Source organism: Triticum aestivum, chromosome 7B (genome assembly GCF_018294505.1).
Source record: "Triticum aestivum cultivar Chinese Spring chromosome 7B, IWGSC CS RefSeq v2.1, whole genome shotgun sequence".
NCBI classification, from domain to species: Eukaryota; Viridiplantae; Streptophyta; class Magnoliopsida; order Poales; family Poaceae; genus Triticum; species Triticum aestivum.
The window spans coordinates 724,118,417-724,190,049 of record NC_057813.1 but is presented as its reverse complement, the minus strand read 5'-3'; the positions used below and the strand labels follow the sequence as shown (position 1 = coordinate 724,190,049).

The 71,633-nt window shown below is 47.2% G+C and overlaps 4 protein-coding genes and 1 pseudogene across 5 annotated transcripts; 3 read left to right on the top strand and 2 right to left on the bottom strand.

The window, feature by feature from the left end:
- The first annotated feature begins 19,257 nt into the window (after window positions 1-19,257).
- LOC123160426 (putative disease resistance protein RGA4) lies at window positions 19,258-24,915 on the top strand (annotated as a pseudogene).
- Window positions 24,916-32,737: 7,822 nt separating this feature from the next.
- Window positions 32,738-35,141, top strand: LOC123160600 (uncharacterized). Its single transcript, XM_044578410.1, has 2 exons — window positions 32,738-34,064; window positions 34,634-35,141. Exon 1 carries the CDS (start codon window positions 32,798-32,800, stop codon window positions 34,058-34,060), a length of 1,263 nt encoding a protein of 420 aa, XP_044434345.1. The 5' UTR covers window positions 32,738-32,797; the 3' UTR covers window positions 34,061-34,064; window positions 34,634-35,141.
- A 10,791-nt stretch (window positions 35,142-45,932) lies between these two features.
- LOC123159165 (uncharacterized) lies at window positions 45,933-48,238 on the bottom strand. Of its 2 annotated transcripts, XM_044576996.1 has the most exons (4): window positions 47,850-48,238; window positions 47,696-47,758; window positions 46,644-47,251; window positions 45,933-46,202 (listed from the first exon to the last, which is right to left on the bottom strand). In XM_044576996.1, the coding sequence occupies exons 1-3, from the start codon at window positions 47,944-47,946 to the stop codon at window positions 47,019-47,021; spliced, it is 393 nt and encodes a 130-aa protein (XP_044432931.1). In that variant the 5' UTR covers window positions 47,947-48,238; the 3' UTR covers window positions 45,933-46,202; window positions 46,644-47,018. The 2 variants fall into 2 exon arrangements, 1 of the variants encoding a protein (XP_044432931.1); XR_006479557.1 differs by lacking the exon at window positions 47,696-47,758 and having other exon boundaries at window positions 47,901-48,238.
- A 473-nt stretch (window positions 48,239-48,711) lies between these two features.
- Window positions 48,712-54,050, top strand: LOC123160433 (putative disease resistance protein RGA4). Its single transcript, XM_044578248.1, has 4 exons — window positions 48,712-52,426; window positions 52,620-53,315; window positions 53,512-53,606; window positions 53,709-54,050. Exons 1-2 carry the CDS (start codon window positions 48,769-48,771, stop codon window positions 52,676-52,678), a joined length of 3,717 nt encoding a protein of 1,238 aa, XP_044434183.1. The 5' UTR covers window positions 48,712-48,768; the 3' UTR covers window positions 52,679-53,315; window positions 53,512-53,606; window positions 53,709-54,050.
- A 1,049-nt stretch (window positions 54,051-55,099) lies between these two features.
- LOC123158632 (50S ribosomal protein L28, chloroplastic-like) lies at window positions 55,100-56,443 on the bottom strand. The gene is made up of 2 exons (XM_044576545.1): window positions 56,215-56,443; window positions 55,100-55,436 (listed from the first exon to the last, which is right to left on the bottom strand). Exons 1-2 carry the CDS (start codon window positions 56,441-56,443, stop codon window positions 55,201-55,203), a joined length of 465 nt encoding a protein of 154 aa, XP_044432480.1. The 3' UTR covers window positions 55,100-55,200.
- Between the last annotated feature and the right edge of the window lie 15,190 nt (window positions 56,444-71,633).

Here is a 71,633-nt window from a genome sequence, read left to right as displayed (position 1 = left end):
AGGCCTACGAGGTTCAGTAGAAACTTGATCTGAAGTTTCATGATCATTATCATTAGTTTCCTCACTAATTGGTGTAGTTGTCACAGGAACCGGTTCTCGTGATGAACTACTTTCCAATAAGGGAGTAGATACAGTTATCTCATCAAGTTCTACTTTCCTCCCACTCACTTCTTTCGAGAGAAACTCCTTCTCTAGAAAGGATCCATTCTTAGCAACGAATGTCTTGCCTTAGTATCTGTGATAGAAGGTGTACCCAATAGTCTCTTTTGGGTATCCTATGAAGACACATTTCTCCGATTTAGGGTCGAGCTTATCTGGTTGAAGTTTCTTTACATAAGCATCGCAGCCCCAAACTTTAAGAAACGACAACTTTGGTTTCTTGCCAAACCACAGTTCATAAGGCGTCGTCTCAACGGATTTTGATGGTGCCCTATTTAACGTGAATGCGGCCGTCTCTAAAGCATAACCCCAAAATGATAGCGGTAAATCAGTAAGAGACATCATAGATTGCACCATATCAAGTAAAGTACGATTACGACGTTCGGACACACCATTTGGTTGTGGTGTTCCAGGTGGCGTGAGTTACGAAACTATTCCACATTGTTTCAAGTGTAGGCCAAACTCATAACTCAAATACTCTCCTCCACGATCAGATCGTAGAAACTTTATTTTCTTGTTACGATGATTTTCCACTTCACTCTGAAATTCTTTGAACTTTTCAAATGTTTCAGACTTGTGTTTCATCAAGTAGATATACCCATATCTGCTCAAATCATCTGTGAAGGTGAGAAAATAATGATACCCGCCGCGAGCCTCAACATTGATTGGGCCACAAACATCGGTATGTATGATTTCCAACAAATCAGTTGCTCGCTCCATAGTTCCAGAGAACGGCGTCTTAGTCATCTTGCCCATAAGGCACGGTTCACAAGTACCAAGTGATTCATAATCAAGTGATTCCAAAAGTCCATCAGTATGGAGTTTCTTCATGCGCTTTACACCGATATGACCCAAATGGCAGTGCCACAAATAAGTTGCACTATCATTATTAACTCTGCATCTTTTGGTTTCAACACTATGAATATGTGTATCACTACTATCGAGATTTAATAAAAATAGACCACTCTTCAAGGGTGCATGACCATAAAAGATATTACTCATATAAATAGAACAACCATTATTCTTTGATTTAAATGAATAACTGTCTCGCATCAAACAAGATCCAGATATAATGTTCATGCTCAACGCTGGCACCAAATAACAATTATTCAGGTCTAAAACTAATCCCGAAGGTAGATGTAGAGGTAGCGTGCCGACCGCGATCACGTCGACTTTGGAACCATTTCCCACGCGCATCGTCACCTCGTCCTTGGCCAGTGCTCGCTTATTCCGTAGTCCCTATTTCGAGTTGCAAATATTAGCAACAGAACCAGTATCAAATACCCAGGTGCTACTACGAGCTCTAGTTAGGTACACATCAATAACATGTATATCACATATACCTTTGTTCACTTTGCCATCCTTCTTATCCGCCAAATACTTGGGGCAGTTCCGCTTCCAGTGACCAGTCTGCTTGCAGTAGAAGCACTTAGTTTCAGGCTTAGGTCCAGACTTGGGTTTCTTCTCTTGAGCAGCAACTTGCTTGCTGTTCTTCTTGAAGTTCCCCTTCTTCTTCCCTTTGCCCTTCTTCTTGAAACTAGTGGTCTTGTTGACCATCAACACTTGATGCTCCTTCTTGATTTCTACCTCCGCAGCTTTTAGCATTGTGAAGAGCTCGGGAATAGTCTTGTTCATCCCTTGCATATTATAGTTCATCACAAAGCTCTTGTAGCTTGGTGGCAGTGATTGGAGAATTCTGTCAATGACGCTATCATCCGGAAGATTAACTCCCAGTTGAATCAAGTGATTATTATACCCAGACATTTTGAGTATATGCTCACTAACAGAACTATTCTCGTCCATCTTACAGCTGTAGAACTTATTGGAGACTTCATATCTCTCAATCCGGGCATTTGCTTGAAATATTAACTTCAACTCCTGGAACATCTCATATGCTCCATGACGTTCAAAACGTCGTTGAAGACCCGGTTCTAAGCCATAAAGCATGGCACACTGAACTATAGAGTAGTCATCAGCTTTGCTCTGCCAGACGTTCTTAACGTCATTAGTTGCATCAGCAGCAGGCCTAGCACCCAGCGGTGCTTCCAGGACGTAACTTTTCTGTGCAGCAATGAGGATAATCCTCAGGTTACGGACCCAGTCCGTGTAATTGCTACCATCATCTTTCAACTTTGCTTTCTCAAGGAACGCATTAAAATTCAACGGAACAACAGCACGAGCCATCTATCTACAAACAAATATAGACAAGCAAAATACTATCAGGTACTAAGTTCATGATAAATTTAGGTTCAATTAATCATATTACTTAAGAACTCCCACTTAGACAGACATCTCTCTAGTCATCTAAGTGATCACGTGATCCAAATCAACTAAGCCATAACCGATCATCACGTGAGATGGAGTAGTTTTCAATGGTGAACATCACTATGTTGATCATATCTACTATATGATTCACGCTCGACCTTTCGGTCTCCGTGTTCCGAGGCCATATCTGCATATGCTAGGCTCGTCAAGTTTAACCTGAGTATTCCGCGTGTGCAAAACTGTCTTGCACCCGTTGTAGATGGACGTAGAGCTTATCACACCCGATCATCACGTGGTGTCTGGGAACGACGAACTTTGGCAACGGTGCATACTCAGAGAGAACACTTCTTGATAATTTTAGTAAGAGATCATCTTAAAATGCTACCATCAATCAAAGCAAGATAAGATGCATAAAGGATAAACATCACATGCAATCAATATAAGTGATATAATATGGCCATCATCATCTTGTGCTTGTGATCTCCATCTTCGAAGTACCGTCGTGATCACCATCGTCACGGGCGCGACACCTTGATCTCCATCGTAGCATCGTTGTCGTTACGCCATCTATTGCTTCTACGACTATCGCTATCGCTTAGTGACAAAGTAAAGCAATTATAGGGCGTTTGCATTTCATACAATAAAGCGACAACCATATGGCTCCTGCCAGTTGCCGATAACTTAGGTTACAAAACATGATCATCTCATACAATAAAATATAGCATCACGTCTTGACCATATCACATCACAACATGCCCTACAAAAACAAGTTAGACGTCCTCTACTTTGTTGTTGCAAATTTTACGTGGCTGCTACGGGCTTTAGCAAGAACCGTTCTTACCTACGCATAAAGACCACAACGATAGTTCGTCAAGTTGGTGTTGTTTTAACCTTCGCAAGGACCGGGCGTAGCCACACTCGATTCAGCTAAAGTGAGAGAGACAGACACCCGCCAGCCACCTTTAAACACGAGTGCTCGCAACGGTGAAACCAGTCTCGCGTAAGCGTACGCGTAATGTCGGTTCGGGCCGCTTCATCTCACAATACCGCCGAACCAAAGTATGACATGCTGGTAAGCAGTATGACTTGTATCGCCCACAACTCACTTGTGTTCTACTCGTGCATATAACATCAACGCATAAAACCTGACTCGGATGCCACTATTGGGGAACGTAGTAATTTCAAAAAAAATCCTACGCACATGCAAGATCATGGTGATGGCATATCAACGAGAGGGGAGAGTGTTTTCCACGTACCCTCATAGACGGTTGATGTAGTCGTACGTCTTCACGATCCGACCGATCCAAGTACCGAACGTACGGCACCTTCGAGTTCAGCACACGTTCAGCTCGATGACGATCCCCGGGCTCCGATCCAGCAAAGCTTCGGGGATGGGTTCCGTCAGCACGATGGTGTGGTGACGATGATGATGTTCTACCGGCGCAGGGCTTCGCCTAAACTCCGCGACGATATGACCGAGGTGGAATATGGTGGAGGGGGGCACCGCACACGGCTAAGGAACGTTCCGTAGATCAACTTGTGTCTATGGGGTGCCCCCCTGCCCCCGTATATAAAGGAGGGAGGGGGAGGCCGGCCGGCCCCTTGGGCGCGCCAAGGGAGGAGTAATGCTCCTCCTAGTAGGAGTAGGACTCCTCCTTTCCTACTCCTACTAGGAGGGGGAAGGAAGGAGGAGAGGGGGAAGGAAAGAGGGGGGGGGTGCCCCCCCCTCCTAGTCCAATTCGGACCAGAGGGTGGAGGGGGCGCGCGGCCCATGCTGGCCGTCCCTCTCTCCTTTCCCCTAAAGCCCATAAGGCCCAATACTCTCCCGGGGGGTTCCGGTAACCCCCCCGGCGCTCCGGTTTTCTCCGAAATCACCCGGAACACTTCCGGTGTCCGAATATAGTCGTCCAATATATCAATCTTTATGTCTCGACCATTTCGAGACTCCTCGTCATGTCCGTGATCACATCCGGGACTCCGAACAAACTTCGGTACATTAAAACTTATAAACTCATAATAAAACTGTCATCGTAACATTAAGCGTGCGGACCCTACGGGTTCGAGAACTATGTAGACATGACCTAGAACCATTCTCGGTCAATAACCAATAGCGGGACCTGGATGCCCATATTGGTTCCTACATATTCTATGAAGATCTTTATCGGTCAAACCGCATAACAACATACGTTGTTCCCTTTGTCATTGGTATGTTACTTGCCCGAGATTTGATCGTCGGTATCCAATACCTAGTTCAATCTCATTACCGGCAAGTCTCTTTACTCATTCTGTAACACATCATCTTATAACTAACTTATTAGTTACAATGCTTGCAAGGCTTAGGTGATGAGTATTACCGAGAGGGCCCAGAGATACCTCTCCGACAACCGGAGTGACAAAACCTAATCTCGAATTATGCCAACCCAACATGTACCTTTGGAAACACCTGTAGAGCACCTTTATAATCAACCAGTTGCGTTGTGACGTTTGGTAGCACACAAAGTGTTCTTCCGGTAAACGTGAGTTGCACAATCTCATAGTTGCAGGAACTTTGTACAAGTCATGAAGAAAGCAATAGCAATATACTAAACGATCAAGTGCTAGGCTAACGGAATGGGTCATGTCAATCACATCATTATCCTAATGATGTGATCCCATTAATCAAATGACAACACATGTCTATGGTTAGGAAACATAACCATCTTTGATTAATGAGCTAGTCAAGTAGAGGCATACTAGTGACTTTATGTTTGTCTATGTATTCACACATGTATCATGTTTCCGGTTAATACAATTCTAGCATGAATAATAAACATTTATCATGATATGAGGAAATAAATAATAACTTTATTATTGCCTCTAGGGCATATTTCCTTCAGATCAATGGTTCCATCAGCTTTCCTCTTAATCCTGAAAACCCACTTGCAATCAATCAAGTTTTTACCTTGCTGTGGGGGAACCAAGTGCCATGTTTTGTTCCTTTTCAATGCCATATATTCTTCATGCATAGCTTTCTTCCACTTCTCATCACACAGTGCCGCTTCAAGGGTGTTAGGCTCACCTGGTTCACCCGTGGAGCAAATCATACCATACTTGGTTATGTGCTTGTAATTAATAGGCTAAATTACCCCTTGTTGCAGACGTGTACGCCGTTGTTGAGACACAGCCGGATCAGCCACAAAGGATCTACCAGACTGCTCCTGTGTGGCATCTAATCCCGAGGGTGATTCTGAAGGATTTTCTGCGGCTGTTTGCTGAAGTGGAGCGCCTGGAATGCGCACAGAGGATCTCGGTGCGGCATCTGCATGTGCATGCAGCCCATTATGCGTGATGATGGGGCATCCACCTAGATCGGGGCGCCGGTCGCGCCAGTCGCGCCCTCCCTGGCCCGTCGCGTGCCATCGCGCCGCGTGTAAGTCACGGGCTCGCGGGCGTACCTCGTACCGCCTGGTTGGTGCAGGGCGTCGCGCGCCTGAGTGGGCGTGGCCCCGGTGGGACCGGCCCGTGGATTTGGAGGGGGACCGGCGCGCGCGCCTATGTCTGCCTCGGTAGCAGGGAGCGATCCCGAGGCGCCTGCACGTGACGCAGGATCAGGAGGCGATCCCAAGGCGGATCCGATCTGTTGTAGTCGGGCGGATCCCGAGGGCGAGTTGTCTCCCCTGGTGAAACACATAGAATATGGCGCTATTTTAGCTCCATTTTCTTCAATTTCGGCACGGATTTCTTCTGTTTCATCAACACAAACCTCATGCACATCATTAGATGGGTTAGTCAACAATAAATCATCTATATTAGGCCCCCCTTGATCAAAACCAGTGAGATGAGGAGGCAAAAGAAGGATTTCTTTTCGTAGGAGTGCACCAACATTGGGATGGAGATCGGTGAACGGAAATTTGGTTTCATCAAAGACTACATCACGTGAGATGTAGACACGGCCAGTGGAGGCATCTAAACACTTGACCCCTTTATGTTGTGCACTATACCCTATGAACACACATTGTTTTGAACGAAACATGAGTTTGCGATTGTTGTAGGGACGAAGGTTCGGCCAACATGCACATCCAAAAACACGAAGAGACTTATATTCTGGTTTAGTGTGAAGAAGTCCTTCTACTGGAGTTTCATTGTGAATGACACGACTAGGTAGCATGTTGATGATATGAACGGCTGTGAGAAAAGCTTCGTCCCAAAACTTGAGAGGCATAGATGCGCCTGCCAAGAGGGCAAGGCCAACCTCGACAATGTGCTTGTGCTTGCGTTCGGCAGAACCGTTTTGTTGGTGAGCATGCGGGCATGACACGTGGTGCGAAATGCCAAGATTTTGGAAGAAGGAATTTAACTTTTTGTATTCCCCTCCCCAGTCCGATTGGATAGCAATGGTTTTAATATCAAACTTTCGTTCAACAAGTGCTTGAAAGTTTTGGAAAACTTGAAACACATTGGATCTCCGTTTGAGGAGATAGATCCAAGAGAATTTGCTATAGTCATCAATAAAAACTGACGTAATAAGTATGTCTACCAACAGAGGTAGGGGTTGGACTCCAAACATCAGAAAAAATGAGTTGCAATGGTTTGGTAGAGACACTAGTGGAAATAGGATACGGTAATTGATGACTTTTAGCACGTTGACAAGAATCACAAATAGTTTCAACATGACGCTCACCAACAAACGGGAGCTTATTTTTCCTAAGCAACTTTTCTACTAAAGAAAAAGAGGCATGTCCCAAACGATCATGCCATCATGTAGACGAAAGCTTGATAGCACCACAAGCGTGTTTATTGAATCTTCTAAACTCTGGAATCAACGGCTAGAGCCCTCGAACACATCTACCTCAATAGAGAATTGTCCTCGTTGCCTGATCCTTGATCAAAAATAAAAAATGATGAAATTCGAGAAAGACATTATTATCAAAGGCAATTCTATGGATAGAGAGAAGATTTTTGTGGGCACTAGGAACATGCAAAATTTTCTTAATGTGTAGGTTGCGACTAGGGGTACGAAATATAGAGTGACCAATGTGACTTATACCCATACCTTCTCCGCTGGCAGTATGAATTTGATCTTTGCCGCGGTATTTTTCTTTCATGGTGACTTTCTCAAGCTCGTTTGTGATGTGGTTTGTGGCTCCGCTATCGACGTACCAATTGGTGTCAATGCCGTAGGAACCATCAGCGGCAGCAGCTACCTTGTCATCGTCTTGAGAATCAGCATCATCATCATACATGTACCAGCAATCTTTGGCGGTGTGGCCGGGCTTCCCGCAGATCTGGCACCTTGGAGTTTCTGGACGCGTCCGGTTGCCACCACCGCGCCCGCGCCCGCGGCCTTGGCCGCCCGAGCGCGGAGGAGAGTGGCCACGGTCATTGCCGCCGCCGCCAGATCGCCCCCCCCCCCCCCCCCCCTTGTAGCGAGGAGGGCCACGCGAGCGGGATCCGCCACCCCGTCCGCGCGACGCCATGTTTGCAGACGATTTGAAGCCACTGGATCCCTGGAATTGGGCCATGCGCTGGTCGAAGTTGGACAGCATGGCGAAGAGCTCGTCGAGGGTCGCAGGAGTGACTCGGGCGTCGAGAGCCGACACCAGAGGTTGATAGTCCGCCTCCAACCCATGGATAATGTACGAGATGAGCTCATCGTCCTGGATCGGCTTGCCCGCCGCGGCCAGCTCATCGGCATAGCCACGCATAGCGGCGAAGTAGGAGGCCACTGAGAGGTTTCCCTTCTGCGCGTTGATGAGGAAGGTGCGGATGTTGTTGATGCGACTCGCCGACTGCGACGAGAACATGGCCGCGAGCGTCGTCCAGAGCGCGCCCGCCGTGGTGACCGTGGTCACCGTGACCAGGACCTCTTTTGTGAGGTTGTTCAGCAGGTACCCAAGGACCTGCTGATCCTCCCGTACCCATATAGGGTGAAGAGGGTTGGGCGATGTAGTCTCCTTGTTATCCTTGGTGGTGACGAGGAGCTTGGCCGGCTCTGGATTGGTGCCGTCGATGTAGCTGAAGACGCCGGCACCGCGCAGCTGAGGTGTGATCTGCGTGCGCCACGGCACGTAGTTTGTGCGTGATAACTTCTCTGTGACCTGGTTGTTGAGGCTAGGCGAGAAGGAGCCGGAGGAAGACATGGCTTGGATGGATGGGTTCGACAGAAGCTCTAGATGGGAAAAGGAGAAGCTCTGACTACCATGTACGAAGCGGAAAACGTCTTGCCTCGTATCGAGGGGACGCTGCATGTATTATAGGCAGGGGTGCGAGTCCTGATAACGCATACAGTTAGGATTACAACTTGGGAATCAAGCTAGGAGGAGATAGAATTATGGTTACAGAAGATAAACATCTCCTAGCCTCTAACCGAAGACTCCTACTGAGATACGCTACAAGTCACGTACGGTGCATTGGATATATGAAGTTTAACATTCGGAAGATATGCTGTCTGCAAAGGTTGGTGATATTGTACCCCTCTGATTTATTTTGTGGGAAAAGAATACATCCCACATCATATATATTGTGTGCTTTCTTCTGGCGTTGATCCTTCTTTTTCAACTGGGCACAGTCACATTCTGTCTTGGGCATTGCCGATTCTTTTGTCAAAATTCTGCGAGTATCTTTTTGGGTGCTATGCTCAGAAAAGATAACTTGTTGACTTAATTTTTAATATGTCTGTCCGTCAGTCTGTATGACTATGTATAACAGTATTACTCTTTTGACTTGTAGATACATAGATGCACACTGTTATTTGCTGAGCATCATGTATATCTGAAGCTGTTGATTGCACCTTATGCTCCGCCCCATCATGTTTTTCTCGAAAATTCTGACAAAGTTCCCCAATTTTGTTTATGGATGTGTATACCAGAATCATAACAGTCAATATTGTGTTTACCACATATAACAGTAAATTTGACAATATTCTTTCTCTAAATGAAAAACGGAATTTCAGAATGCTCTTTCTCTAGAAGAAAAAACAGAACGTTTGCAGTATAGAATGATCAGTTGGCTGCAGTCCAGTTACGCAGAGAGATTTATGCATTAGGGGATAATGGGTTTCAGAGGTATTGGCTGGTTTTCCGATCTGGATGGCAGATCGAGCATCCTCTGATTACCAAATTGTACTCTAGGTGGACAATGGTAATAGCACTGCTAGTAGTACGACAGAAATTGTAGCAAATTAAATTTTCCTTTAACCTAAATTTGTCATATTTTTTCCTTTATGATGTTCCTGAAGCGTAAGTTTTTATATTGTCAATCCGTGCAGAGCCTATCCTGCTGAAGCTGAAGACATGGAAATATGTCTGCAAAGGTTGAACTGTTATTCCCAAAGACTTGGAAGGTATGCTGTTTGCTAAGGATGGTCATATTGTGCCCCTCGGATTTATTTTCAGGAAAAAAAATACATGCGCCGTCACCCTTTATTCTGGTGTTGATCGTGTATGGCTTCTTTGCAGAATTCTTCCAGTCACTTGGAGTAGAGTCTTCCAAGGCCTGCCAGGATCAGTGATTGTTGTTGTCACATGTTGATTTGCGATGTTGTTGCCAGGATCAGACGCCCACGGGATGTTGTAATCAGAGAGCACTTCGAACACTGTTGTTTTATCCCCAGAAAGAGAATTGTTTGAATAATTTAGTGCTTGTATATTTTCCACTTATGTTTACCTACAGGCTGTTATATCATTGTACTACTATTTATTTTCCAGGCACGTTGGTATTCTGCCCGGGCACTGTCAGTTATTCCGATAATACTAGTATTATCTAGTATCATTTTATCCTCAAAAAGTGATCTGCTTTGAATAATTTAGTACTTGGATTTGCCACTTCTGTTTGCCTCTTGGCTGTTGTATCATCGTGTTTCTTTTTCAACTGGCATGGCGGTATTCTGCCCTGGGCACTGTCAGATTTTTTTTTTTGCCAAACTTCTGTCGGTATTTCCTTTTGCTTGCTATATACGCTCAGAAGAGGCAACTTTTATATAAGCTCAATTTTTGATATGTCCATCCGTCCGTCCGTCAATCTGTATGACTGTATATCTGGAGCTGTTGATTGCCCCTTATTCTGTTGTCCGTCAGTCTGTATGACTATATCTGGAGTCAACATCTGCTGATTGCAACAGAATGAGCAAAATTTCAGAATGTTCCTGTTTTGGACAAAAAACAATATGTTTGACATTATGCGAGGCTAACCTAGCATCTGATACCATGTTGGATAAGTGAGCAACTAACCTTTACTGAGGGCCAAAGGCCAGTACATATACAGATGTGGTAAAGTGCAGAAAAGCTCCTTATACAATTGGGATGTACACAATGAACTATACACATCTAACACTTTGAATAATTTAGTACTTGGATTTGCCACTTCTGTGTTTGTCTCTCAGCTATTGTATCATTGTGTTTCTTTTTCAACTGGCCTGGCGGCATTCTGCCTTGGGCACTGTCAGATTTTATTTATTTGCCAAACTTCTGTCAGTATTTCCTTTTGGTTACTATGCTCAGAAGAGGTAACTTATTAGCTCAATTTTTGATATGTCCGTCCGCCAGTCTGTATGACTGTATATCTGGAGCTGTTGATTGGCCCTTATGCTCCGCACTGCCAGTTTTTTTAATCAAAATTCTGTCAAAAGTTTCCCAATTCTATGGGTTGTATGCTAGACTCATAACAGTGGTACTATTTATACAGTCAATATTGTGCTTACCACATACAACAGCCTAGAGATAACCAAACCAACAGTCATAGGGGAAGTTTTAAACGCTCACAGCTGAGCAACAGCATCCTGCTGTTATTTATTGACTATTTGAAGCTGTCGATTTCCACTCGCACTCTGCTCTAGGAATACTGTTCTGAAGTGATGTTAGGAACTTTAGCATACATTGTGTCTGTCACAAACCACTTCGAATTGTATCTACTGTCTAGAGAGCTAGGCCTTCAAATTTCTCAAGATATGATATTCATCACGAACCCCATTAAGCTCCTCGTCGAGGAAGAAGACCATGGTGATCTAGAGACTTCCTCCTGTGCAGCGGACACGATCCATGCTTGATGAGCCAGCCATGGATGCAATGCGTGCCAGTAATCGGTCACGCTCCGCGCCTTGCCCCCAGTCTGGAAATCCTGAAGACAACCAAGAACATCACCAAAAAGTTCAGAAGAAAAAGTCTACATCTGAAAACAGCCAATCAGCTGCTGATTGCAACAGAATATGCAAAGTTTCAGAATGTTCCTTTTTTGAAGAAAAGAAATGTTTACATTATAGAATTATCAGCTGAGCCGAAAGCTTTCCCTCAGGATTGTGAATTCCATCCAGGAGTTCGACAGTTACTTCAAGAGCAAGAAGGATTGCACCGACACACTTGGATTCACCTCAATGCGGAAGTGCACGACAGCTATGAGGATGCTTGCATATGGAGCTCCCGGTGATTCACTCGACGACTATGGGCGCATGGCGGAGTCCACGACCATTGAGGTTTCTACAAGTTCTGCAGGGCAGTGGTGGCAATGTTTGGACCGCAGTACTTGCGATCACCCAATGTTGAAGACACTGCTCGGATCCTAGCACAGAATGCAACAAGAGGATTTCCTGGGATGCTTGGAAGCATCGACTGCATGCATTGGAAATGGAAGAACTGTCCATTCGCTTGGCAGGTACAAAGGCGCCAAAGGCGGTTGCAGTGTGGTACTTGAGGCAGTGTCCACATAGGACCTCTGGATTTGGCACTCCTTCTTTGGTATGCCAGGAACTCACAATGACATCAACATGTTGCAGTGCTCCCCTGTCTTTGCCAAGCTTGTTGAAGGTCACTCTCCTCCGGTGAACTTCGAGGTCAATGGGCGGCACTACAACAAGGGGTACTACCTAGCTGATGGCATCTATCCGAGATGGTCTATATTTGTGAATACTATCTCAAACCCTATGCCAGGAGGCAAGAAGTCCCACTTTGCGAAGGTTCAGAGGCTTGCAGGAAGGATGTCGAGCGGGCATTTGGTGTGCTTTTAATCTCGATTTGCTGTTGTCCGGTACCCTGCTCAGACCTCATCGAAAGATCAAATGTGGAAGATCATGACTTGTTGTGTCATCTTGCACCACGTGATCATTGAGAGTGAGAAGGAAGAGCCAGTGTTTGACACTGAACCATATTACAGGTAGGGTCCTCCTACAAGTTGATCACCAGCTACCGGTAACCTGGACTGCCTTCCTCAATATGCGCCAGGAGATCCGAGACCCACATGTGCATCAACAACTGCAGCAGGATCTGATGGAGCACCTATGGAGTCTCAAGGGCAACACCTAGCTCGACGTGTGATTAAATATGAGTTTTTATTTGTTGAACAATATAATTTGTATTGAATTATTTGTGTTGAACTTTTTGATTTCTATTGATTTTCGATGATGAACTATGCGATAACAAAATTACTTCTATTGAATTTGCGCTGAACCACGGCAAATGTGGGCCGATTTGTGTCGATATCGGGCCGATTTTTCGCCGAAACTGTGTCGAAAAGCGAAAAATGGGCCGATATCGGCGCTTGGGGGCGACGACTAGGAACCCAATCGCTCCCAGCGCCGATTTTTGCACCGCCTCGCCCCCAGGCGGCGATTTCCAAGCCTCCTGGGGGGCCAACGGCTGGAGATGCTCTTAGGCACCTCATCTGAGCGGCCAGACTAGCTACCTCGGGATCGTCATTTTGCAACTGTGTTTCTAATTATTCCTAAAAAAATTCTTCCTAATTTGTACAATATATGTACCACATATAACAGGGGACTTATTTTGGAGATTTGATCAAAAAGGAAGGGAGAGTTTTTCAAGTGGATCATGGTTTTGTACGTATGATTTTAAAATCTACGAAAATTTGAGTTTCTTTTATAAGAACAATGCAGGTCCAACTCTTTCGCAAAAAAGAAATGCAGGTCCAACTAAAAAAAAAGGTACAAGTTTATTTTTTGAGACAGAAAAAAAAGAACAGTACAAGTGGAGCTCTCTGGACTACACGGGCCGGGACTTTGGTTGTTCAGTGGAGCAAAGCCCAATGGACCTGCCTGGTCGCCGTCTTCGATCCCCAACCAAATCCCAGAGACGAGCCATGCCGGAAGAGGAGAAAGGCACCTTCCTTTCTCCTTCTCTCCAGCAACCGCCGGGGGGAGGGGGGGGGGGGGGGGGGGTACGTGCGGCTGCCGGAGCGTGCCGTGGAGCAACCAAGGGCGGGCTGGCGCGCGGCGGAGGAGCTGCCGGCGGCTCGGCTCGGTTCGGGTAAGACCAAATCACACTCGAAATTTTTATCCCCGTACCGCTCGGACTCGGTTGAGAAAGCTCAATTTTCAGATCCCTGTTTATATAGGAGTATACTAGGACAGATGCCTGTGCGTTGCAACAGGACAGAAAATTGTCAACTCGCTAAAATTTAGTAAGCATTGTATAGAACTTCATCCATCAAAACTTCATGACAAGTAAGAAGAAAACCACTCAGGTTGTTTGCTCATCGCACTTCACAAACACAGTACATGCCACACGCAATAAATGAGTATATGACTGATTTGTGCACCATATACCAGTCATACATAATCATAGTTCCTATGAAAATTGGTACATATGCGAAAACCCTCTATATCTACATCATTATTCTATCTATGTAAAATAAATACAACAATGATCACCATGTACAATATGGCCATACAACAATCTGCACCTCTTTCTTCTACCATATTCTATCTATCTTGGTCAACTATACAAAAAAATACATACAACAAAATCTGTAAGCAAGGTCAGTTTTATCTACACAACAATCTGTACGCAAGGTCATATTTATCTATCTTCTATTCCTGCAAGTATGCAGTTATGCACATACTTTTCTTCATACAGTAGCAGAAGGTTGCATTATATTCATACAACAATGGCAACACAGAGCAACCTCCTCTTTACTGTTTGATTTTGCATCAGCTTCCACGACATGTTTAGCAGCTTCTGCTTAGTGTAATCTCAAAATTATTTGGAGAAAACTACAGCTTCATGGGAAAGCGAAATAATAGATTTACGAAGAGGGATATTCCTTTTATTGAGCAACAAAAAAAGTTATCCTAAAACAGAATAAAATGCCAACAAATTTACTTGCTGGCACGTTGGCAACGGTATGATCCCACAGAATAGATATTGTTCAAGTAAGGTCATTGCTGGCAGGTTTGATCCACAAAATAACTGACATCAGATCCTCACTTGTGAGTAAATTAAGAAGCTTGTCATTACCACAGAGAAACTAAGTTGTCAACATCAAAGAGTTTCCTTTTCACTTTCCTAACCAACCATCCAAACAATCAATAGTAAATCTATAAATTTGATTGAACTAACCAAACACTGATAGGTCAAGTAGTTGAAACGATAATCTCTTTATGTCATAGATATCCAACATATATGCTTCTATCCTTGATGCCTAATGTCATGAACCATGATGGATGTCCAATTTGACGGTGCCACAGATTAGAAAGAAAATCTTGCTACAATGAATATTGTAATCTTACGCCATGTAGAATTACTTTATGCAAAACCTCCTCTCATAACTTGCTAATTTTAAATGAATAATCTCATCTTTGTATTAGTTTGTTGGAATTTTGAAGCTTGGGGCTAATTTCTAAGATCTTGAAATTGTCTCAAATGACATGGTGCGCACGTGAAAAAGCAACATATATTCGCTAATTCAGTTTAACAAAAACTGTAAGCTATGCCAATCATGCTAAACAGCAGCATGTTTTGATGCGATTAGACACTGAGCTCTGGCCTCTAGAAAAAAACCGAGTTGCCCCAAACATATACCACACAGGCAACCTCATTAAGTGATATGCCACATAATTAATAAGAAAATTTATATGAACAACCTAAGCCAACATGCCGTAACTAAATTTAAGTATGAGACAGAATTAATGCTGCTGTCAAGGGCCTATATTTGGTAGTTGATTGGCTGGAAATTCATGATTTTATTTCTTCCTAGCCAATGGTTTTTTTACTGCACAAAATGCATCCCATATGAAAATGAATTCCGAATCCAGATGGAGCGCCAGTTGACAGCAACTTGCATCTGCTCTTTTGTGCCTCTTTGTTGGCTACAACATTACAAAATATCCGTGTGTGTATCCTACTACAGTATATATGAATAGAAACAACTCAACTTGTCATGTGTTGAGAATAAATAAGGATGCAATATCTAACAAGTAGGTGAAATAGCTTGCCGCGCATTGCCTGCCTTCTACGAGGCAAGAATAGCAAGAGAAATAGTTTCAAAACTCCAAAACAACAACTGCCGTATGCCTTTTCAAAACACCATCGAATAATGTGCATGAAAAAAGAAGTTCAAAAGACCAGGAGATACTCAACTGGACCCAACAAAAGCTAATTACCTATACAGTATACGTGGATCAGTTCTAATGGCTATATAGTAGCGGAGGTAATTAAGCAGCAAGATAGTTATTACTATACCTGGAATTAAGGTTGAATGAGGTCCACTTCAGGCCGCATCAGTTGTTCTGTATCCGCTGTTGCCGCCGTTGAGACGGTGTTGATTCCTTGCAGTGATGGCACGCTGATATAAATCCCCTATTTTCCGAGAAAGAAGATTGTAGACACTAACTGATGATCGTACCTTGCAGTGAGAGAAGTACTTGTTCATCTCCTCGCACTCGCAGCACGAAGCTTCTCAATATTCTCAGGTTTTCTCAAGCACTACATGAGGTTGTGAGCTACCAAAAAAATACTATGAAACATCAACAACGCTAGTAACTGTCAACACTTATCAATCAACAATATCCACTTTAAATGCAGGCAAAGCATCCCAATTCAGTAAAAAAAATCTTTAACTGAGGAACTCAGCCGGTCGTGCTAAAAGAGGAACCTGCTCGCAATATTCATCAGTAATTGCTGCTGCAAAGTCAATCACTTACCTGTTGTCGCATAGGCATTCCAACAAACACTGGCTGTGCACCACCCAAACAATCACGACAGCTAGCTTTACACCATCGGAGTGGCATGATGCACGGAATAGGAACAGTCATAGATGAGAGCGATCCGGCAATGTGTTCCCATAGCTGAGACATCCGAGACCACGCTTGTGCGGGGCCTGTGTGTCCGGTGCCAACCAAGGCAAAGCAGTAATGAAGTGAGGGCCACACTGGTCTAAGTTGTCCCGCCTCCTTCTCTTCTCTCCATCTCACCTCCTCTCTCTCCCTCGTCTCTTCTTCCCAGGAGGCCAAGCTGCCAGGTGTCGCAAACAGTTTTCATCGGACAAAAGCAAAGTAGTTGTACAGTACGTAAAATATGGCAAAAGGTGCGCGCACACTGAAGTAACTATCATCAAGTTTCAGGTTCTGTAAATTTGCATCACAACTGTTTATTCATGAATTTTCAATCTTGGAAAACCGATTGCCCTATTCATCTTGGACTTGGACAAAGATTGTTAGACAAAGGTTCCAAATGTTATTTAATTCACTACGACTTCAACACTCTAAATTTGCTTACACATGAAATGAACTTGAAACAAAATCTAGCATGATAGAAACACAAACAATACATTAATGATCTGGACTGTGATACTTGAGATAAATTATACGAGTATTTGATCAATAGCAGATTATTGAAGGATGCAAAGTTTTACTTGCCTGTGAGTGGGCATAGGAGCGACTGGTGAGGAAGTTGAATGGCGTCGAGGTAGCAAATTTTTGCGGCGCCAGGCCGCCACTATATTACTTGTGGAAGCCTCGCAGACAGAGGCGGCGCCTGACCCGCTTGAAACAACGGGGTACAACTCCTTTGCTAAATTAACCACTGCGAGATAAAGTCATGTACTGGGAATTTACATGATGGATTGATGCTAAGTCAGAACTTGGAAACTGAGCCTCAATGGTTGGAGAGGAACACTGTCAGGAGAGTTGGACATGTTTGATTAGATCATTCCTACTAAATAAACCATCATAAAATAAAATCATGTACTGGAATATACATATTGGATTTCTAAACTTGAAAACTGAGTTTCAAAGGTTGGAGATGAACACGAGGACAGCTGGACACATTTGATTGGATCATACATACTAATCAACCACCATTGAATAAAAATCCTGGTTCTGCTCTTCTCCTTTTATTCCAGATTAACGCGGGGATGCTTTGGAGTGGGTAATCATCATAGATACGGAGATAAACAAAAAGTGTGCAACTGATACCAATTTACAGAATGTTTCTAAAGTATCCAATGACAAATAACTGCAGGGACCTGCAAAATAGAAAATCAAGTTAATAAAAGTTATCTACATATAAGTTGTAATATTATTTAATAATTGAAGTCTTGATTTAATGAGACAAACTACAATGGCCCTAACACTCTGCTTGAACTACACTAATTATGATTTATGAATGAACAGAGATCAATTCCAATTGTGTAGCCGTGAAAGACCATCTCTACTTTTGTAGTGCTCTAGCTCTAGAAAAGCAGTCCATCATAGTTGTACTGATTCTCGTCAGTAACAGCAAAAGCTAATCCCAACCGAAGAGTATAATATAGTTGTCGGGAACCTGCTAGTACACATCCCAACTGGATCGAGCATTACCCGGGGTAGGCCGGCTGGACGCAGAGGTGGCCGGGGTAGACCTTGGCGCGGTTGCGCCTTGTGCTCGATGCGCTGGAGGCGCGTCTCCCTCGAGCACATGAAGAGGAGGCAGGGGACGAGCTACAGGAGCTCCATGGTGGAGGTCATGGCAGGTTGGGCGGCGCCAGATCGGGTAGAGGAGGTGCAGGGCGCATGGATCCGGGAGGGAGGCGCCGGATCTGGCCGGTGGAGGTCCCGTGGCGGCGTTCGAACCTCCAAGGTGAGCTCGAGCAATGGGCATGGGGGTCCATGGTGCTGGCACTGTGCTCCTGGAGAGAAGGAGGCAAGGAGATTAGAGAGAGAGAGAGAGAGGGGAGAGAGAAAAGGCAGTGGAGCGGCGGCGTGACATAGGTGGTCTTCGGCGGCGACGCCGGTCACCGGACGACGGGCGAGGAGGCCGATGAGGAGGTGCACAGGAGGAGGAGTTCGGGGTCGGGAGCTCTGCGGGGCTGGTGGTGGCGGCGTATGTGCGGCGGCACTCGGGCTGGGCGGGCCAGATCTGGGCTCGAACCGTTTTTCTCACTTTAAAAAGGACCGCGGGTTGATTATAGAAAATCACAGGGACTTTTTTACAACTTGACGACGACGGACGACCAGAAGCACTCTCTGCTTTATTAGTAGGGAAAGATAAATATCCTACGGATGGTTCTCTGTTTTCAGAACTACACAACTGTAAATTACACATGCCGTTTGAGTCAGAAGTCAATAATTCCAGCTAGAAAAAATTAGAACAGGGCCGTTGGCCTATTGATCCAAAAAATAGATCTCTTGATCTATGGTTGAAATTCGTGATTGCTGCCCTGGAAGCTTACCATTGATAACACGTCAGAAATAACTTAATTACCACCAACAACGAAAACCTTTGTCATTGCTTGGCTCTGCTAGTTAATGATTGAATATGATGCAGACATTGTGAAAGGAGACATGGCTACCAGATGACAAGACCTGGGGACCTGTACAGGTCCTAATAATTAAGAAACACATTAACCCGTCGTTCACGCTAACCGGACGTGGATTAGCTGGGTGCTAACGTGTTCTCACATGGGGTTAGTTTGTACTCCCTCCGTAAAGAAATGTAAGAGCGTTTACATCACTAAAATAGTGTTCTAAACGCTCTTATATTTGTTTCCAGAGGGAGTAGCATCGATCGAGATCAGTGTACACAAGTTATATCTTAGCCAAATCCCAATGCTAGCATGTGATGCAAGTTGTCTCTTGTGTGCCACAGCATCGACTTCTCCTTCAGAGAAATGAGAAGCCCTGTTTACATGACTAGCGAACTTGATGCGGCCGGTCCTGCACAGCAGGCAGCAGCACTGTCGCACTTACAGATACCTGTAGCCCCCCAACCAAGTGCCTGGGGACACATCGATGGCGCATCCTGACTGAAGGGAGCTGTTTGACGGCAAAGTTCCTTTCGACGAGGGAGCAGAGGGCGTTGCTGGGGCTGCTGCTGGGCACCGAGAAAACAAGCTAGTACTGAAACATGCTGAATCGATCAAGCTGTTTGAAAGTAGTATTACCTTATTAAGTACAGCTGTATAATCATCACTATATATTGTGGTAGTGGATGCAACTAATCCATAAGGAAACACATTCACATGTTCCCTGACATTCAACAAAACTAGCATTATTGTGTACTACAAGTGTACAACTGTCAGTTTCTATATTGTGGGGCAGTGGACGGGATCAATCAATGAAACCAAACGCATCCTCATGTACCTCTCCCTGAAAGTCAATACTAGCTAGCATCGGCCTCCATTGTCCTTGCAAGCAAGCAAGCAAGCCATTGTCTTCTCCACCTTGCACTGTACGTGTTCTTCTCTGTGTTCTCTTGTGAGGCCCGTCCTTGGCGCTCCAATGGCGGAGCTGGTGGCCACCATGGTGGTCGGACCGCTTCTCTCCATTGTGAAGGAGAAGGCGTCCAGCTACCTCCTTGACCAGTACAAGGTCATGAAGGGCATGGAGGAGCAACATGAGATCCTGATGCGCAAACTGCCTGCCATCCTCGACATCATCACTGACGCCGAGCAGGCGGCAGCCCACAGAGAAGGGGCAGCGGCCTGGCTCCAGGCCGTCAAGAAGGTGGCTTACGAGGCGAATGAAGTCTTCGACGAGTTCAAGTACGAGGCACTTCGTCGTGAAGCAAAAAGGAAGGGGCACTACAAGGAGCTTGGCTTCGATGTGGTAAAACTCTTTCCCACTCACAACCGTTTTGTGTTCCATAACAGGATGGGAAGAAAGCTCTGCAAGATTGTGCAGGCCATCGAGGTCCTTGTGACTGAAATGAATGCCTTTGGCTTTAAGTATCAACAACAACCGCCGGTATCCAGTCAATTGCGGCGGACAGACCATGCTATCGCTGACCCAGAGGAAATCAAGGAAATCATCAATGAATCCAGAGCCAATGATAAGACTGAAATTGTTAGTAGACTAGTTGTGCAAGGTAACAATGAAAGTCTCACAGTTATTCCCATCGTTGGAATGGGGGGTCTGGGCAAGACCACGTTTGCACAAGTTATCTACAATGTACCTGAAATTCAGAAGCACTTTGATTTGCTGCTATGGGTGTGCGTCTCTGACAACTTTGATGTGGATTCTCTGGCTACAAGAATAGTTGAAGCAGCTCCTGAGAAGAAGGATGATGGCACAAAAGAAACCGCTCCCAAGAAGAAGGATGATGGCACAAAAGAAACCGCTCCCAAGAAGAAGAAAACACCACTGGATAAACTTCAGGACTTGGTCAGCGGGCAAAGGTACCTCCTTGTACTGGATGATGTCTGGAATAAAGAGGTTTATAAATGGAAACAGCTTAAGGCCCGACTTCAACATGGTGGCATGGGTAGTGTGGTTTTGGCAACAACTCGTGATGGCGGAGTTGCTGATATTATGCGTACTGTTGAAGCGTATAATCTCACAGCTTTGAAAGATCAATACATAAAGGAAATTATCGAGACAACAGCATTCAGCCATTTCAAGAAGGAAGAGGAAAGGTCTGCAGAGTTGGTGAATATGGTTGATAAAATTGTGGGGAGATGTTCTGGCTCTCCTTTAGCTGCAACGGCACTGGGCTCCATGCTGTCTACCAAGACCAGTAAGGAAGAATGGGAGACTGTATTAAGCAGAAGCAGCATTTGCACCGAGGAGAATGGAATCTTACCAATACTCAAGCTCAGTTACAACGACTTGTCGTCGCGTATGAAGCAATGTTTTGCTTTTTGTGCAATATTTCCCAAAGATCACAAGATTGATGTGGACAAGCTGATCCAACTATGGATTGCACATGACTTAATCCAGGAAAAGCAAGTTCGTCTTGAAACCATTGGCAAACAGATTTTCAATGAGCTGGCCTCAAGGTCATTCTTTCAGGATGTGGAACAAGTCCAAGCCACGGTCAAGGAACTTGAAGACAGTTGGTCATGTTATTCCAGAACTACATGCAAAATTCACGATCTTATGCATGATGTTGCACTGTCTGTAATGGGAAAGGAATGTGTCTTGGCAACTGACGAACAAGGCAAAATTGAATCTGTTGTCGCAACTGAGGAAACAATTCCAAACACTGCTCGTCATTTATTTTTGTCACGCAAGGAACCAGAAAGAAAATTGAATAGTTCTCTAGAGAATAGCTCTCCAGCTATCCAAACTCTTCTATGTGATGGGCATACGGAAAGTTCGTTGCAACATCTAGCAAAATGCAGCTCTTTGCAAGCATTTCAGCTCTGTTCATAGAGAAGATCATTTCAGCTGAAACCAAAGCATCTACATCACCTGAGGTACCTAGATCTCTCAAGAAGTAGGTATATCAAAGCACTTCCTGAAGATGTGAGCATTCTATACAACCTTCAAACGCTGAACCTCGCTGGATGTGAATCTATTTGTAGACTTCCAAGACAAATGAAGTATATGACTTCCCTTCGTCACCTTTACACTCATGGTTGTTCACGGCTTAAGTGCATGCCCAAAGACCTCAGGAAACTCACATCTCTTCAGACACTTACATGCTTTATAGCAGGTAGTGAGCCTAATTGTAGTAATGTTGGAGAGCTTGGAAATTTAAACCTTGGTGGTCAACTAAAGCTACGTAATCTGGCAAACGTGACAGAAGTGGATGCAAAAGCAGCAAACCTTGTGAACAAGGAGCTAAGAGAATTGAGATTAACATGGACCTTTAGATGGAATTATTTTCAAGGTATTACTAGCTGGCGGGATAATGAAGAGGATGCAAAAGTGCTCGAGAATCTCGAACCTCATGATGGACTACATGCCATAGGGATACAGTCATATGGAGCCACCACCTTCCCAACATGGATGACTATGTTGCAAAACATTGTTGAGATCCATCTTTTTAGCTGTAGAAAACTAGTATGGTTGTTAAGCGGTGAGTGTGATACATCGTTTGCATTTCCAAATCTGAAGGAGCTTATGATAAAAGGTCTTGTTTGTTTGGAGAGATGGTGGGAAAAAGATAATGATGGGATGCAAGGAGAGTTGGTGATGTTTCCTCTACTTGAGAAGCTGCATATTAGCGACTGTGTAAAGTTGAAAGCATTGCCAGGACATCCGACCTTCCCTAAACTCCAGAATGTTCATATTATGAATTGTCCAGAGTTGACAACTATAGCTAAATCACCAAAGCTCGGTGTATTGAAGATGGAAGGACGCGAGGTAGAGTTGTTATTGTGGGTAGCGAGACATATGACATCATTGACCAATCTGGAACTGACTAGCATTGAACAGAGTACAGATACAACCTCGATGGGGGCTGAGAATAGTTTGAGGGAATTGGTGAACGGCAAGGAGAATGGAAATGATCAAGGCTTTCCTCTAGAAGTTTTGGTGTTAAGAGACTTTAAGTCAGGTGTAAGTGTAACAGAGCTGTGTGCATGCTTTGTACGCCTTCAAGAGTTGTCAATTTGGAGCTGCGATGCGCTCGTCCACTGGCCAGAATCATTGTTCGAAGGATTGGTATCCTTGAGGAAGCTTCAGATTGTGGACTGCAATAATCTGACTGGATATGCACAAGCTTCTGCTGAGCCATCAACATCATCAGAAACCAGTCAGCTCCTGCCACGTCTAGAATCTCTAACGATACAGAGTTGTGGAAACTTGGTTGAGCTCTTCAACGTCCCTGCTTCTCTCAGAAAAATGTACATTTCTAATTGCAGTAAGCTTGAGTCCATATCCGGCAGGAAGCAGCAGCAGGGACAGTCAGTATCATTGATTCATCAAGGGTCAACAGCCAGTATAGAAAGATTATCATTACACAATTGTCATGGCTTAACAGGGGTCCTCTTTTTGCCCCCGTCCCTCAAGAGACTAGACATTTTTAAATGTGGTGGGTTGGCATCTCTGGAATCCCGCTCTCCCGAGCTCCTAGCGGACATGGATTTTTAGAGCATAGGCTCATGGACACTCTCTATCCATACCCTCCAATATAGCTTTGAGATCCGTGCTAGACAACTAACTTACTGCGTAAAAATTTCTCTTTTTTGTTGCTTCCAAATAAAACAACATATGAACTTCAAACTTTGCAAAATAGCAAAACATTCTTACTACAATGAGAGAAAAAACTTATAGATTTTTTTGACGGATATTAATATACAAAATGAGATTTTCTTTATTAAAAAAATGTTATTTTTAATACTTATGATGTATGAAAAAATCTGAAAGTTTTTTCTCTCATTGTAGTAAGAATGTTTTGCTATCTTGCAAAAGTTTTAAGTTCATATGTTGTTTTATTTGGAAGAAACAAAAAAGAAAAAAGTTCTTGCACGAATCGCGATGCAGAGATGGATGGCTAGATAAGGGGGTGCACCTAAGCCTATGCTTCACAGGATATTTTCCCAAGCTCCTGTCGTTGGAGTCCCTCGACCTTTGGGATTGCATGACCCTGAAATCCCTACCAGATGGGTCGCAAGCATACTCATCTCTCCAACATCTCTTGATTGCTAAATGCCCTGGTCTGAAGACGCTCCCTGCAAGCCTGCAGCAATGCCTTGGCAGCATCCAGCAGGAATACGTTGATGCCCATCTTTATGGAAGTAAGCACGCATCAATTACCTTCTCTATTATAACTTACTAGTGAGTGTTAAATGTGCTAGTTAGAAAATGATGATAGCATCACTAGTAGTACGACAGAAGACTAGAGCAAGTTAAATATTCCCTTATCTAAATTCTCCATTTCTTTAATGATGTTTCCCTAAGTGCAAGTTTTTACATTAATACTCTGTGCAGATAAGCCAAGGCCTATGCTGCTGAAGCCCAAGACATGGAAGTATGTCTGCAAAGATTGAACTACTGTTCCCAAAGGCTTGGAGGATATGCTGTCTGCAAAGGTTGGTGGTACTGACTGTACCCCTCGGATATATTTTGAGGGAGAAAAAATACAGGCCATGTTTGGCTTTCTTCTGGTGTTGATCGTGTATGGTTTCTTTGCGGAATTCTTCCAGCACATACAGACGGATGGAGAAGAGAGATAACTTGGAGTAGAACTATTGTCTCGCAAGACAGATCATACGCCTACATGAATGTTGTTGCTGCGCTGAGTTACAAGATCAGTAATCAGAAAGTGATTCAAACACGTACTACTGTTTTATCCCCTGAAAGAGATCTTGTTCGAACAATTAGTACTTGTATTTTCCGCTTATTTACCTATGGGATGTTGTATGATTGTAATTTTTTTTGGAACTGGCAAGGCATCTCTCTTCCCTGGCACTGTCAGTTCCTTTTGGGTCTAAATTATGCCAGTATTTCCTTTGGGTGCTTTGCCCAGGAGAGGTTACTTGTTGTCTTGTTGACTCAGTTTTCTCTATGTCTGTCCGTCGGTCTCTGAATGACTTTGGTATAACTTGATAACTCAACGTTTGCTATATATTTTTGACTTGTAAATACATGCACTGTTATTTAGTGATTATGTTATGACCGGTCAGGTCTATGCCAGAAAGAGGCCCACCGGGCATTAGTATTAGGGGCTTGTCCCGCAAGTTATCTTAGGCAAGTTATCTTAGGCTAAAGTTATAAATACTAGTTGTAAGACACCGTTTGAGATCAAGCAATAAAGATATTATAATCTTCTGTTGCCCGGCTCCTCAAGGAGCCGGAACCCTAGCCGCCTCTCCCAACCCTAGCCGCGACGGCGCCCGACCGCCGGCGCGCCCGCTCCAGCCTCCGTCCCCTCCCCCTTGCCCATACAACCTACGCCGGAGGCCTGGTAGGAACCCTAGTCCTACCAATTTGGTATCCAGAGACACCAGGCCGATCATGTCGCTTCCTCCATCACCGACGCCGCTGCCATCCACCTCCGCCCCACCACTGTTGCCGCCGGCCACCTCCTCGCCGATGACGGCGATCACGTCCGGGACCGTCACCACCACCGCGCCAGCGCCGGTCACCACCACGGCGGATCCGCCCCCGCTCCTCATGCCCGAGGAGATGTCGGGCACCCTGCGGGAGCTCGTCCACGCCGTCCGAGGCATCAGCCTCTACCTCGCCGGGCACCAGCCCCCGCCACCGAACGCCGCCACCACCGCCTATGGGCCGCCGCCGCTACAGTGGCCCGCCCCGGCCTTCCAGGCGCCCTACGGAGGGGCGCCCCCGCCGCCGCTCCTGCTGCCGCACTACCCGGCCGCGGGAACGCCTTGGCCAGCGTGGCCGACCACCGCCGCATCGCTGGGGGGCCCGCCTCAGCAGTCCCTCCCGGCGCCACCGCCGGCCCCCACGACGCAGGCGCCGGTACAGCCGCACCACCAGGCGCCGCCACCATCGCCAGCACCACCACCCGCGTCCCGGCCTACAGGTCGGCCCCTGCACCAGGTGTAGTTTCCGCCCTCGCCATCGCCGATTCCCGCGTGGGCGGCCGGCTCGTCTCCGGACCCGGTGTATACTACGGCGCCGGAACACGTGATGCCCTCTCTCCGATTTGATCGTCCCTCCAGCTCGGCGAACTACGCTCCAGAGATACCCGACCCAGCACACGCGCTACCGTTTACTGCAACCCCCGGGCACGGTGGTCCGACACCCCCTCGCTTCGCCAAACTGGATTTCGCCACTTACGACGGCACGGAGGACCCCCTCAACTGGCTCAACCAGTGCGAGCAGTTTTTTCGAGGGCAGCGGTCGCTCGCTTCGGATCGCACCTGGCTCGCGTCCTATCATCTCCGAGGCGCGGCGCAGACTTGGTACTACGCCCTCGAGCAGGACGAAGGCGGCATGCCACCATGGGAGCGCTTCCGGGAGCTTTGTCTCCTCCGGTTCGGGCCTCCTATCCGCGGGAGCCGACTAGCGGCCCTCGGTCGCTTGCCTTTCACATCCACGGTGCAGGACTACGCCGACCGCTTCCAGGCCCTGGCATGCCATGCGCCGGGCGTCTCCGCGACTCAGCGCGTCGAGTTATTTGTGGGCGGATTACCGGACCATATTCGCGTGGACGTCAAGCTCCGGGATCCCCCCGATCTCCAGACGGCCATGTACTACGCCCGGGCCTTCGAGCAGCGGGCCCAGGCGCTGCAGCAACCGGCCGGCCGGGGCGGCCGCCTTCCCAGCCGACCCGCACCATCACCGGGCCGGCCTCCTCCAGCCCCGGCGACCACATCTCCAGCCACCACCCGGACCTTCCGTCGGTTGTCACCGGCCGAGCAGCAGGAGCGTCGCCGTCAAGGCCTCTGCTTCAACTGCGATGAGCCCTACTCGTCGACCCATGTCTGCCCCCGCCTATTTTACATGGAGACGGTCGACTACACCGAGGCGGACGACTCGACCATTGAGCCACCAACCGCGGCGGCCGCAGACGCGCCCGCGGATTCTACGGCAACGGCGTGCGTCGTCTCCCTTCACGCTCTCGCCGGCATCCGTGGCGAGCGGACCATGCTGTTACCGGTGACGATCCATGGCGAGCGGCTGGTGGCCCTGCTGGATACTGGCTCCACCCATAATTTCCTGCCCGCGGCGACCATGCGTCGGCTAGCCCTGCCGACCACGAGCGGGGAGCGCCTGCGGATCACGGTGGCAAACGGCGATCGCCTCCAGTGTCATGGGCTCGCCCGCGACGTTCCCATCTCCATCGGTGGCGAGCACTTCTCCATTACCTGTGCAGGGATCGACCTCGGCTGCTTTGACTTCATCCTCGGGGTGGATTTCCTCCTGACCCTCGGGCCCATCCTGTGGGACTTCGACGTGCTCACGATGATGTTTTGGCGGCTAGGCCGCCGCATCCAGTGGGACGGCCTTGGGGGCGCCGCGCCGGCCGTGCCACACCTCCAGCTGGCTGCCGCGTCTCAGGAGGCCGAGCACCCCCTACTGGATCCCCTTCTGCAGCAACACAGCGATCTCTTCGACGAGCCACGGGGTCTTCCACCTGCCCGGGTGTACGACCACCATATTCACCTCGTACCGGGTTCCACCCCTGTGGCGGTTCGTCCCTACCGCTACCCGCAGTTGCAGAAGGATGAGTTGGAGCGACAGTGTGCCCTTATGCTCGCGGCAGGCATCATCCGGATCTCCACGTCGCCCTTCTCCGCGCCGGTGCTTCTCGTCCGCAAGACAGACGGCACGTGCCGTTTCTGCATCGACTACCGCGCCCTGAACGCGCTCACGCTCAAGGACAAGTTCCCTATACCGGTGGTCGACGAGCTCTTGGATGAGCTCCATGGGGCGCGCTTCTTCACCAAGCTCGATCTCCGCTCAGGCTATCATCGGGTGCGCATGCATCCAGACGACATCGCCAAGACGGCGTTTCGCACCCACCATGGCCACTTCGAGTTCTTGGTGATGCCCTTCGGCCTCGCCAACGCCCCGGCGAGTTTCCAGGCCCTGATGAACGACGTCCTTCGACCCTACTTACGGCGGTTTGTGCTTGTTTTCTTTGATGACATTCTTATCTACAGCGCCACCTGGGCCGAGCACCTCCAGCACGCCGCCATTGTCTTCAACGAGCTTCGGGCGCACCACCTCCACCTTAAGCGCTTGAAGTGCTCGTTCGGGACACCTACCGTCGCCTACCTCGGCCATTTCATCTCGGCCGACGGGTGGCTATGGATGCCGACAAGGTGGCAGCCGTCTCTGCATGGCCGACGCCTCACTCGCCGTGGGCTCTCCGCGGGTTCCTCGGCCTTGCCGGCTACTACCGGAAATTTATCAGGGAGTTCGGGCTCATCGCGGTGCCCCTCACGCGGTTGCTTCGCCGCGACGCTTTCGCCTGGGACGACGAGGCGACGACGGCGTTCGAGGCCCTCAAAGGGGCCCTCACGACGGGCCCCGTCCTCCAGATGCCCGACTTCGACCGCCCGTTTGTGGTGGACTATGATGCCTCGGGCGCCGGGTTCGGCGTCGTGCTTCATCAAGGCGATGGGCCCCTCGCTTTCTTTAGACGGCCCTTCGCTCCGCGCCATCTCAAGTTGGCGGCATACGAGTGGGAGCTCATTGGCCTCGTACAAGCCGTTCGTCATTGGCGGACGTACTTGTGGGGACGATCCTTCCACATTCGCACGGACCACTACAGCCTGAAGTTCTTGCTGGACCAACGGCTATCGACCGTGCCGCAGCACTAGTGGATCAGCAAGCTCTTCGGCTTCGACTTCTCCGTCGAGTATTGGCCGGGACGTCTTAACATCGTGGCCGACGCGCTGTCCCGTCGCGACTCCGACCTCGCTCCCTCCACCGACGAGTCCACCGGGGCGGCCCTATGCATCCGCTCCGGGCCGACGTTCGGTCTCTTTGCCGACATTCGCCGCGCCACTGCGACGGCCGACGATGCTGTCCTTCTTCAGCAGCAGCTCACGGCCCGCGACCTAGAGGAGCCTTGGCGCTTCTCTGACGGACTTCTTCTCCATGGGCGCCGGATCTTTGTTCTGGCGCATGATGATCTCCGTCACCAGGTGTTCTATGGACGCCCACCCCCGCCTATACTTCCGGTGGACCCGGAGACGGCTCGGACGGAGGTTGCGAGTGCCCTTATCCGCAGTCATGACGAGATGCTTGCTGAGGTTCGTCAGCGTCTCCTTCAGGCACAACAGCTGGCCAAGCACTACTACGACGATCATCATCGCGAGGCGGAGTTCGCGGTGGGTGATTGGTTGTGGCTGCGTCTTCTCCACCGCTCTACGCAGTCACTCGACCCGCGCGCGAAGCGCAAGCTCGGCCCTCGCTACGCCGGGCCCTTCCCTATCTTGGAGTGCATTGGGAAGGTGGCCTATCGTCTTCAGCTTCCGGCCCGCGCTCGCATCCACGACGTCTTCCATGTTGGGCTGCTCAAGCCTTTCCGTGGTGAGCCACCGGCGGCTCCTCCGGCGCTTCCTCCAATCGCCGATGATCGCATTCTTCCTGAGCCAGCAAAGGTGTTGCAGGCGCAGCTCCGTCGTGGCGTCTGGTTCATCCTCGTTCAGTGGGCGGGCCTTCCGAAGGAGGAGGCTACTTGGGAGCAGCGTGACGAATTCCGCCAACACTATCCAGACTTTCAGCTCGAGGACGAGCTGTTTGCGCAGGCGGGGAGAGATGTTATGACCGGTCAGGTCTATGCCAGAAAGAGGCCCACCGGGCATTAGTATTAGGGGCTTGTCCCGCAAGTTATCTTAGGCTAAAGTTATAAATACTAGTTGTAAGACACCGTTTGAGATCAAGCAATAAAGATATTATAATCTTCTGTTGCCCGGCTCCCCAAGGAGCCGGAACCCTAGCCGCCTCTCCCAACCCTAGCCGCGACGGCGTCCGACCGCCGGCGCGCCCGCTCCAGCCTCCGTCCCCCTCCCCCTTGCCCATACAACCTACGCCGGAGGCCTGGTAGGAACCCTAGTCCTACCAGATTATCGTATACATCTGAATTGGCCTTTATATAGCACTAGGAATACTGTTGGTTCTGAAGTGAGGTTAGGAACTTGGGTACACATTGTCAGTGCAGGTTAAGATTTTCAATTGCTCACCATATGATGTTTGCTTGGAGACTCGCCGGGATCCAGCCTAAAAGGTATTCTTGCCCTGTTGAATTGCCGAGTCCAATAATCAGAAAGCGCTTCTTAAGTTCTAACGCTATCTGGTTTGTTTCAAGAATGTCTGACGAAGAATAGGTAGGTTCTCTCTGTTCTCGCTGTGCGTTTATAAAACTGTATTAGGAATTGTAGCACCACTGCATAATGGTACTATTTTGACTGTACTACATCCATGTCGATTATTGATTATTTTGAATATAACAGAATGAGCTACAGATTATAAAGTACTGGACACATCACACATGACCACCAGCGCGTGCTCCCGGCGAGGAGCCTCTACAACTTTGTACTCGAGCAAACAACTGAGGAAATGGATACAACTGCGATACACGCGGCTAATAACAGAGCTGCATATCTATCACAAAATGGGTGGTGGTGATCCTGACGAGGTCTACGGTTGGAGACTCTCTCACCCCAACCATAAACGAAGCAGTGTGCTGATGAAACGCTCTGTGTCAACTTCTTGGGTCGCCACAATTTCCACCTGATGAGTCTTCAGGCGTTGAATTGAGCAAGTCTGAACCTGGTCCCTCTGTTTTTATATCCTTTGGCCGATAGTTTTTATTTTTATTTTTTTTAATTGGTTGGATTGCTTACCACATGTGTCACATGGTCCTTTGGCCGATACTTATTTACACGTGTAGCTGGAAATGGGATTGTTTTTCTTGGTTTAACTAATTTTGCTAAAAGAACCACCTTTGACTATCGAAAAATAAAAAAATGTTCACATACACAAAAATAAGAAAATGTTAATGCACTAAAAATGTTGATGTACGCGATGAATTTATATTCATGTAAGAAACATCTTTTTACATATTTTTGTAAAAAAAACCATGGATTAAAACATGTTCATATAGTAAAGAAATGTTTCTGTACATTAAACAGAATGTTTACCACTTATTAAAAAATGGTCGCACATAGAAGAAACAAATTAGCATATTTTAAAGTTTAAATAATTTTTAAAAATAGATTAAAAAAGAAGTATATGCGATTTTTGATGAGTTGAAGGAGACGCCGAAGTGTGAGAGGACGAGCAGAAGGGGAAACGCGGGTACGTCTCCCTAGAGCAGTGACGGGATACCGAAAGCCCAAATCGACATCCCATCCCCACTCCACCCCAATGGCGTCCCCGGCGCCGCCCTTCCTAGATGCCCCTCCGACGCCAGCCTTCCCCGATGCCCCGGCGGCGCCGCCCTGCAGCCCCGACTCCCCGCCGATAATGGAGACGCAGGCAACCCTACCGGACCACCTGACGGAGGAGATCCTCCTCCGCGTCCCCACGGCCGCCGACCTTGCCCGCGCTTCCATGGCCGCCCCCTCCCTCCGCCGCCTCATCGCCGACCATTCCTTCCTCCGTCGCTTCCGCACCCTCCACCCACCGCCTCTCCTGGGTATACTCTTGGACCCCTTCCTCCCAGCCCAGCCGCCCCACCCCTCCGTCGCTGCCGCCCAAACACTCGTCGGCACCGACTTCTCCTGCTCCTTCCTCCCGTCCCGCGAGCAGCCCTGCTTTTTAGATGTTTCTCTTGGTTTTTTTGGCTTTCGTTTTCCACCAGTCCTTAGCTTTTCGACAAAAAATAATTGTGAAAATATATTATTTGCATGAAAAAACGTGTTTTTCCCTTCTGCGAGAAGCACGAATTTGCTTCCGCGAGAGGCATAGATTTGCTCCCGTGACAAGCACGGCCGTGCCTCTCGGAAAAAAAAACGTGTTTTCTTTTTTTTTCCTTCCGCGAGAAGCACGCCCATGCCTCTCGGAAACATAAAAAAACATGTTTTTTTTCTTTTTTCCTTATGGAAGAGGTTGTGCCTCTCGGAAACGAAAAAAAATATGTTATCTTTTTTTTCCTTCTGGGAGAGGCCGCGCCTCTCGGAAACGGAAAAAACGCGTTTTTCCCGTGAGAGACACGGATTTGCTTCCGCGAGAAGTACGGCCATGCCTCTCGGAAACGGGAAAAACGTGTTTTCCTTTAATCTGTAGACCGTACGCTTCCAATATGTAGAGAGGCCGTACTTTCGGTTTTTTTGATGAGGGACTGTTCGTGGGCAGTTCGCGGGATGGCCATCTACGATTCGGGAGACTTCAAGTACGATCTACACCGACTCGTATACTTCCATTGCAACTCAGAGTCGGTAACAATCGAATCCAAACCATTTATTGCATCTTCATGATGTTCCTGGTTGATCATAGAGCGATTTTTGTTTGTTTTCTACTACGTTCGCAAGATGCACTACATTGTTCATCGCTCCCTCTGCCTGTGGAGATGGACTATGCGAAAACCATCTCCTTGGTGAACCCAGCGACCTCGAACATGTGGCGATCCTCATCACGCGTCCAGACTATTCGTAAACTTATTTACGAAAGATGTGTATCTATTGTTAAGTTCAATCGTGAAGCCAATTTAATGAGTCACGACTTAGAGAAGCAAATGAAAACAGTAGTCTGGCTTAGAATTTTTTTTCCTTTGGAAATTGCCGATGCCATGAACATGGATTATATTCTATTTCTAGCTGATATGTTCGCTCTTTCCCGCAAAAAAAGAAGTATATGTGTTTTTACAAAAGAGAGAAGAGATTGTATGTGATTTTTTTAGGGTAAATGTGATTTTTTATTTATTACAAAGCAAATAGAGAAGTTTGCTTTGGTTTTTTTGATGAGTTGAAGGAAACGTCAAAGTGAGAGGACAAGCAAAAGGGGAAAGGCGGGTACGTCTTCCTAGAGGAGAAACGGGAAACCGAAAGCCCAAATCGACAATCCCATCCCCTCCTCCCCACTCCACTCCACCCCACCCCAATGGAGTCGCCGGCGCCGCCCTTCCCAGATGCCCCTCCGACGCCAGCCTTCCCCGATGCCCCGGCGGCGCCGCCCTGCAGCCCCGACTCCCCGCCGACAGTGGAGACGCAGGCAACCCTCCCGGACCACCTGGCGGAGGAGATCCTCCTCCGCGTCCCCACGGCCGCCGACCTCGCCCGCGCTTCCATGGCCGGCCCCTCCCTCCGCCGCCTCATCGCCGACCATGCCTTCCTCCGTCGCTTCCGCACCCTCCACCCGCCGCCTCTCCTGGGTATACTCTTGAACCCCTTCCTCCCAGCCCAGCCGCCCCACCCCTCCGCCGCCGCCGCCCAAACACTCGCCGGCACAGACTTCTCCTGCTCCTTCCTCCCGTCCCGCGAGCAGCCCTGGACTCTTCGCGATTTCCGTGACGGCCGCGCCCTCCTCTGCGCCGCCCCCGACGACTGCACCCTGGCGAGGGACGTGGCCGTGTGCGACCCGCTGCACCGGCGCTACCTGCTGCTACCTCCCGTACCCCAGGACCTGTCCGATCTGGTCTACCACTGCCAGCTCTTTCTTGCTCCTGCCGCCACAGACGACGGTGCTGACACTGCTGCAGACGCGTCCATGAGTTTCAGAGTCATATGCTTGGCCAAATACCAGGCCCAGCTGGTCCTCTTCGTCTTCTCCTCATCAGGCCCTCTTGCCCAACAATGGCACACCACCGTATTTGACGGTTGGAGCGCTCTGATTGCGGAAACTAGTCAAGGCGATGATATGCGATCCGCCACTGCATTCGGAAAGCGCTACTACGTGCACGGATGCTTCTGCTGGGCGATACCCGGGATCAACAAGTTGCTCATGCTCGACATTCGTACCATGGATTTCTCTTCCGTCAACCTCCCGCCTATTCCGTGGTTTAATTCCCAGGTGGCCTTTGTGGAGGCAACGGAAGGGAGGCTTGGGATGCTTATTCTCAGCGACAATCGCTTCTTGCACACCATTTTGGTTAGCATTGGGGATGACCCAAAGGAGTGGCAAATTGGGGATGTTGTCACATTGCGCCATGGTTGCTGCTATTACTCCTTCATTGGTGCAGCTGGGGGATACTTACTCCTACAAGGGTTTCCAGACGACCCGTATGAAATGCCAGGCACGGACTGTTTTTCACTGAATCTCCAGATTATGAAGCTTGAGCGGTTCTGTGGGAAGGAGTTCATGATGCCATTGCAGGGTCATCTGTATGTGGGTTTCCCGCCATCCTTGTCTCCACCAACTATTTGAAGGGGTAAGTAAGCTTGCTCTTATGTTTTGCTTGTATTGTCCATGCCATCCATATAAAGGATCGATACTGCAATGTACTCCCTCCGTTTCTAAATATTTGTCTTTTTAGAGATTTCAAATGGACTACCACATACAGATGTATATAGACATATTTTAGAGTGTAGATTCACTCATTTTGCTCCGTATGTAGTCACTTGTTGAAATCTCTAGAAAGACAAATATTTAGGTACGGAGGGAGTATTACCTAGCATAGCATCCAAAGTTGCTAGGTGATTAGCTTTAAATAAAAATCCATGTGTTTCCAATGTCACGCTGACGCTTATGCCCTGTGAAATTTCTGTCCTTGAACTGCAACTACAAGGTTATTTAATTTGATTAGAGAAGTTTGAAGACACATTTGGTGCACAGGGCACTGGGTACGTTTGTGTTTTCCGCTAGTATAAAATGTATGTGGGACAAACAAACTTAGTGATAAACGTTTGTGTCTATTCAGTATCTGAAACTAAATGTTTTTGTTTCATCTATGTAACAAGAGAGGTTGGTTTCTCATCACATCACACGCTATTATTGCAGGGCTTAATCCGCTGCGTATGGACTTGTTTTGTGTCTGCCTGGCCGCTGGTTGATCATTGCAAGGAAGGATGACACATACATCAAGTAATTGCCTGTGTTTGGCTTGTTGACTTGAGTCTCGCATCCGATCCTTTTGATGGCATACATGCACGCATGTTGGTTGATTTGGCATGTGTGCAACTTGAGTGCTTTCATATTAGATGGCCCGTCCACCAGCCCACCTGCCACATATATATTAGATGGGGTCTGCAGACTGCAGTCTCTGGCTAGTGTTAATTTGCATGTTCTCTTCCATGTAGTGGCTCTTGCTTGTTGGTGTTATTTGGCCATTTGTAAACCGCTAGCAGTGCCAAGTCCAGTAACTGATGGAATGATGTAGTAGTAGCAGTAGTGGTAGTGGTAGTGCTGATTAAGTTGTTGTGTTTATTTGGTGAATTGGATGGAACATGTATGTATGAACACCGTGTTAATCCTTGCATGGTGCGTACGGGTAAGTGCCCTGCCATTACTTTGGATGTTTCATTTAATCATAACGCTTAGTAGTCTACATGCACTCCCCGATCACATCAGAGTTCCTTCACCTGTGCCTATTGTCATTGATAAAAATGGAAGGTTTTTTTAACACCAACACGGTCAAATCTGCTTATGTTATCAGAAATGGAGACACCAACATGGCCAGAATTTGAGCCGGATGGTAGGCAGGGAGTCTGACTCATCCGAGTTCTGTTTGGCGAGGAGAGACTAATTATAGGCGCCATTCATTCAATCTGCGTACAGTTTAGATGGAGGATAACAATTCCCTATAGTTGTAGTACATCTGTGATAATCTGAATCAGAGGACGTAATGATCAGAACTATTGCAGCTAAATCTAGGACTAGCTACAATTTCCTGATTGATAGCAGCTGAGCTGAAGTGTGAACTTCAATGTTATAGACCCTTGAGACATGGAAAACCTGAAGTGAGCTGAATCTGGATCTGTGATGGTACGCAAGTCTGTTGATAGGCCTCTGGCTTCCCAACGGAATTGACAGCAAAGTAGCTGCAAGTTTTAGACCCTGAGCTTCGGCAATGCTTTTGTGTTTCCATTACTGGTTGGTTGAGGAGTCTTGTTGCTTTCCATGCAGCATCTGTGCATATTAAGGACAGTAAAACCGAGCCTAATCCCAGCCCTCTCACGCACCCTGCATTTCTGACCGTCAGTTTTCTGATCTATACGTCGCTGGCCGTCTGATCCCGCACTGGCGCGCTATGTGGGCCAACGTCAGTTAGGGACGCTGCTCCCGTGACCGTTTCAGAGCAACCTGGTTGATTGGGTCATGTAGATCGTGCGAGGCCCGTCTAGCGGTTCACGTCTCCCACACCCGTCAATCCATCCCTTCCCATCCTGACCTAACCATGTCTCAAAAAAAAAAAAATCCTGACCTATCCCTTTCACGCAAAGAAACGAGTCGATGCTCTGTTCGGGAAACACAAATGGCGCCACAGCCCCGACCGCCGTTGCCGATCAGGCCGACAGGCCACCGGCCCGAGCTCCGGCCTCCGGGCGCCACTTTCCCTTCGCCACTTAGGTTGCCGGATTTGAGCTGCTTCCGACGAGACTCGAGTCGCCGGCGCCGCCATCGAGCTCGAGTCATCTCCGCCGGCGCCGCCACCGCAGCCGTTGCGTTCGAGTTTGTCTCCGCGGCTGCCGGTTTCCACCTCATCTTGGACGTCCGCACCTCCGTCCATAAGCTCTGCCTCTCCTATGTTGTCCTGGCCGGTTCCTAGATGGCAAACGCAAAACTACGCACGGACGTACAAAATTAGATAGCTTATAGGGATGCATGTCTGACTGTTCATATGGATTTGTCCATGGTTAAAACTGTGCTTCGGTCCAAGGTTTGTACGCCGCAGGAAAGAGCTGAAGAAGGCAGTGTGTTGATCAGTCTACTACTACTCATTTCTTTACAGGGTTGTGCTAGCGTTCCCTTGATTCTGAAGATTTGTATGCTATGGTTGATTGGTTGCCATGCCTTTTTTTGCGAATTCTTGAGGGTACCCAATTTATTTCCATACCCTTACTGATCTAGGTGTGCTTCTTCCCCTGAATAGGGGCAGAATGATCCACAGAGTTGTTCTGCTGCAAAACTGATAGCAGTTATACTGTGAGTTTTCTCGCTTTACCTTTCGTTTCAGTGCTTACACTTTGGTTCGTCATTTCCTTGTGGCTATGCTGATATGATTTCTTCACAATGACTGGGAGTTGAACTTGCATGCTGACACCGATCAAATAATACACTACATGTTTGTTGCAAGCTCCGTGAAAGGTACAAGATGAATTTTGACTTTCAGTGCTAGACTGTTAGTGCAACTTAGCAAGCATTGTTTGTCCGACAAATATTACTATTCACAAGTAAATTGATTTGATTGCTTCCCCGCAAGGTCAAATTTATGCTTCCTCGTGCAGCTCCAGGGATGCCTCACCACTTCTGTTTGCAATGTTAGTCCCTCCAATAGGAATAGTATACTCCAATGAATGAGAGTACAAGACCAACTCCTTATACTCCACACCCTTTTACTCCTTATGTATGATATGGTTTACAAGTAATAGAACGTCTGTATGTTAATTAGCAGTTGTTGTTTGTGTAGTCTTACAAAATCTTCTGTGTTTCATTTGGTTACCTAATTTTAACTTTAGCAGTGATGATGAATCAACGACCATAATTCTGCTATAGTCTTCAACTGAAATTATGTTTATCTTTTGTGTCAACTGTCAAGGACATTGGATGTCACTACTTTCCAGTTGTACTCATGAAATGAAGGTTCGAAATATTATTATATATGCTCTATGGGACAATATTTCCGAGTTTTTCCCGATATGTCTCAGGAATCGGAACCATTAGCCTATTTTATTTTATGTTGCGGAAAGAACCATTAGCTTATTACCGGCTATAATAGTTTATCTTCGTTGTTTCATGCTTCAAATTTTTTATGTAAATTTCTCCCATTTTATTGAACAAATGGATGGGCACACCAACCAACATCTTTCAGCAGGTGCACATATTGCTGCTCTTTTGCCTGGCATGTTACTAGGGTATAACTTTCTTAGTATTACTATGTCAGATATTGCTTTGTCTTTTTTTTTGAGGGAACAGATATTGCTTTGTTGATTGCTAATATTGTTTGTCTGGTTCTGTAACTTGGTACGGTTGAGTAGTGCAATACTTTTCAACTATTTGCACCTTCAAATTTAAGAAAAAAAATTATATCCATCTTTCAACAATTTATTTATGCATATTATTTATCAAAAAATATCTTATTCTAACGCAAAATAAAAGGGCGCGGCAACGCGCGCCATCAATGATCTAGTCCTGTTTATGGTAGGCAGCTTAAATGTTGATCCCTGCATCTGCATTTTTTTTTGACTTTCGGCATCCCCTTGTGTCTGCTCCCAGTCTTTTTAAAGATTTCTATATGAACTACATACACTCTGAAATATGTCTATATACATCCGCATGTAGTTCGTGTTGAAATCTCTAAAAGGACTTATATTTAGAAACGTTTTTTGTATCCTCAGAATATTGTTCTCCAAGAAATTTTTGAGATAATTAAATTCTTATCAGTATAACTCTTTGAGATAGATGAACATTTCACACGAACAGAAATTGTTTTTTCGTAAGGAGCATTCTTTCGAGTTAAGAAAATATAAAATGAAATGTTGGGTCATTTTTTGCCTTTTTAAGATACAATAGCCATTTTTAGTTAACAAAGGTGGTTTTATTATCTAGTATTTTTTGCCCCTATTTTCTATATTTGTACATTTCTTAAGGGAACTTTTTTACGGACATTTCATAGGGGTCTCATTTTATTTTTAAAAGTAAAGACAAGGATCACAGTGTTTCAGATGGATCTTTGGATGTATGGTTTATAAACTACTACCTCCGTAACTAAATATAAGGCATTTTTGCAGTTCAAATTTGAACTGCCAAAACATTTTATGTTTATCTTATTCTTTAGGTTGCGTCTTATATTTAGTTTAGAGCAGGGGTGGACCTATATAGAGGTGGGCCCCCACTTCAAATTTGAAATTTCAATGAGTTTTGCTTGTGATTTTTGAATAATATACTTGAATTATTTGAAGTTTTATAGAACATGCCCCCACTCAAGTAGTTTGCCCCCATCAAAATACTCTCTAGGTCCGCCACTAGTTTAGAGGTTTTTGTTTTATTGAGAAAAAGTTCAGAGGTACTAGTACCATTGATATTGTGCGAGTACTGGGCCCAGTGAGGTTTCGGTTGCTCGGTGGTCCTGGGCCTAATGGGCTTTAGGTGTTAGCATTCGCTAAGCATATACGCTGCCTTTTGTTCCTCTTTGGACAGAAAAAAACACAGCCACCAATCCCCAATCCGACAGTATGTCGGCCGGATTCGGCCTCCGCCGTAATTCCTTTCTTGAAGATGGGGAGGATCTGCCGGCGGCTCCTTTGCCGGAGTACAGGCCACATCAGCGGAGGAGAAGGCCATGCCGCCGCCGCCACCCTCGTTCCTCTCTCCGGCAACCGTCGGGGGATGGGGGACGCGGGCGGCTGCCGGAGCGTGCCGTGGAGCAACCAATGACGAAGCGGGAGGATCTGCCGGCGGCTCGGGTAAGACAACGGCACATTGAAGCCCTTTAGTTTTAGCTCCATACTGCTCAGTGACATGTGTGTTGCTGTCCAAAGGGTAATGTCCCATCAAGTTAAATTATCTTCTTGTTCTTACTGTTCTGCAGTTCCTTGACCATTCCATCTTGTCTTTTGTCTGAACAGCAGAAAGTGGCGTTGACAATACAACATAATAGCATTGGTAATGAAGATGAAGAAATTGTTATCTTATAAGTAGCCAACTGGCCCCACTAGAACAACTACAGACAATAGATTACTCACACCGTTCCTTTCGTAGTATTGTTTATTAAGTTGGCACGCATCACATTGCTTGTTGGAGTACACGAAGTCCTCAAGTCTTCTTCCCCTATGGCATCAGCGTTAGTAATGAACAGGGAAAGTGGTTATCTTTGTTAGGAATATGCAACTTGTATTCCCATGAGGTCATAGGCCGATATATATACATGTACATGTGTGGAACATATGCAGGAAACCCCTTATACAACGGGATAAATACAAAGGGGTACATGACTTATATTATAACTCTAACACCCCCCCTTAAACTCATGGTGGATGAACAACACTGAGTTTGGAGAGATAAAAGCCATGTTGTGCTCTAGCCTGGGCCTTCGTCAGGAAATCCGCCAACTGTAACTCGGAAGGCACATACTGAAGAGCAATAACCTGATTCTGCACACCAGCGTGCACATAGAAAGCATCGACACCAATATGCTTGGTGAGCTCATGCTTCACAGGATCGCGCGCAATGCTGATAGCACCTGTACTGTCAGATAAGAGCAGAGTCGGTGTAGTGACAGGAACACCAAAATCCTGAAGTAACCACCGTAACCAAGTCACCTCTGCCGTCAAAAGAGCCATTGCTCGCAACTCAGCCTCGGCACTCGAACGGGAAACTGCAAGCTGTTTCTTCGTCTTCCAGGCAATGAGAGAACCACCAAGAAAAACACAGTAAGCAGAAAGTGAACGGCGATCTGAAGGATCACTAGCCCACGTAGCATCCGAATAGGCCTGAAGCTGTAAAGAACTGGAGCAAGGAAAGAATAGACGGTGAGAGATCGTGCCTCGAAGATATCGAAGAACACGAAGGAGATGACTATAGTGAACCGAGGTGGGAGTAGAGACAAACTGACTCAGAATATGAACCGGATAAGAGATGTCTGGACGAGTGACAGCTAGATAGACAAGACTGCCAACAAGATGACGATATCGCGTCGGGTCAGGGAGAGGATCACCATCAGTAGCACGGAGGTGAACATTGAGCTCCATAGGAGTCTCAACAACGCGCTCGGCAGTAAGAGCAGCACGAGCAAGAAGATCCTGGATATACTTTTCCTAGGATATAAAAAAGCCATCAGAGGTAGAAAAGACTTCAATCCCAAGAAAGTAGCGAAGAGGTCCAAGATCAGACATAAGAAACTGCTCACTAAGACGGGCCTTTACAAAGGCAATATACTCGGGGTCATCCCCCGTGATGATCATGTCATCAACATAGAGAAGAAGAAGATTCTGACCACGAGGAGAAAGGTGAATAAACAATGCTGGATCATGAGTACTTGCTGAAAAACCAGCAGCAGTGATCACAGAGGCAAAGCGCTCAAACCAGGCGCGGGGGGGCTTGCTTAAGGCCATAGAGAGAGCGACGAAGACGACATACCATGCCATCAGGAATAGAATACCCAGGTGGTGGCTGCATGTAGACCTCCTCACGCAGCTCACCATTAAGAAAGGCATTCTTAACATCAAGCTGAGATATAGACCAGTAGCGTGCAGAGGCAACGGCAAGAAGTGTACGAACAGTGGTCATATGGGCCACAGGAGCAAAAGTCTCATCATAATCACGACCGTGCTCCTGCTGAAAACCACGAGCCACAATACGAGCTTTGTGACGCTCAAGAGAACCATCGGAGCGAGTCTTAACCTTGTAGACCCACTTACAAGTGATCGGACGGACTCCGGGAGGAAGAGAAACAAGATCCCAGGTACCAGTGCGTTCAAGAGCAGCAATCTCCTCTGCCATCGCAAACTGCCATTCAGGATGAACAACAGCCTGACGATAAGAAGTCCGCTCAAGAACAGCAGCACCAGCGGTGGGAAATCCAAAGCGATCAACAGGCGGACGAGGACGAGAACGCAAGCCATAAGTAGGCTGAGAGGAAGATGACGACTCATCCACAGAGGCATCGACTGGTCGTGGACGACGAGTGTAATGCTGAGGAAAAGATGGAATAATAGAAGGAGGAATTGTCAAGGTAGAATCGGGGGGTGGCGACGAAGAAGTCACCAGAGATGAAGGTGTAGAATCCGGTGACATGCTGGGAGAGGAGATCGGGGAGGAAATCACCGGAGATGAAGGTGAAGAACCCGGTGACATGCTAGGCGAGGAGACCGGGGAGGACGGTGGTTGCAAATCAACTAGAGGTGGAGAAGGAGAGGAAGTGGAACGGAGAGGTACAGGCTCGACGGGGGTGATAGGTGAGTCAGGAAAAGTGAGGAAAGAGATATCCTGCACTGAAAAAGTCGAGGAAGATGGGCGTGGGTAGAAGGGACGAGACTCATCAAAAGTCACGTCTCGAGAGATACGCATCCGACGACCGATAGGATCCCAACAATGATAGCCCTTATGCTCATCACTGTAGCCTAAGAAGACACACTCAACAGACTGAGCGGTCAGTTTGGTGCGTTCGCGAGGGGCAAGAAGAACATAGCAAACACAACCAAACGAGCGAAGCATCGAATAATCGGGAGAACGATCAAAAAGTCGCTCGAAAGGAACACCATCCTGTAGAGTAGCGGAAGGCTGTATATTGATAAGATAGGTGGATGTGGAGACGGCCTCAGCCCAAAAATGAGGCGGGAGAGAGGCAGCAATCATCAATGCACGAGCCGTCTCAAGAAGATGTCGATGCTTTTGCTCAGCCACACCATTCTGAGCATGAGCACCAGGACAAGAGAATTGAGAGAGTCCCTTGCTCAGCAAGAACACCACGCAACATCTTAGAGATATACTCGCCAGCGGAGTCAGCACGAAAAACACGAATGGGTGAAGAGAACTGAGTATGAACCATGGCAGCAAAACACTTATAAATAGACAACACCTCAGAACGAGAAGTCATGAAATAAAGCCATGTGTAACGAGAGAAATCATCTATGAAAATAATATAGTATTTATGACCACCTTTCGAAGCGAAAGGGGCCGGACCCCATACATCAGAATGGACTAAATCGAAAGGACGCTTGGACACTGACTCACTATGTGAATATGGTAACTGAATCTGCTTGCCAAGATGACAACCCTGACACTCTAAAGAGACATCTCCTGAGACAGACCCCAGAAGACCTCGACGAACTAAAGAAGACAACCGAGAACCACACAGATGACCAAGTCGATGATGCCACTGCTGGAAGGAACCAGTAACGGAGGCGACAGAAGCGGAAGAACTGGCGATGGTGGTGGCAGCAGAAGGAACATGAAGCCAGTCCAACTCCCAAAGACACTGAGAATCATGGCGGCGAGGGCCAGCCCCAACCAGAGTGTGCGTGCGACGGTCCTGGATAGAACAAGAGTCAACGTCAAGGATGACGCGACAACCAGAATCAGTAAGTTGACCAGCAGAAAACAGATTCATGGTAAGTCGAGGAACATGAGCAACATCAGGAATAGAATAAGAAGGAGTGGTAAGATTGCCTCTACTAGCAACAGAAAGTGGAGTACCATCAGCAGTGAAGACATGAACAGGAGAATCCAGTGATCGAAGAGAGGACAAAGTGGAAGAATGAGAAGACATATGAAAAGAAGCTCCAGAGTCCAGAACCCATGGGGATGTACCTGACTGTGTAGAGGGTGATTGCTCAGTGCGAGAAGCATCAGTCACAGAACCAGCAGTACCCGTCGAGGAAAAACCTGAAGCCGCGAGCAGACGCTTAAGTCTCAGAATATCCTGCTCAGTCAAAGCAATGGCTGAAGCTGTCGAGGTAGATGACGAAGTTCCTGAAGATGATGATCGCGCCTTGCGCATGTGTTTCTTCTTCGTGTAGCACTGAGACTCAAGATGACCATCATTGTTTCAATAGTCGCAATGTGGACGGGGGCGACCTGAGCCTCCAGAAGGAGTGGGCAAGAGCGGCGGAGCACTCGAGCGAGAAGGGGTCGGTGCAGCAGGTGGCGTAGTCGCACGAGTAGCGAGCACAGAGGGAACCTCCAGCAAACCAGCACCACGTAAGTGAGTCTCCTCAGCACGAATCTCAGAAAGCGCCTCCATGAGAGAAATACGACCACGAGCAAACAACTGAGCACGCCGGGGCTCAAACTCCTTACGGAGCCGAGACAGGAACTCATAGACGCGATGAAACTCCAAATTGGCCTGGACAGCCTGGCAACAGGGGCAGGTACGACAACCAGCACTGCGGAGAGAATCAAGCTGGTGCCAGATAGCAGAACTCTGTGCATAGAAGTCATCAATAGTAGAGTCACCCTGCTGAAGAGCATGCTCCTGATGGACCACAGAAAGGTATAAGGCATCACCAGAGGGCTGATAGTGCTGACGAAGACGGGTCCACATCTCAAAGACAGTAGGAAGACCCAGAAACTCAGAAGCAAACTGAGGCAGAACACTAGCAGTGAGAACAGCTGCAGCACGAGCATCATCATCAAGCCACTGGGTGTAAACAGACAGAGCACCATGATACGTCTGAAGAGCCTCCTCATAAGCCAAAACCCTCTCATCATAAGCATGATCAGCAGCCTCATCAGCAAGCTTAGCCGCATCCTTGGCGGCCTGATTAGCATCCGGAGGAAGAACCGGTGGAGTCGGCGGAATAGGAGCCACCGGAGGAACCGGACGTGGCGAACAGCAGACCTCGCCAGAAAGAACACCCCAGAGACGGATGCCACGCATGTGAATGCGCATGAAGCTAGTGAACTCAGTGTAGTTAGTACCATCGAAGATCACCGGACAGCGAGGGACAGCAACATAGCCCGATGCAGCAGTCATGTTTTTAGGCAGAGATCAGCGGGAGCAGGAGATCAGGGCCCCGTCGCTTGGGGCCGGCTGGGAACGAGACAGCAGCCTTGTCGAAGCGGTCGTCCGGGAAGTAGATCGTGGAGTCCTCGAACCCCTCGAACTGCGCCACCTCGATGGATCTGGAGCGGTCGGCCGGAAGTAGATAGATGGATCGATGGGAAGCGGTCGTACGGGAGCTGCTGACGGGATCGATGGATCTGGAGCAGCCTTGTCCACCGTCGGCTCGAGGCGTGGGGATGAAGCGGTCGTCCGGAAGGAGATTGCTCGGGATCGCTCGGGCGGACCTGCTGACGGGATCGCTCGGGCGGAATCGCTCGGGTGGACCTGCTGACGGGATCGCTCGGGCGGAATCGCTCGGGCGGACCTGCGGTGGTGAAGGCAACAGAGAGCAGCGCCAACCAAGAGACGAAGGGCGGCGGCTGCGTGTACGGGAGATTGGATCGAGAGCACGAGTTGCGCGTGCTAAAAAAGAAACCCTAAGGCTCTAATACCATGTTAGGAATATGCAACTTGTATTCCTATGAGGCCATAGGCCGATATATATACATGTACAGATGTGGAACATATGCAGGAAACCCCTTATACAACGGAATAAATATAAAGGGGTACATGACTTATATTATAACTCTAACAATCTTATCTTATAGATAGCCAACTGGCCTCATTAGCACAGGTACAACCGATACATTACTCACATAGTTTCTGTCATATTATTGTTAATTAAGTTGGCATGTTTGACATTGCTGCACACTGATCTTGCTTACGTGGACCATGATCCTAGACGGCAAAATTTACCTACATCATAACATACTTTATATATTCATTGGTAGTTTTTGTCATAAAGTTTGCTTCTGAAACCAAAACCACAATTGCAGCTGTAATCTGGATTCAACTGTTTGCATCTGTTGTTTCCCGCACTGTTTGTTATTCTTTTGTACTTCCTTTACTTATGGATTTGTCAAGAAAGTGATGTTCTGAATCTGTCAGCAAACCCAGCTTCTGAATTGTGACTCCTGCTTTGTAAGAACATACAAATTCTAGGAATCCACTCTATTATGTCGATGGTTCTCTTGTTCTCACGAAATCAGAACTACAAAATTGTAAATTACCATGCCATCTCATTTGAATATGATGAACATATATATTCCAGCAATCTACACTATTTACAAAATTGTGATGTGCCATGCTTGCAGGAAGGTGCAACGAAAAGTAGACCCTTCAACACACTCAAAATATGTTGGCCATTTATCGGGTTGAAATTTGTGACTGCTGTCCTGGAAGCTTAGCGTTTCAAAAAGGAAAACTCTCAGGGGAGCGCTGGGAGCCTGTGTTCCATCTCAAGAAGATTGACCGTGTTGTCTGTCACCACCTCCACGATGACATGACCTGATGTGTTTTGATTTTCGGTTTGTGTTTTTTTTCGTCCTTGGCCGAAATGGCCGAATTTCGGGAATTTTAAAATTTTCGGCAAAATCTCGGACGAAATTTCAAAATCAAAATTTGAAAATTTGGCCAAAATTTGGCTGAAATTTGGCCGAAATTCAAACAAGATTTGAAATAAAACAGGCCATAAATATAGCAGCGCAACAACCATCAGGTTTGATCATGTAAATTTCAGCAAATAAGCTTCAGGGATTAATAAAACTGCATCTGTCCAACATAACAGGCACACATTAGTTATAAAGTGGCCTCCAACATAACCCTTAACAGTCCAACATCAGTTCAACCATCACAGCATAGTTCAGAGTTTAAATAGTCCGGTACAGCCAACAGACTTAAAGTATTACACATAGAAACAACAGCTCCAAAAGACAACTATCAAAGCATGACATTGAAACAGCAGCTCCAAGCTTGCCTACATCCAAAAGCTTCTTGATATCCTTGGTTATTCTTCAAGTGCCATTTCTGGTTTAGAGAAAACAGAGGAAGGGTCAGGATGGAGGTAGTTCTGCATCAGAATTATTTTCTGCAACTTTGTGCATTAAAACTAAAATGGACTAACAGGACAAGTGGCTAGTAGAACAATAGTCAAATTTATGCATGCTCATGAATCAAATAACAAATCTACTACAGCAATATAGTTTTTTATTCACCAAAAAGCTTCAGGAGCAAAGGTTAAATGCCTCCATATACTAGAATGATGAATTCTAGTTTACGGTTTTTACTCCAGCACAACAAAACTCTAAGGATACAAAGAAAGCAACATAGACACAAACAGCCCACTGTTGGCTTGGACTAGCCATTTGTCAATTGTCATACAAAAGGAAAATCCACGGTGAAAAATGTGAATCAAAATTCATGCATAAGCTCAAACATATTGCATGACAAATACAGTGGTTAATATACCTATAAAACAACAGCTCCAAGCTTGCATACATCCAAAAGCTTCTTGATATCCTTAGTTCTTCATGTGGCATTTCTAGTTCATATAGAGAAAACAAAGAAAGGATCAGGATTGATGTAGTTCAACATCAGAATTTTCTTCTTCCACTTTATGCATAATGAAATAAAATGGACTAACAGGGAGGTGTCTAGTGCAACAATAGTCAAGTGGTAACATTTCAGGATAACATAAATACATTGCTTAACATGACAACGAAGGCTAGGCATGGATAGAAAGTTTATACATCTAAGAAACTAGCAGCTCCAAGTAACTAAAATTTTCTAAGCAATTATCATGAATCATAAAACACTAGAAAGAAGATACTTGCCAGCAGATTTCTAAGCAGCGGGGTATAGGCTGTTGACGCCCTTGGTCTTCTTCTTGACAAGCCGTACAGATCTACATGTCTCCAAATTGCCATCTGTTGGTGGTGCGTCCTTTTCCACTTGAATTTGTGTCTCTTTTTCCACTTGCATTTGCGCCTCTTGCTGATCATGCATGGATGGAGCATCTTCCCCATCCTCACTCACCCCATCATTATCCTCACTCTCACTATCAACAAATACTTTCTCTTCAAAATCAATGACAAAAGAACAGCGGTCAGTTATGAAGAGTAGGTCACTAGGGAAGCAACCCTTGCTTACTTGGGTGTCCTCATATGAATGATAAACAAAACCAGTACAGCTTAATGCTCTAGTTTAGATACTAAGGAATAAGTAATTTAAATACAACAAGCATCATCTCAACAGCTCAAAAACAAGCACACAACCCAGATCTACAGAACGATTATATATTTTAGGATGTTCAGAATAACGTTTGTAACCCACTTTTTTGTTGGACCAAAATAAATATTACCAGATCGTGAGCATCCTTAGTGAATACCAGATGCATGTGTGTTTCAGATTCAGATTATATACCAAACCAAAACATTGTGAGACTCCTTGGTGACTACCAGATGCATGTATATTTCAGATTAATAATATCACTGCTGTACGTTCAACTCATCAAGACTCACTTTTTCTTAACCCCGTATGATATATGCATTTGCCGAGCCATTTACCAGGGACCTCTCCTAAATCTAAAGCAGCACAAGCAGACACAGATTATAACCAAGAAACAAAGCAACATCGATCTGAAATTGCTCAAGAACTGAAACTGCATACACGTACTTGGACGAGACAAATTGCTGAAGACTGAAACTGCATCAAGAACATTTGTACCTTTCCAGTCAAGCGGACGCCCTCCATGTTGCTGCCGCTGCCCCATGCTACTGCCTCAGTTGAACTGGTCGGCTCGCGCTCCATCAGCTCCGTTGCCGCAGTCGCCGAGCACCACGCTGCAGTCTTGGAGAAGGGCCGCAGCCGCCGAGCTCCGTTGCCACAGTCTTGGACAGGAAGTGGATGGGGTGGAGGCGAGGAGATGTGGAGGAGGGCCGAAGAAGTGAGCGCCTTGGCCGGAGATGTGGAGGAGGGCGAGGAGATGTGGCCTGTGCGCAGCGGCGGCGCCGCACACAGGAGGAGGGACAGGGAACGAGCGATTCTAGGGTTGGCTGTTTCGGTTTCGTGGTTTTGTCTCAGCTGGAAGGCTCTGGAAGCTGGGCCGGTCAAAAAAAAATTCAAACTGGGCCAAATTATTCGGCCGATAGGCCCATATATCGGGCCCTAGCGAGATGGCCGAAATTCGTTTTTTTCGGCCTAAAATCAAAACGCACCTGACACAGCGTTGCAAGAGGCGCCAATAGCCTGCGCAGCAATTATGGGTCGCGCAAGGTGCCTGACTGATGAGGGTTGTTGGTCAGAAGAAGGTTCCTCCCCATGATGGAGTGGAAAGTGTTGGAGAAAACAAACTAATCCTGAAGATGCTATACGGAAGCAAAGTTATTTTATTACGGACAAGCGTACAGCTGCTGTTTCAATATTGTTGTAGCTAGCGTATGGAATCAATCAATGAAACCAAACGCATCCACATGTAGTACCTCTCAAAGTCAATTAGCTAGCACTTGCTTCCATCTTCCTCGCAAGCAAGCTTCTTCTCCACCCTGCACTGCATTGGTCCGTCCCTGTGTTCTTGCGAATCCTTGGTGTTCCAATGGCAGCGGTGGTGGCCACCATGGTGGTCGGACCACTGCTCAAGATCGTGATGGGGAAGGCGTCCAGCTACCTCCTTGACAAGTACAAGGTGTTGAAGGGCATGGAGGAGCAGCATGAGATCCTGATGCGCAAATTGCCTGCCATCCTGGACATCATCACCGATGCCGAGCAGGCGGCAACCCACAGAGAAGGGGCAGCGGCCTGGCTCCAGGCCATCAAGAAGGTGGCTTACCAGGCGAATGAAGTCTTCGATGAGTTCAAGTACGAGGCACTTCGTCGTGAAGCAAAAAAGAAGGGGCACTACAAGAAGCTTGGCTTCCATGTGGTAAAACTCTTTCCCACTCACAACCGGTTTGTATTCCGTAAAAGGATGGGGAAAAAGCTCAGCAAGATTGTGCAGGCCATTGAGGTCCTTGTGACTGAAATGAATGCCTTTGGCTTTAAGTACCAGCAACAACCGCTGCTAGCCAATCAGTTGAGGCAAACCGATCATGTTATCTTCGATCCAAAGAATATCATCAGCAGATCGAGAGAAAAGGATAATAAGGAAATCACTAATGTACTGATAAGTCAAGCTAACAATGCAGATCTCACAGTTGTTCCCATCGTTGGGATGGGGGGTCTGGGCAAGACCACGTTAGCACAAGTTGTCTACAATGAACCTGAAATTCAGAAGCATTTCGATTTGCTGCTATGGGTGTGTGTCTCTGACAGCTTTGATGTGGATTCTCTGGCTAAAAGCATAGTTGAAGCAGCTCTCGAGAAGGAGGATTGTACAAAAGAAGCTGCTTCCAAGAAGAAACCATTGGATAGACTTCAGGATTGTGTGAGCGGGCAAAGGTACCTTCTTGTACTGGATGATGTCTGGACAAGAGAGTTTTGTAAATGGGAACAACTTAAGGCCCGACTTCAACATGGTGGCATGGGTAGTGCGGTCTTGACAACTACTCGTGATGGCGGAGTTGCTGAAATGATGCGTACTGTTGAAGCTTATAATCTCACAGCTTTGGAAGATATATACATAAAGGAAATTATCGAGACAACAGCATTCATCCATTTTAAGAAGGGAGAGGAAAAGCCCGCCGTGTTGATGAATATGGTTGACGAGATTGTGGAGAGATGTGTTGGCTCTCCTTTAGCTGCAACAGCACTGGGTTCTGTACTGTGTACCAAGACCAGTAAAGAACAATGGGAGGCTGTATTAAGCAGAAGCAGGATTTGCACCGAGGAGAATGGGGTCTTACCAATACTCAAGCTCAGTTTCAACTACTTGCCGTCTTGTATGAAGCAATGCTTTGCTTTTTGTGCTATATTTCCCAAAGATTACAAGATTGATATGGACAAGCTAATCCAACTGTGGATTGCACATGGCTTCATCCACGAAAAGCAAGTTCGTCTTGAAACCATCGGCAAACAGATTTTCAAGGAGCTGGCCTCAAGGTCATTCTTTCAGGATGTGGAACAAGTACAAGCAACAACTGAGGAAATTGAATTCAACTGGTCATGCTATTCCAGAACTACATGTAAAATCCATGACCTTATGCATGATGTTGCACTTTCAGTAATGGAAAAGGAATGTGCCTTGGGAATTGAGGAACCATACAAAATTAAATTTGTAGCCACAACTGAGGAACCAAGTCAGACTGAGTGGCTTACAAACACTTCTCATCATATATTTCTGTCATGCAAGGAACCAGGAAGAAAATTGAATAGTTCTCTAGAGAAAAGCTCTCCAGCTATCCAAACTCTTCTATGTGATGGGTTTATGGAAAGTTCATTGCAACATCCATCCAAATACAACTCTTTGCAAGCATTGCAGCTCTGTTCACGGAGAGGAGCATTTCAGCTGAAACCAAAGCATCTACATCACCTGAGATACCTAGATCTCTCAAGAAGTAGATATATCAAAGCACTTCCAGAAGATGTGAGCATTCTATACAACCTGCAAACGTTGAACCTCTCTGAGTGTGAATTTCTTTGTAGACTTCCAAGACAAATCAAGTATATGACTGCCCTCCGTCACCTTTACACTCATGGTTGCCCAAGGCTGGAGAGCATGCCTCGAGACCTCAGGAAACTCACATCCCTACAGACGCTTACATGCTTTGTAGCAGGTAGTGGCTCTAATTGTAGTAATGTTGGAGAGCTCGGAAAGTTAAACCTTGGTGGTCAACTAGAGCTACGTAATCTGGAAAAAGTGACAGAAGTGGATGCAAAAGCAGCAAACATCATGAACAAGGAGCTAAGAGAATTGAGATTAACATGGACCTTCAGATGGAATTATTCTGAAGATAAAACTAGCTGGCAGGATATTGAAGAGGATGCAAGAGTGCTCGAGAATCTCAAGCCTCATGATGCACTACATGCCATACGGATACACTCATATGGAGCCACCACCTTCCCGACATGGATGGCTATGTTGCAAGACATTGTTGAGATCCATCTTTTTGATTGTAGAAAACTGCAATGGTTGTTCAGCGGTGATCGTGATAATAAAACCTACACATTTCCAAAACTAAAGAAGCTTACGTTGTATGCTCTTGACTTTCTGGAAAGATGGTGGGAGATAGATAATGATGAGATGCACAGAGAAGAGATGTTCCCTCAGCTTGAGAAGTTGTCCATTAGTCACTGTGAAAATTTGAAAGCATTGCCAGGATATCTGAGCTTCCCTAAGCTCCAGAATGTTCGTATTGAGAAATGTCCGAAGTTGACAACTACAGCTAAATCACCAAAGCTCAGTGTATTGAACATGGAAGGACGTGAGGTAGAGTTGTTCTTGTGGGTAGCGAGACATATGACTTCATTGACCAATCTGAAACTGACTAGCATTGAACATAGTACAGATACAACCTCGACGGTGGCTGAGAATAGTTTGAGGGAAGTGGTGAACGGCAAGGAAAAAGGGAATGATCAAGGATTTCCTTTAGCAGTTTTGGTGTTAAGAAACTTTAAGTCGAGTATAAGTGTAACAGAGATGTGCACATGCTTTGTACACCTTCAAGAGTTGTCAATTGATAGTTGCCATGCGCTTGTCCACTGGCCAGAAACATTGTTCGAAGGATTGGTATCCTTGAGGAGGCTAGAGATTAAAAATTGCGATAATTTGACTGGATATGCGCAAGCTTCTGCTGAGCCATCAGCATCACCAGAAACCAGTCAGCTCCTGCCACGTCTAGAGTCTCTAACGATACGGAGTTGTGAAAACTTGGTTGAGCTCTTCAACGTCCCTGCTTCTCTCAGGAAAATGCACATTATAAGTTGTAGTAAGCTTGAGTCCACATTCGGCCGGAAGCTGCAGCAGTCAGTATCATCGATTCATCAAGGGTCATCCAGTATAGAAGCATTATCATTATACTACTGTGATGGCTTAACAGGGGTCCTCTATTTTCCCCCGTCCCTCAAGAGACTAGAGATTGTTAATTGTGGTGGGTTAGCATCTCTGGAATCCTGCTCTCCCGAGCTCCAATCCTTGAAGTTCCTCGAGCCTGTGAACTGCAATTCACTGTCATCCCTACCGGATGTGCCGCAAGCGTACTCATCTCTCCAATCTCTTTGCATTATACGCTGCCCTGGTCTGAAGACGCTCCCTGCAAGCCTGCAACAATTCCTTGGCAGCATCCTGCAGGAATGCGTAGATGCCCATTACTATGGAAGTAAGCACACAACAACTACCTTCTCTATTTCTACTTACTAGCAAGTGTTAAATGTGCTAGTCAGATAATGATAATACCATCACTCGTAGTACGACAGAAGACTAGAGCAAGTTAAATATTCCTTTATCTAAATTCTCCATTTCTTTAATGATGTTCCCCTAAGTGCAAGTTTTTACATTAATATTCTGTGCAGATAAGCCAAGGCCTATGCTGCTGAAGCCCAAGACATGGAAGTATGTCTGCAAAGGTTGAACTACTGCTCCAAAGGCTTGGAGGATATGCTGTCTGCAAAGGTTGGTGGTACTGACTGTACCCCTCGGATATATTTTGAGGGAGAAAAAATACTAGCACAAGCTTCTGCTGAGCCATCAACATCGTCAGAAACCAGTCAGCTCCTGCCACGTCTAGAGTCTGTAACGATAGTGAGATGTGGAAACTTGGTTGAGCTCTTCAACGTCCCCGCTTCTCTCAGGACAATGGACATTTCTTATTGCAGTATGCTTGAGTCCATATATGGTAGGAAGCAGCAGCAGGGAGAGTCAGTATCATCAATTCATCAAGGGTCATCCAATTTAGAAGCATTATCATTAAACAGCTGTGATGACTTAACAGGGGTCCTCTATTTCCCCCCATCCCTCAAGAGACTAGAAATTGCTGACTGTGGTGGGTTGACATCTCTGGAATCCTGCTCTCCCGAGCTCACATCGTTGGAGTACCTCGAGCTTTGGGGATGCATGACCCTGGAATCCCTACCGCATGCATACTCATCTCTCCAATATCTTCAGATTATAGATTGCCCTGGTATGAAGACGCTCCCTGCAAGCCTGCAGCAACATCTGGGCAGGGGGCAGCATCGAGGAGAAATACGTAGATGCTCGTCTTTATGGAAGTAAGCACACATCAATTACCTTCTCTATTTCTACTTACTAGCGAGTGTTAAATGTGCTAGTCAGATAATGATAATAGCATCACTTGTAGGACGACAGAAAACTGGAGCAAGTCAGATATTCCTTTATCTAAATCCATCATTTCTTTCTTTAATGATGTTCTTCTAACTGTAAGTTTTACATGACTAATCTGTGTAGATAAGCCTATGCTGCTGAAGCCGAAGACATGGAAGTATGTCTGCAAAGGTTGAACTACTGTTCCCAAAGGCTTGGAGGATATGCTGTCTGCAAAGGTTGGTGGTACTGACTGTACCCCTCGGATATATTTTGGGGAAAAAATCGACATGCCATGTTTGGCTTTCTTGTGGTGTTGATCGTGCATGGTTTCTTCGCAGAATTCTTCCGGCACATACAGACGGACGGAGAAGAGAGATCACTTGGAGTAGAACTATTGTCTCGCAAGACCTGCCAGGATCATGAATGTTGTTGCCATGCTGAGTTGCATGATCAGTAGTCAGAAAGTGCTTCAAACACGTACTACTGTTTTATCCCCTGAAAGAGATCTTGTTCGAACAATTAGTACTTGTATTTTCCGCTTATTTACCTATGGGCTGTTATATGATTGTACTCTTCTTTTTTTTGAACTGGCAAGGTGACTCTCTTTGCCCTGGCACTTTCAGTTCCTTTTTTGTTAAAATTATGCCAGTAATTCCTTTGGGTGCTTTGTTATATATTTATATATATAGTATAACTTGGTAACTCAAATGTTTCTATATATTTTGACTTGTAAATACATGCACTGTTATTTAGTGATCATCATATACATCTGAATTGGCCTTTATATAGCACTAGGAATACTGTTGGTTCTGCGTTGAGGTTAGGAACTTGGGTGCACGTTGTCAGTGCAGGCTAAGATTTCAATTACTGACCATATGATGTTCACTTGCCCTGTTGGTAGTGCTATGTCAGGAGGTTCAGTCAGCTGTCTCTGAGGTCTAAATGGATGATGTGAACTTTCAAATCCAATCATGTGGATTCCGGTGTTCTACCAGCTGAAAGCTGATTTCAAACTTTCGAATCCAATTTTCACAACCTGGGAGTGATAATTATCTCACGCTGAGAAATGTTGCAGCTTTTTTCGACTTGGTAAGCACGATAATTTGACTGCTCTCCGCGTTCTTCTCTGTCATGACACCAGGTTCAGATCTCGAACCGATTCAGGCACGTTACACTTGAAATATAACTATGCTGCTAGCATTTCATCAGGCATCAGCACACAGTTCTTAGCATTTCTATTCCAGTCTTATCAACACATTGCTGCCACCTCTGGTACACCATATACTCTTCTGATTACATTAAGCACAAGCCACGTTTAATACAGACAAATTCACAAATTAACTATCCAAGCGGGTACAGATGAGCATTTACAGTCTCTGCTTACCATTCCTCAAAAATTGTCTCTACCTGGTATCCATTGTTATCTGTGAACATGGAGATTAAACAAAAAAAGGGAGCTTGTCAGTGGCCATCGCAAGAGCATATTATTATATGACAATAATATTAACAAACATTACCAAGCACACCATGTACAAATAAGGAGGACCTCTTCATCGCCATTATTGAGCCCATCTATGGATTGTCTCGACCATTTGAGGGAACAATGTGCTCACACTCTCTTTGATGAGATCCTGGAAGAAATGTACAGCCTCCTCCTCATCCAGATCAAACCAGATTTTCTCCTGGAGCTGATCGGTGCACACGACACGAGGGGAAACAATATGTGATTCTCATATAAAGTGATCTGCTCTTTTTCACTGAAATGGATGACGTGAGAAAATCAAGAAGAGAATCCAAATAGCCAGGAGATCTCAAACCGACTCGTATCGATCATTTCTTGTTGAGGTCTGTGGCGACGGCCTTGTTGGCGATGGCATCGAGGTCGTGCTTCTCGATGGTCTTGAGGGCTTTGGTGGAGAGCCTGAGCTTGACGTAGTGCTTGACGGCCTCCCACCACAGCTTCTTGAACTGCATGTTGACAAACTGCTGCTTCTTGGTCTTGTGGTTGGAGAAGGAGACCTTGTTGGCCCGGTTCATCTTCTTCTCGAGGAATGGGCAGATCCGACCTGAACCAGACCATTCATTCAAGACCCTTAACCATTTAATTCAACAGATATTATTTTGGAAAGAAAATGCATGTAAATGTAGGCCTCCGAGGACAAAAAAACCCAGGAAGATAGTAACATTAGGATGAAAAGAGATAGAAACATATTTATTTATTCTTAGATTATCACATTATAGAACCATATAGTTTGAGTACAAAATTAGGATGTTTATCTACAAAATATTATTATTTTTATATAGACTATGCTTTTCATGATCTATTAGTTCTTGTTGGATATATCCTAGGTAATTGTATAACAGAATACAGTTTTTGGAAAGAGGTATTCGTTGTGTGTATGTGTATGTGTGTGTGTCCCTACCTCCTGTTACTTTCAATCCTTAGATGCACAGTTCAGGACCCCCTACCCGAGATCTGCCGGTTTTGACACCGACATTGGTGCTTTCATTCAGAGTTTCATTGTGTCGTCGCCAGAAGGCTCGATGGATCCATCGATCATCTACAACAATACCGTCTTGAGGGAGACTTTTCTCCCCGGCCAAATTTTTGTATTCGGCGGCTTCGCACTGCGTGCCAACTCGATTGACCATCCGGAGCAGATCGGCAGCTACGCCCCTGGTCATCAGATCAGCTTGAACAATGTCGCTGATATCCGAGGAGACTTGATCTTTCAAGGATTCGCGGCCCCGACCACAGCTTTGGCCTTAGATCCGGAACACATCACCAGGTCCAAAGACGGGAGTTTAGAGCCCGCTGGACTCTCTGCAGCCATAGAGCTTAACATCGGAGAACCGGAGGGGATCGTTTCACCGGCAGGCCCGGAGTCACGCCAGGCTCCCTTATCAACATGAAGCCGGACTCTCCCCCAAACACCAGCTCCAAACTCTCGAGGTCCGTGTTATGCGAGCTCGGCCAAGGAACTTCTGTCCCACCCAACTCCACGGACTCTCGCTTCCCCGTCCAAACCTCGCTCTTAAACGAGGCCCTGAACTTAAAGCGATCTCTCGCCATTGCAGAAGAATCACTGCCGAACTACGCCCAGCCCACACTAGGGGCTGAGAACGGGGAATTTTATGTCCCACCCACCACCCACTTGATAGCACTGTCGAAGATTTAACCGACATGCTGGACTACGATTCCGAAGACATCGACGGTATGGGCAACAATACCAGAGACGAGAAGAGCCAGAAACCACCGTTCACCGGACGCTGGACGGCCACTTCCTCATATGACGTGTACATGGTGGACAACCCCAAAGAGAATGACGGCGACGGTGGGAAGAATCTAGAGGACAAGCCTGTTGAAGCACCTCCGAAGCGTCGACATCAGCGACGCCGATCAAAATCACGTCGCGAAAAATACAGCAATACCGGCACTGGAGACAATAATACTCCAGAGAATGCCGAAGACCAAGAAGCCCCTATCGAGCCAACATCCGAACAAGATGACTGGGAGTATGGGCAAGTCAACCCCGACGATCCTGCTGGAAACGAGGGCTCGGAGGATAGTAACTACCTACTGATTTCCGAGGAGGACAAGAGCCTCGGCGATGAAGATTTCATCGTGCCGGAGGAACCCCTCGAACTAGAGCGCTTTAAGGGCCGACTAATAGACACTGCAAGAAGCCCCAAAAAGAAGCGGCAGCAACTTCAAGTTGATCAAGCTTTACTCAATGATAGATGGACTAATGTCCTCGCAGCCAAGGAATACGGCCTCGAGCGCCCAACTAAGAGTTACCCAAAGCGCAGGCTGCTATCCCAATTCGATGACGAGGTCCTGGAACCTATACCGACAGCGTGTAACGCTGCTGATGGCCTGACCAGCCACCTCGTGGCCGGGACAGGGCGGCAACTCAAGCCGAACACCAGACCGCACCACCTCGCCCTAGAGATAGAGAGATAGCGGCTGCAGGATACACGTACGACCTGCGACAGGACCTAGACAATAGAGCTGGTCGCACCAGATCAATCTATGGATCAAGGGGGCGTGGACCAACGCGAGAAGACGACCATCAGGCCTGGCGCGACAAGCACAACCTCACCCGGGCCGAAAATTGTATACGGACTTCATCCGAACTGCGTCGTGATGTCGCCCGATATAGAGGCGCCTCACAACCCCTATGCTTCACCGCCAAGGTAATGGAGCACCAGTTCCTAGAAGGGTTTAAGCCCGTGAACATTGAATCATACGATGGCACAACAGATCCCGTAGTATGGATTGGAGATTTTCTTCTCCATATCCACATGGCCCGCGGTGATGACTTACATGCCATCAAGTACCTCCCCTAAAACTTAAGGGACCATCACGACACTGGTTGAACAGCCTCCCAGAAAACTCTATTGGTAGCTGGGAAGACTTGGAGGACGCCTTCGGAGGCAACTTCCAAGGTACCTATGTTCGGCCCCCAGACGCCGATGACCTTAGTTGCATAATCCAGCAACCCGGCGAATCAGCCCGGAAGCTCTGGACCAGGTTCTTAATAAAAAAGAACCAGATTGTGGATCGTCCGGACGCCGAAGCCCTCGCGGCCTTCAAACACAACGTCCGAGATGAGTGGCTCGCCTCGGCCAGGAGAAGCCGAAGTCCATGGCAGCCCTTACCGCACTTATGACCCGCTTTTGCATGGGAGAAGATAGCTGGCTAGCTCATAGAAACAATAGCACCAGCGGCCCAACACTACAAAAAAAATACACTTCCGTGATGATACGTGTTTGTCACAGTAGGTCGCGTTTTCTGTCATGCATGTACATCCATGGCAAATTTATGACAGAATCAAGATAATCATACCTGTGCTGTCGTAGACGTGTTTCATGACATTACCAAAATTATCATCACGGAACTGTCCACTTCCATGATGATAAATCGCGCGTCACAGAAGTGCTTTCGTCAAGGGTGACCGACACGTGGCATCCACCGTAACGGAACACCGTTAAGCTATCGGGTCGGGTTTTGGATCCGATAACCCGTTAACAGCCCCGACCAATGCGGATTTTCCACATGTAAAATCATCATTGGCTGGAGGAAACACGTGTCAGCTCATCGTTGGGACAGATGTCATCCACTCATTGGATAGAAGGCGCCTATGATATGTCCGCACATGGCACGGCCCAACAGAGGCCCATTCCTGTGAAAAGGCCGGCCCGTTTGACTTGGTCAAAAGATGGCGGACCGGCCCATGTAAAGCCTGTTAACTGCTTGTTCGCATATAGCCCATTTATAGCCCGCTAACCCAAGGCCCGTTATGCCCTATCCGAATTAGCCCCAGTAGCATCATCTGGGCCATCCAATATGATTCCAGGCCGTTTTCACTTCTGGCCCATGTATGGCCCATGACGTCTTTCAGCCCATATGAGGCCCTATGTAACTCTTGGCCTATTAACGGCCCGTGGTGAAACTGGCCTGTAATGAACAGTGTATCACTTTACACCCATTAATGGCCCGTGGTGTAACTGGCCCGTAATGAACAGTGTATCACTTTATACCCATTAACAGCCCGTTATTCCGTTGGGCCGTTTGCAGCCCATGTTATCTTTCGGCCTTCTCAGAGCCCATTTATTCTTGGGCTCATTTCCAGCATTCGTTTACTTGCGACCCGTTACTGTCATTTTCTGCTTGTGGGCCAAATTCAGCCTGTGGTTACAGTCGGCCCGTTTGTGGTCCGTTAATATGTTGGGCCGTTTTCATAGCGTCATCAAATACGGCCTATTAACGATGGCCCGTATGGTCGGCCCATGAATGGACGATTCCAACTCTAGCCCGTTTACGGCCATAATGCGGCCTGTTATTGTCCCATGTTTGGCCAATCGATCATACGGCCCGTATAAGGCCCATTGATGATACGGCTCGTAGAAGGCCCATTGTTTCTACGGCCCGTAGAAGGGCCATTGTTTCTATGGCCCGTAGAAGTCCTACTATTTCTACGGCCGTAGAAGGCCCACTGTTTCTACGGCCCGTAGGAGGCCCAGTGTCACTACAGTAAATATTAGCCCATGGTTATTGTGGCCTAGTTTTAAAAAATAGGTTATTGCAACCACTAGCAAACCGCGGAAAAAGTACTGCACTGACTACAAGCAAACAAATAAACAAGACAACAAGGAAATAAATAAGCAAGCAACTTATGCTAGGCTATCACGGCTATTACACATATTACATCCACTGGGCATCAAAGTTCGCCACCAGTGCAAATATAGGGAACAAAGCAGCATATAAACGCCGCAGCAAAACAAGTCCAGAACTGAAACCACTTCAGAAGAGTTCGAGAAACAATATCCTGGGTACCCATAATGCTGGCAAGATGCTTAGCAAGCTTATTAACTTTCTCTTGTTTGGCGCTTAAATCCTCCAGCGCTTGCTGTTGTACAAGAAAGTACGCATCTGAATTCTGCAAGGACTTCCTCAGTCCTTCGGCTTCTTGCCGCAGCACAGTTGACTGATGCCTTTCAGCTTGTAGCTGAGACTGAAGAAGCCGAAGTGATTCAGGCAGCGAGTTCGAAGAGCTTGTGCCAAGCGGTACTGGCCAGTAACTCGAACACTACATCAACGCATGACTGTGGGGTTTTCTCACTGTCTACAAGATCGTTTTTATCACCTTTCTTGGAGACCAATAGGGTTGTCTCACTATCTTGAACCTTATCTGCATTACTTTCTCTACCATTGCATAGTGGGGTGCTCTTCTCCAATATTCTGTTTGCATACTACAAGAGAAACAAGCAGACACATCACAGGTTTAGCTTGTAGTATACGAAACTCATTTTGGTAAACCGGTTCAGTAGTAAGGTGGACAGGATAACATCATGAAACAAACATATATCTATGTACTATGGTCACTATATTGTCCATATCATTCTAGTTTATGTTCCCTAATCAAGATAGAGACATAGTTCAACTCATATATTTTTAAGACACAGCAGCATAGACAGAATATAAGTGTGAGAAACTACACAACATTGGCAGCACTTGTAATGTGCATCACATGAGAACATAACTGTTTATAGAACTTAAACTGAAATCAACATAGAGCAAGAAGTTAGAACAGCAATCCAGTTAAAGAAATAGGTTTAAAACATACCTGTTGCGCCATTGGAGTTTCAATTGGATCCTTCAAATTCGAAAGTAGTTGGTATGAGTAAATACAATGATGCAACAACAAAGGAGTATGGACCATAGCTACGGAATCTGACCTGAGAACAGTTGCTCTTCTGCTTTAAACATGGAGTTTGGGTTAGCTGTGGTGGTCTTCGTGCTTTGGACACTGCAGTAGCTTTACAAACTTCTCGTGTGGGGGTACTCTGTGGTGGACATGGTGCTTTGTCAACTATAAGTGGGTTACTATCCGCTGGGGTTGCGGTTAGATGGGTTGTAGCTAGTTCTCTACCCAATGGTGTAAGTATGCAATCTGGTAGAGTCTCGATTATGTGTGGTGGGGCTAGTTTGTGGGCCAGTACAACCATGGTTCTATCTGCATTGACGGGTAGCACTGTCTTTTGTGAAGAACGGGTTTTTGCTCCCTTAGATACTGCCATCACCCCCTCGAATTCAAATGGCTGATAAACAAGAAAAGAAATTGAACATACAGACATTGTATGATAGACAGATGTGGTAATTTACATATATGTTATCTAACCAAACATGACAGCATGACACAATTTCACATATATGATGCCTAACTAAACATGATAGCATGACACAGTTTCAGATATATGATGGATAACTTAACAAGATATAATGGCATAATTCAACATATGATGAGTACCTAAACAGGATGACATGACAAAACTATATGATGTCTTTCTAAAATAGGTTGGGATGAAATAATTCACATACATGTTGTCTAAGTATACAGGATGGCGTGATACAATTGACATAATTGATTCATATACTAAGCAGCTAGCACTCGCATGTATGATCTCTAAACTAAGCAGATAGAATTCAGTATTGTGCATATGATGTCTAAACTAAGCAATGCAAGACACCATATGCATCATATGAGAAATATAAACATTGCAACTTAGAGCATACACCTCAGGTGGGATATAGGACTGGTCATCTGTCTCTGAATCCTCCTCTGAGGAGCTCCCTGTAACCATCGAGATATATGCTTCAACAGGTACCATTGCCTGCTCTGAAGACCTTGTTTTCACTCCAGATTTTTCCATAACTGGCTCAAATGGCTGATACACATGAAGAGTAGTTCAATATACACAGATTGTCGACAAATGGAATACGTAATGAAAAAAAATATGGCATGAGATAATTCACATATATGATGCCTGGCTCCATGGCGGTGCATAATTCACATATATGATAACTGGCTGAAAAACATGGCATTGCATAATTCACATATCTGATATAGAAAGCAAACAGGAGGCATTCACAGAAAGCATGTCTAATCTAAGCAGATGGCATGGCAATGCAAGACACCATATGCATGATATGAGCAATATAACCCAGCCAAGTTAGAGCATGCACCTCGGGGGGGGGGGGGATACGACTGGTCATGTCTCTCTGAATCCTCCTCTGAGGAGCTATCTGTAACTAGCAAGAAATCTGCATCGATAGGTAGCACTGACTGCTCAGAAGACCTTGTTTTCACTCCAGATTTTCCCATGACCGACTCAAATGGCTGATGCACAGGAAGAGTAGATGAATGTATAAACATTGTTGGCAAATGGAATACATTATGGAAAAAAAATATGGCACGATACAATTCACATATACGATAACTGGCTAAACAGGATGGCATTGCATGATTCACGTATATGATGCCTGGCTAAAGAAGATGGCATTGCATAATTCCCATATACTCCCTCCGTTCCTAAATATTTGTGTTTTTAGAGATTTCAAATGGACTACCACATACGGATGTATATAGACATATTTTAGAGTGTAGATTCACTCGTTTTGTTCCGTATGTAGTCACTTGTTGAAATCTCTAAAAATACAAATATATAGGAATGGTGGGAGTATGATATAGAAACCAAACAGGTGGCATTCACACAAAGCAAATCTAAACTAAGATGATGACATATAAGATGTATAATGTAAGCAATGCAAGGCGCCATATGCATGATATGACCAACATCAGCATGCCAGGTTAGAGCAAACACCTCAGGTGGTAAACAGGAGTGGTCGGCTCCTTCTGAATCTCCATCTGAATAGGTATCTTCCTCTGGAATACAATCTGGAAATGCGGTTGGGGGGGGGGCACTTCGCCCACCATGGAGCGGCGTCTGCATGACATTATATTCGCATGCAACAGTCTTCTCTTTTTCTCTACATGTTTAGTACGATTGGGTACAATATCTGACATGCATAATAAAAAAAATAGTTAGATTTTGTAAGGCCTAAGGGGTGCATGCAAAAATAAAGACTGATGGTAGCAAACAAGTTGATGGATCCAAAACTAATGATAGCAGGTAGATTATAGCTTCAGTTTAAAAAGATAGACAATGGATCATCTATTCTTTGTTGCCCACCCGACATGAACCACATAGAAGACCCCAGATGAACCAGATAGTCGACATATACTATTCGTTGCTGGCTCGATATGAGACCCATGGGCAATTCAAAACTCAAGATTGAACGATAAAGTAGCAGGTAATAATAACCGATGTATAACGTAAGCAAACACGAAAGACTGCGACCTCTCTTCCGGAATTGTGTAGTCCTCAGGTTCATCTTCTCAGTCGATGATGGTAATGCAGTTGGCGTGGCTACCGGCAACGGGGAAGATGATCTGAGGCGGTGAAAGAAAGTCTGCAGGGGGGATCTCTGCTGCAGTGAACGCTTCTGTCGATAGTGCACCTCAGGTGGGGTGGATGACGGCACGGCAGGAGCAGGACATAACACAAAGAGTTTTCTTTGACGCCTATTTGAAAATGAAGTAAATCTGTAAGGGCTGCTTAGAATTGGAGGATTCTATAAACGCAGGGACAGGAAAAACACAGGAATAGGATAGGAATGCACGTGCAAAACAGAGCATTTGGAAACATAGGATTTCAGTCAACCTGGGTGTTTGGCTCACATGAATTGGAAGAACAGAGGAATGGAGAAACAAAGTGATGAGTGTACAACCTCTTTGGCATAGCCGTGTGGACCTCAACATCATTGGGTTGGACGTGGAGGATGGTGATGCTGCTGGTGTGACTGTCGGAGGCGGGGAAGAAGATCTGAGGCCTCTGGAAACCACGCCGAGGGTACTGCTCCGCTGTGATGGACGGTTCCATCATTGGAGCAGCTCCGCTAAGGTGTACGGCGGCGATGGTGAAGCATGACAAGACAGACAATGTTAATCTGAAGTGGGACCCTAATATCATCTGCAATCACTACTAGGGAAAAGGCTAGCAGCAGCGCGGGTTTTTAGGCTAGCAGCAGCGCGGGTGGCCGCACTACTAATAAGGCGCTACAGCTAACTCATAGTAGTAGCGCGGTCCTAACCCGCGCTACTACTGTTGACGATATCAACAGCGCTTTTTGCGGACGCGCTACTATTAACTAGCTGTAGCGATTTCGCCATCCCTCGCTACTACTATATTTTTCATCATTTTCCCATTTCAGTTCTCCTTTCAGATACTAGATACTAGGTACTGCTAGTAGATATCAAATTCATAAACCATTACTAGGTATGGTAGTACTCCCTTCGTTCCAAATTACTCGTCGTGGTTTTAGTTCAAACCACGACGAGTAATTTGGAACGAAGCGAGTACTAGATAACAATTTCATGCATAGCCAACATGCATCCTCAAGCAGTACAATTCATATCAACGGCCATCATCATATGTAGTTCTAGATGATATCGACGACGATCATCATATGTAGTTCTAGATGATATAGCCACACACACATATGTAGTTCTAGGTGATATAGCCACACACACATATGTAGTTCTAGATGATATAGCCACGCACACATATGTAGTTCTAGATGATATCGAAGACAATCATCATCCTCAAGCCTGGGCGGTTGGTGTTCTTGCCATCGAGGAATTTCTTCCACCCAACCGAGTTTAAGTGTGTGCGACCGTCCGTGTCCACGCGGTAAGTACAGGTTGTCACGGAGCTCCTTGCAGTAAGGCGTAGTCCAGCTGAGCCTTCTTCATCAGGCTCGATACCATAACTCACAGATATGCTCTTTGCCAATTTCTGAATAAGAAAAACATATCAATTAATAAGCATGTGATCGAACTCTACACTAAAACATATATATCATCGACTAGATTCCAGACAACATACCATATCATTGGACTGTACACTAAGTAATTCACACTATTAATTTGCATTTGTAAGTATAACATACCATATCATGTCGATCAACCATGGTATTTGTCAAGCGGGTCACGAGTGGCACCCCGACAAAGTCAGCACGTGGCGGAATTATGTCCCACAAGTTGCACACCTCCTCCTCACTCAGCCTTGTTCTTTGAGCTACGATGGCTTCATGAAGTGGGTCCTCATCATCTTCATCGATTGGGTCCTCATTATCTTCATCATCTTCGTCATCTTCATCATCTTCCACCAGGTTGAGATAAATGACAGCTATCTTGGGTCTTTCTACTCGGAAGTTGAAGCTGATCAACTCACCACCAGTAAGATGCATGCGAGCGATGAAACGGGCCCATCCATCTCCTCCAATCTGTGACATATTGCGTCCTTTCTCGACCTCCATAGTGTACGCCCCCCCAGGAGCCTCAAATGTCACAGTGTCTCCTGTCAGCTTGTTGAATTTCAACCTCACATTGCATGGGACGATCTGTGTAAAATAAGCAAAATGACACAATGCAGTAATGCCAACACTAAAAATAAAATAGTTATTACATTTCATCTAATTTCTTACCGCCGCATGACGAAAACTCGGCTGGAAGTAGATGCCGAACAGCTTGCCAGTTGCAAGGCTGCTGGCGCATCTTGACTTGCACAGTTGACATAGTGGTGGTGGTGGTGGCGCCATTCTTCCTAAAGCAATATGAGCAAAGGATTAACGATCAACTAAATCAAAATGTTCTAAGTGAACTAAATCAACTAGCCTACTAAATCAACTAAATCAAAATGTTCTAAGTGAACTAAATCAACTAGCCTACTAAATCAACCAAATCAAAATGTTCTAAGTCAACTAAATCAACTAGCCTACTAAATCAACTAAATCAGAATGTTCTAAGTCAACTAAATCAACTAGCCTACTAAATCAACTAAATCAAAATGTTGTAAGTCAACTAAATCAACTAGCCTACTAAGTCAACTAAATTATATCAACTAAATCAAAATGTTGCATATGAGTAGGAGGGAGAAGGAGGGGCGACTCGAGGAGGGAGAAGAGAGTAGGATGGAGGAGCAAGGCGGAGCGAGGAGGGGCCGGCCGGCGTGGCCAGTTGAGGGAGGACGGAGGAGGAAGGCGGAGCGAGGAGGGGCCGGTCGGCGCGGCTAGTTGAGGGAGGACGGAGGAGGAAGGCGGAGCGAGGAGGGGCCGGCCAGCGGCGAGTGGAGAGGGAGGACGGAGGAGGAGGCTGGTACCGAGTCCAGCAAGGAGGAGGAGGTGACGGCGCGCGGCGCAGATGGAGGAGGGGCGACGGGGGCGCGCGACGCAGATGGATCGGAGAGGATTGAGTGACTGTGTGTGTGAGTGGATCCGAATGGAGGGGATGAGGGAGATGAATGGCTTAGCAGTAGCGCTCTTCAGGAAAAGACGCTACTGCTAAGCTACCTAGCAGCAGCGCCTTTCACAGTAAAGCGCTAATGCTATGTGTCAGCATGTAAAAATAGACTTTGTTCAATATATAAAAACACATTGATCATCAACGATCTTTTTGTGTACAATCTGATTTGACAATATGAGTCCTCACCGGTTTAGGAACAGGTGAAGACTCATATTGCAGCCACAAATTCTACACATAGAGTTCAATGAAGATCAAGTGCTTGTCAAAGTGTGAGAAGTAACATATTTAAGGTGGTAGAAACTCTCTTCACGGAGCGAGGTGGGACTAAATTTTTGTAGGAAACTTAGCAGTAGCGCTTATCATAGAAATGCGCTGCTACTATGCCACGTAGCAGTAGCGCGCATCACCTTAACGCGTTGCTGCTATAACTACCCTCGCGGCGGCCTCGTACGAATTATAGCAGCAGCGCGTCTTTGGGGTGACGCGCTACTGCTATATTTGTCTCAGCAGCGAGTTTCGTCTGTCCGCGCTACTGCTAGTTAGCAGCAGCGAGTTATTTTGGAGCGCGCTGCTGGTAAGATTCTGTGTATAGGCTTTTCCCTAGTAGTGAATAGATGATGTAAAATACATCACCAAAAGTGCTAGATGTAAAACGCATCAGCCGCGCCACGGCCGCTTCGACAGATGCTGTAAGTACTGTTCACTCTGAACATAACTGAAGAAAATGAACTTCACAGTCGAAACTGAATTTTACTGTCGAAACTGATTGAACTAGTAACGAAGCATTGCGATAGATGTTTAGGGTGTTCGAGCACTAGTAGCAGAGAAGCAGTGATCTAAATCAGCAGATGCTCAAGCAGGGAACGCACTAGCAGAGAGCAAGTCGTGCAGTAGCACCGCGAGGAAGTGCTAAAGCAGCAACTCCTGTAGCTACCGGAGGTCGTGCAGCAGCAGCAGCAGCGCAAGCGAGAGCAAGAGCAGAGCTGCAGCATGAACGAAAGCAGGAGCAGTGCAGCAGCGCGACCGACAGCAAGAACAGAGCCGCAGCGCGAGCGAGAGCCGGAGCAGCTGCAGCTAATGCTGTTGTGGAAGTCACCGCCGAGGAAGCAACGACATGGGGGAGAGACGCCGTGGATGATGTGGCCGGCGACGGTGCTGTCAACGGAGACCCTCCATGTCTGCTCGGTATCGAGCACCGGCAGCCCCGTGGGATCGAATAAAAGATAAAATGCAGCGGTGAGTGCAGAACCTCCTTGGTGACGCCAAGTTGGCCTCGGCTTCATTGGAGGAATTGGTGAGGGTGCTGCGGTTCCGGTGGGGCAGGTCAAGACGGCGCTGTGGGGATTGAGGTGGAGCGATAGACGAGGCAAACGTCGGGGCAACTGCTTGGAGGTGGAGGACGGGGCGGCTGATCCGGCGGGACGACGAGATCGACAACATATCCTCATCCGGTGCGGTGGATGAGGGACGGCGAGCTGTTGCGGTGGACGATGTAGTTGGGGAAGAGTCTCCGGCTGGGCGGCGGTCGGGAGGCCGACGGAGGAGCGTGGGGTTTCGCGGGTTTTGGCGGCCTCGGTGTACAAATGGGGGAGGGGGGCGGAGGGGGGAGCCAAGCTTAGGGACGCACTTGTCCGAAATGTAGGGTAAGTTACCAGCGTACCCCCACCGGTTTTGACACCGCGACATGGAGCTTCATTTCCGGCTGAGGGGTAGAAGGGGGATTTCACGTGTCTGGGCTACGGGAGCGATTTCGGATGAGGAGGGAGTTCTCGTGCGCGTCCAAATTTCTGGATAACAAGGCGCGACGCGGGTTGAAGAAGCGGGAGTTTCAAAGCAGGTGAGATAAAAGATACTCGAGCTTGAAAATTTCGGGATAACAAGGTGCGGATTCCTTGTTCGGCAGAACAAACTTAACGTGTCAAAAAACAATTCATACAAGACACAAGAGAGTCATGTCCCCTTTTACTATATTGCTATAGATGCCATTGAAAAAACAACAAGAAAAATGTAAAATTATTTGGGAGAACAAGATTACCCTGCACAGTTGTCGGTGTACTAGAATAGGGGTACCATAGTACCCCGAACTTGTGCACGGGCAGTTGCAGCACCCCGCGGCAAGGCTTACCGGGCGAACGCCAAGATCCTCCATGGTTCCCTTGGAGCCATTCAAGAACAAAGTATTTAAGCTCAGGAGACAAGGCCCCGGCAAGAGGAGCTTGCCGGGAAGGCCAACCAAGGCACTCCAAGGAACTTGCCGCGACGCGGCACGCGCTCCAGCAAGGCAACAAGGCCCCGACAAGAGGAGTTTGCCGGGAAGACCAACCAAGGTACCTCGAGGCCCGGAGAGCGACAAGCTTCCGGACCCGACAAGATAACAACAGCGGCAAGGCGCTTGCCGCGGCAGGCGGCCACTCTGTGCCCGTGCTCCAGCGCATCCACCAACGTGCGTGGCGGGAGGCTGTGCAGCTAGTGATGCGCAGTGGCATGCGAAGCTGACAAGATCGCCATCGTGGCGAACGGTGGCGCCCCTAACGGTCCTTTTCTACACTGTTTGGGTGACTCAGACAGGCCTTTAATGCCCTTGTCCCCTGCCGTCAGGGTTAGGTAGGGTGCACTGTACAAGCAACTGTACCAACCACCTCACTTTTTACGTTTATACCCTCCTCTGCGTTGCCACCTGTCGGTGACCCCTTTAGCATATAAAAGGAGGCCCATGCGCAACGTAGAGGGGGTTCGGACAGTTCGCTTCGATTCATTCGTAGCCCAGAAAACACCACGCTCTCTCTCGAGAGAAAGAACACAAGATAATACAACCAGACAAGCAGCAGTAGGAGTGTTATCTCTCCGGAGAGCTCCGAAGCTGGGTAAACTGCTCGTGTGCTTCGCCTCGATCCGCTCTTCGTGCTATCTCCGCCCCCCACCGAACCGAAAGGGGCCCGGTCCGCCAGCCCCATAGGTGTTCGTGGATCAGTTTCCCCCGACATCTTTGGCGCGCCAGGTAGGGGCGTCGAGATTGTGTGAACCTGATCCGGCGTTCACACGAGCTAGATCTTCATTCCCTTCATCAACATGCCACCGAAGAAGAAGACTTCGGCGGCAGCCGCTCCGTCCACGTCACTTCCGCCACCGTTGGAGCAAACGGGTGGTGGAATGGACGCCGGCGGAAGAATGGACGTCGACGAGGAAGCTCATGATGCCGCCAAGCCCAAGAACAAGGCTGCACAAACCTCGGCGACTGTACATGTTCCACGCCACTCTCAGGAGGCGCAAGATCAACAGCGTCATGGCACTAGCAGTGCCATACGCATGATAGGCCAAGACCAAGCTGGTGGATCTCGGGGCGCTCAAGACCAGCATGCACGCCAGCGTGCTGGCACGAGCGGGGCACGGTCGCCTGGACGGGATACTGCTCCTTCTAACATAGTTAGAAGTTCGAGCACCTCCCGCTCCTCGCGCCGTCCGCCACTGCCACCCACCACTCCAGCAGAAGCTTTGGCACGAGCTCAACTTCTCCTAGATTACCCTCCGACGTCGGACAAGATCGACGAATGGAGGGCCACCATTCAGAGTCTCATCGGCTACGCCAACGGCGACACTCCACGGCGGCCGAGCGCGTCGCCGCCGCGGCAGGGTTGCCGGACGCGAGCCGGTGGCGACGAAACGGGCAGAGGTGCAACTACCATGCAATCACCACCCCGAAGGCCAAGATCGCCGACTCGCCGGATCCACCTCGACAGCGACTCCACTGCATCGTCGGATCCACGAGCTCGTCGTGATCAGCGCCAAGTTCTTCATGATCGACAACAAGAAGACGCTCGAACCCGCATTGAGCGCCGAAGAGAAGCGCGACGTCAATCCGACAAGCGTGGTGGGCCCTCTGTTGACATGCATGCGCCAGGGGAACCAGGCGATCTGCCGTACGCGGTAGGTTGTCCTGCGTTCACTCGTGAGCTGCGGCAAGTCCAGTGGCCCAGCACAAAGAACTTCAAGCCAGACGTACCGGAGAAGTACGACGGCAAGACGCATCCGTCGGAGTTCCTCAACATCTACACCATTGCGGTACAGGCTGCCGGGGGACGAGATGATAAGATCCTTGCCAACTACTTCCCGCTGGTGCTCAAGCCCAACGTCAGATCCTGGCTCATGCACTTGCCGGACAACTCCATATCCTCTTGGGCTGATCTGTGCCATCAGTTTGTCGGCGCCTTCACAGGCGGACACAAGCCTCATGGCCAGGAGAGTGATCTTCATCTGCTCGCCCAGAAGGAAGGAGAGCCCCTGCGCAAGTACATTCAGAGATTCAGTAGTGTGCAGCACAACATCCCAGACGTCCACCCTGCGGCGGTGATCAGCGCGTTCCATCAGAACATGCGAAACCGCAGGATGCGGGAGGAAATGGCGATGTGCAAGATCAGGAACGTCAGTGAGTTATATGCACTGGCCGACAAGTGTGCACGTGCTGAGGAAGGGAGGAGACTCCCCGGAGAAAATATAGGAGCGGGAGGATCTGACAGTGAAGATGCTGCCCCGACAAGGAAAAACCGGCGGTGGAACAACAGAAGGAGGAAAGGCAAAGAAGTGCTAGTTGTTGAGCAGTCCGGCAACGGTGGCGGCGCCAAGGAAGCCAAAGTTGGTGACTCCGGCAAGGAGGTTACCGCGGAGGTGGCGGTCGCCGACAAGCAGGACGGCACCAACAAGCAGTATTGCAAGATTCACCGCACCAAGGGCCATGATATCCAGAACTGTAAGAAAGTCGAACAGCTTGTTGAGCAACAGAAAGCTGAATACGAGCGGCGCGACAAGGAGAAGGCCCAGGAAGGAGCTGGTGGATCCGGCAAGAAACGTCCCGGCCAAGGAGGACGCCGTGGCAAGGCCAAGCAGCGGCAAGGAGACAGACCTCCTCGTGGCCGCGACAAGGATGAAGATGACGACGACGATGAAGACATGGATGATGAGGAGACTGATGAGAAGGAGTTCCAGAAAGCCACAGAGGTCCTGTGCGTTGACGGTGGTGCTTCTCTGCATGCCTCGCACCGCCAGCTCAAGCAGTGGGTGCGGGAAGTTAATGCAGCAGAACCACCCGTCGAGTCACGCAAGCCTCTGAAATGGTCCGGCACGCCTATCATCTTCGACATTGAGGACCATCCTAATCGCATAACTGCGGTCGGGTGCTTGCCGATGCTGGTTTCACCAACAATCCGCAACCTCAAGGTCACCAAGATGCTAGTTGATGGTGGGGCCGGCTTGAACCTGATCTCCTCCGCGGTGCTTCACAAACTCCAGATCCCTGACAGTGAGCTCGAAGAGACCGGTACATTTCAAGGTATCAACCCGGGAAGGAGCAAGCCGAAGGGAAAGATCACGTTGCCGGTAACATTTGGCAGCGAGCTGAACTTCAGGACTGAGAGGGTCACGTTTGACATTGCCGACTTTCCATTACCTTACAATGGAATCCTTGGCCGACCAGCACTCGCCAAGTTCATGGCAGCCTCTCACTATGCGTACAACGCACTGAAAATGCCAGGACCGATAAGTGTCATCTCTGTCCCTGGC

Bases quoted from the DNA above. Each gene is read 5' to 3' on its own strand.
- LOC123160600 (XM_044578410.1), top strand. From the start codon at position 32,798: ATGGAGTCGCCGGCGCCGCCCTTCCCAGATGCCCCTCCGACGCCAGCC.
- LOC123159165 (XM_044576996.1), bottom strand. From the start codon at position 47,946: ATGGGGCAGCGGCAGCAACATGGAGGGCGTCCGCTTGACTGGAAAGGT. The intron at 47,759-47,849 runs GTACGTGTATGC...GTGCTGCTTTAG, and splicing joins CAGCAATTTGTCTCGTCCAA to ATTTAGGAGAGGTCCCTGGT. The intron at 47,252-47,695 runs GTGAGTCTTGAT...TTGATTTTGAAG, and splicing joins TCATACGGGGTTAAGAAAAA to AGAAAGTATTTGTTGATAGT.
- LOC123160433 (XM_044578248.1), top strand. From the start codon at position 48,769: ATGGCAGCGGTGGTGGCCACCATGGTGGTCGGACCACTGCTCAAGATC. The intron at 52,427-52,619 runs GTAAGCACACAA...TATTCTGTGCAG, and splicing joins AGATGCCCATTACTATGGAA to ATAAGCCAAGGCCTATGCTG.
- LOC123158632 (XM_044576545.1), bottom strand. From the start codon at position 56,443: ATGGCGAGAGATCGCTTTAAGTTCAGGGCCTCGTTTAAGAGCGAGGTT. The intron at 55,437-56,214 runs GTTAAGCTCTAT...GGTCTGGTTCAG, and splicing joins ATCCCCTCCGGTTCTCCGAT to GTCGGATCTGCCCATTCCTC.